The sequence below is a fragment of the Megalobrama amblycephala genome, linkage group LG22, assembly GCF_018812025.1.
Source record: "Megalobrama amblycephala isolate DHTTF-2021 linkage group LG22, ASM1881202v1, whole genome shotgun sequence".
Lineage (NCBI taxonomy): Eukaryota > Metazoa > Chordata > Actinopteri > Cypriniformes > Xenocyprididae > Megalobrama > Megalobrama amblycephala.
In genome coordinates this window covers 11,810,372-11,882,239 of record NC_063065.1, presented here as the reverse complement: position 1 = coordinate 11,882,239, position 71,868 = coordinate 11,810,372, and the positions used below count along the sequence as shown (strand labels likewise).

At 39.3% G+C, this 71,868-nt stretch overlaps 1 protein-coding gene and 2 long non-coding RNA genes across 6 annotated transcripts in view; all 3 read right to left on the bottom strand.

The window, feature by feature from the left end:
* LOC125258471 overlaps positions 1–5,353 on the bottom strand; it is a 25,827-nt gene extending 20,474 nt beyond the window's left edge. Inside the window, exon 1 of the long non-coding RNA XR_007182629.1 lies at positions 5,271–5,353. This is a non-coding gene — a long non-coding RNA (uncharacterized LOC125258471). The remainder of the gene's footprint in view (positions 1–5,270) is intronic.
* Positions 5,354–19,457: 14,104 nt separating this feature from the next.
* On the bottom strand, positions 19,458–25,390 carry LOC125258228. Of its 2 annotated transcripts, XR_007182554.1 has the most exons (5): positions 25,142–25,390; positions 24,510–24,568; positions 24,251–24,373; positions 19,704–19,778; positions 19,458–19,620 (listed from the first exon to the last, which is right to left on the bottom strand). It is a non-coding gene; the product is annotated as an uncharacterized LOC125258228 (long non-coding RNA). The 2 variants fall into 2 exon arrangements; XR_007182553.1 differs by lacking the exons at positions 19,458–19,620; positions 19,704–19,778 and adding an exon at positions 24,032–24,200 and having other exon boundaries at positions 24,288–24,373.
* A 10,526-nt stretch (positions 25,391–35,916) lies between these two features.
* Positions 35,917–51,022, bottom strand: LOC125258298. Of its 3 annotated transcripts, XM_048175196.1 has the most exons (8): positions 50,949–51,022; positions 50,212–50,268; positions 49,914–49,972; positions 39,458–39,502; positions 38,250–39,361; positions 37,988–38,143; positions 37,784–37,876; positions 35,917–36,965 (listed from the first exon to the last, which is right to left on the bottom strand). In XM_048175196.1, the coding sequence occupies exons 5-8, from the start codon at positions 39,345–39,347 to the stop codon at positions 36,648–36,650; spliced, it is 1,665 nt and encodes a 554-aa protein (XP_048031153.1). In that variant the 5' UTR covers positions 39,348–39,361; positions 39,458–39,502; positions 49,914–49,972; positions 50,212–50,268; positions 50,949–51,022; the 3' UTR covers positions 35,917–36,647. The 3 variants fall into 3 exon arrangements, with proteins under 3 accessions (XP_048031153.1, XP_048031154.1, XP_048031155.1); XM_048175197.1 differs by lacking the exon at positions 50,949–51,022 and having other exon boundaries at positions 50,212–50,471; XM_048175198.1 differs by lacking the exons at positions 49,914–49,972; positions 50,212–50,268; positions 50,949–51,022 and having other exon boundaries at positions 39,458–42,275.
* Positions 51,023–71,868: the final 20,846 nt, after the last annotated feature.

Below are 71,868 nucleotides of genomic sequence, written 5' to 3'. Positions count from 1 at the left end.
AAATAAAATAACAGACAGCATACCAACGTTCAACCCCCCCAATGTTGAAACCAAATCTACGCCCTTGTGTCAGCGCAATAGGCCTGTAATTCTCTGGATTGCTTGGGTCTTTTCCTTGCTTAGAAAATGGAAGAATAATGGACCCTTCGCTAAGCCACGCCCGAAAACCGCCACAGGCCAATCGTGGTTTAGCAACCGTTACTAGGCGCGGGAGGTCTGTCAAGCTTTCGAGTGAGGGAACATGCCGAAGCGTTGTGCTTATGGATTGTGTAAATCTGATACCCGGTATCCTAAAAGTTTGGACGGGGTGGTGGAATTTTTTCCCCTTCCCGAAACTTAAAACCCAAGGGGAGAAGTGCCGGTGTTCTGACAATTTGTGCTACCCTGTCAGATTTTACTACCTCCCATTGAAACAGTGGGTAACGTTAGCAAAATCTGAAAAATGCTAACGTTACCTATCAGATTGTGCTTCCAGCGTGATATTAACGTGGTTTATGGCTTTATTAACATCTACACTTTCCCCAACCCTAAACTTACCCTTAACAATAATCCAAGTACATTAATTGTGTGTTATTTATCATGACGACAATGATGTAATATTGATGTATGTATATGCAGTAAGTCCGGGTAGGTTAGCTAGCTAGCTAACTCAGCACATCGTTGCTTGGAAATAATGACGGTTCTTTGTTCATAATGCATATAACGTATTTTAATGTGAAATAATATGATTAAAGGCAAGTGACGTTAGCCTGGCGTGCTAAAATTATAAGCGGGAGAATGTTATCATTGCAAAGTGGTCAGGCTAACGTCTTGTGTTTATTCTATAAGACTTATGGATAAGCTGTTTGATTTATAATTATTAGATTATTTTCACAAATTTCACTTAACCTGCTGTGGATGAACAAAGCTTTTCCTCAATAAATGGTGTGTTTCCCATTTGAATGGTCAGCGTATGAAGCGGCTGCTGCTCGCGCTTGGAGCTTTAGCTTCAATTTTGATCAAATTATTTTCTAATCGGTTGCATATTATGTCGTGGATATATCCCTCGAATGCATACTGCAGTCCCTTTTGTCTTGCTCTCTCAGATATTTCACCTGTTCGCCAAAAATGACTAATTATCTCCTTGAAAATGTCTGACACCGGTGCATACACACTGTAAATGACTTGCCAGGCTCGAAAGCTTGACAGGCGTAGCAACAGTAACTAAGGAGGGCGGGGCTTAGCGAAGGGTCCATTGCCCTATTGTCAGCAAACTTTTTACCTAACATATTTGCCTTATTAGAATCTGATACAGCATGATTTCTTCCATCAATTAACACTGGTATTTGTGACCGTTTATATTTACCTGTAATTTTCTTTATCATCATCCACATCTTATCCAAAGTTGTTTCTCTTCCAATTGTTGAACAAAATTGTCTCCAAGTTTCTTTCTTAGCTTCTTTAATTACCTTCCTTGCCATAGCTTTTTTCTTTTGATAATCTACCAAATTATCCATTGTTAATGTTTTGCGTAATTTCTTAAATGCTTTATTTCGATCTTTAGTTGCTTCTGTGCATTTTTCATTCCAGTATGGTACATTTGTTCTTTTGTTTTGGTTTTTACTGATTGGAATACTCTGACTTGCTGCATTTAGAATGATGAATCATTATTTTTATCTATAGTCTCATCCAACCTACAAGATGAGTTCTTCATCTCATCATTACAACATTCCAAATACTTTTCCTAGCTGGCTTTCTGAAAGCACCATTTGTGATGTACATAGTTTTGGTGTATATATACATTTGTCTCTATCTTGCAGAAAATTGGGAAATGATCGCTACCAATATTTGTATTTTGATCCACTTCCCATTCACATCTATTAGCAAGTTTCCTATCCACAAGTGTTAAATCTATACAAGATGTTTCATTTCTATATATATTTATGCGTGTACTGGTACCATTGTTTAAACATACCAACCTTCTATCATCCATCATTTCTTCTACCACTTCTCCATTTAAGTCTGTAACTCTACTTCCCCATAAAGTATTATGGGCATTAAAGTCCCCACACCATATTTTTTTATGGCCGTTTTTATAAATATTCTTCATTAACTCATTTGTTAATATTTTACAAGGATTGTAATAATTTATAATTGCCATTTTACCTTTGTCCTCATTGTTAAATATCTCAGTCACAACACATTCATATTCTTCAGCTACCTTGATTGGGCTGTATGATATTCCTCCGCTATCTTTTCCTCTGTCACATCTTATACTATTGTATCCATTTAACACAAAATCTAGTTGTGGTTTCACTAACATATCTTTTGAATTCTTGTCCATTTGCAACTAAACTTTGTGCATTCCACTGAAGAATAGACAACACCATAAACCATTTAACTATTTTGTGTTCCTTCATGATTAATATTTAGTATTTCATGCACTTCATCAGCCTTTGCTATAATCCCCAAGTAATTTTTAGCTGCTTCCACTACTGATTTTATCCTATCACTTTTCTTAGTGTGCTGTATTGTGACATTAACTATTGAACAGATAAATGCAACAAAACTGTTCTTGTTGACCAGCATTGTCTCTGCTGATATTTTTGCTTTATATTCATTTACTTCTGGGATATTATTTATGCTTGCCGGTTGTGTTTGCTCCCTGCCATGTCTTCTGTCATTCCCTCTACCTTTGTCAGATGTTTCAGCATTCTCACTCCTTCTGTTCTGTTCTGGTGGATAGGTAGGCCTCAGACTGTTTCTGTCATTATCATGCACTTTCTTAAGTGCCTCTGCATATGACACTTGATGTATAATCTTAAACTTTTGAACTTTTCTTGCTTCCTTTTGCTTTTCACAACCCCCATAAGCTGCACTATGTTGGCCTCCACAATTACAGCATTTTAATTCAACTTTTTCCCCACAGTTACCATACTCATGTTCCCCTCCACATTTAGCGCACCTACTCTTGCCTCTGCATTGGGCCGCAACATGTCCAAATCTTTGACATTTAAAACATCTTAATGGGGGAGGAATGTATTCTCTCACTGGATAGTTCATATATCCCAATTGAACTTTACTAGGCATTTCTGCCTTAAAATACAGCAGGATTGACAAACTCTCAACTTTCTCCTTTCCTTTAGTCAGCCTTTTTGCATCCATTAGCTCACCCCCTTTCAAACTTTTCTTGATTTCTTCAATGGAAACTGGTATTCCTGTTATCACTCCTCTTGCTTTTGCTGTTGTACCTGGTATGTGTGAAGTAATCGTGACTCCATTTAGTGTTGTTTAACACTAAATGTTAAACTGTTTTTCTGATGCTGCAAAAATAAGCAATCTACCGTTTCCCATGAACATAGCATGATTAATTTTGCCTATTTCTTTCACAATTGCTTTTGTCACATGTATCAGGTGTAAATCAGGCCCTCCATGCTGATCAAACACTACGACTACTTTAAACGTTTCACTTGGTATTTTATTAGCATTAATCCTTTTAGATCTTCTTTCTTCAGTTTTACTTCATTTGACAGTATCTATTGACTCCACACTACTACTGGAGTCCGATCGTTGTCTAACTCGTTTCTTCTTTCTTACTTCTTCCCAACACATCTCATCATCTTGCTCTAATCTCACAGGATCTAAGTCTTTGAGATCTTTCACATAACCATCGGAATGTTCTGCCATCGTCCACTCTACATTCACTGTACAGTAATGTTTTAGTTACCAACTCCTTATGATTCAAATGTTTCTCCCAACAACGTCCGCAGCAGACCACCACGTTGCGACCGTCAAGCCCCAATTCGATAAACGGATCTACTCTAAACTTCACTATAATAAAGAATCGATTTCAGACTAACGGCTCTATTATAAACATTACAAAATAAAACAATAAAAAAATAATAATGTTTAACTAAAATTACTTTATATATTGAACAGAACTATAACTGTATCAACTCTCAGTATTAATGTCTGTGATGAATAATATGAATACTACCCATTACGTGTGTACGTGTGTGTGTGTGTGTGTGTGTGTGTGTGTGTGTGTGTGTGTGTGTGTGTGTGTGTGTGTGTGTGTGTGTGTGTGTGTGTGTGTGTGTGTGTGTGTGTGTGTGTGTGAGAACTTAGAAGGGTGACATGCAGAGCACAAATTCCAAGTATATGGGACACCATACTTGCTACACTTTCACTTTCTTTATACTTTCATGTTGAGTTAGGCTACTTACATATAAACACGATGTTGCCTGTTTCCACGTCAAAACAGAACCAACCGAGCTAGACAAACATTGGCTGCATCCGAAATCGCATACTTCCCTACTATATAGTCGAAAAACAGTGTGACAAAAGTAGTATGTACAAATTCATATAAAGAGTAGGCAAAAAGTACCCGGATGACCTACTACCTCCGGCGAGATTCTGAATTGTGCATACAATGGACACTTTTTATTTTCCCATAAGGCCACAGAGGACTCTGGTAGGTCACATTATAATAACAACATGGCAAATACACAAACTATACTATAGAGAATGTGAACCTACTTCACACTGCGTTGCATGCTGGGGCGGCGCCGCCATTATGGAAGTATCGCGCTCGGCTAGTGTTAACACCGATACCTTGTTTTGATTGCGTAAAGTGTTGAAATCTTGATGGAGAAGGAATTATATGGAGAAGCAAAAAGAAAAGGAAAGTGGGCCCTACCGGGACAAACTAAATGTCAACGCCAAGCAACGGTATTTCAAAAAATTAAAGACAATTAACAACGTGGATCCATAAGAGTTGACAGCCCCAGAATGGATTTCACATCCTGAAGCACTGCCTCCACTGACATATCCAAACATCGCGAACTACCTCGTACCTCATGCATACACCCTTACTCAGTTCAAATGCTACAAATCCAGATGCTTACGAACAGTTCTGCAGTGGCTGGGTGCAAGATCTGCTAAGCCACAGGCCAGCAAACTGTGATTTCACAGTCGTAATTGCAAAGGTAATGTATCTCTCTTATTTTTGTTTATTATTCAATTAAATCAATCAAAATTAAAATACTCAGCTATGTGAATAATGTGTCATGGGCAATTGGCTTGCTTAATTGGATTAATAAAAATAAATTACCTATGATCTTTCAGCCTTGTTTGAAACCATAGCTTTTACAACTTTCAGAGGGAAGATGATTAGTATTTTGTGATGAGTAGACATTGATGTTCCCCTGCAGTTACTCATCTCTTGTTCACTTATTTATTACACAACACCCTTAAATACATTTCTGTTGTTCAACAAGTCATGCACTCACAGCTCCTCTGAAGGCTTGGGTTATCATCAGCTCCACTGGTGAAGTTTCCTCAGCCCATTGTACATGCACTCACATTGGGGCCCTACTATTCAAAGTGGAAGCAACTGTTAGGTGCAGGGAAATGAGAACTGTCACTGACAAATTCACTCTTAGAAGAGATTGAACCTTTGCAGTTCAAAACAGAACTTTAAAGTGCAAATATGAACTTCTAACTTTAATAAAGCTTCAAAGTTGAACCTATAGGCTATAATGATCCACTGATTATTTGGCACATGTTGTGCAGTTCATTTTAGAACCTTTGTTTGTGGCAGAAGGGTTCAGATAAGGACCTGGTCTGTTGTCAAGGTTCCTTTATGAACCTTATATGATGGACTGTAAAAATGTAACTATTTTGTTATCAGCTGAGGCCCTTGCTTTGCTTTTAGCCCCTGAACATACTGAACATGCACAATCCAAGAAGTATTATTATTATTAATAATAATTATATTAATTATTATTATTTTATTATGCATAACAGTACTGTTCTGTTTATTTGTGGAAACAAAAATACAGTTACATTTTTCTTTTTTTTCATAATAATAATAGTAATGCGTATACCTATTATTATTATTATTTTTAACAATGTATTTTCTACTAACAATTCATTAGCAATTTTATTTCACTTAAGTGGTGTAAATAATTCATATTATATTCATTTTATTTTCATTTTGTGAATTAAATTGTGAAATTTTTATTCTGTCCCCTTAATCGCCTACGTCATTGTGACGTCACCGCTCTAGCTGGAGGCAAAACATAAGGAAGAACTCATAGCAGCCGCGCTAAAAGTTTGAGGTTTTGACTTTAAAATGTCGTCTTGTTGTGTTTTTGGCTGCCAGAATAGAAGGAACAGCACTTTTGGTTCAAAATTTTTTGGTAAAGTTTTACCAGATCCCGGCAGACATTCCTTCACAGAAATCAAGTTGACAATCGTGGTTGAATGCAATACGGCGTACAGACTGACACGATCATAAATAATGCTCGTGTTTGCAGTGCACACTTCATATCAGGTAAAATAATCGATGCATATGTAATGGTGTGTTGGTTTTATCTAGTACAAATCAGCAAGTTTCTGTTTTATAGGTGAAAAGTCGCCAACCTTCAGCGCACTAGCTAGCTTAAAGGTGCCCAAGAATGCTGGACTAAGATGTAATATAAGTCTAAGGTGTCTCCTGAATGTGTCTGTGAAGTTTCAGCTCAAAATACCCCATAGATTTTTTTTAATTAATTTTTTTAACTGCCTATTTTGGGGCATCATTAACTATACACTGATTTTGGCAGCGCCGCCCCTTTAAATCGCGTGCTCCCTGCCACACGAGCTCTCGACTATATTACAGCGCATTTACAAAGTTCACACAGCTAATATAACCCTCAAATGGATCTTTACAAGATGTTCGTCATGCATGCTGTGTGCATACATCGAATCATGTGAGTAAAGTATTTATTTTGATGTTTACGTTTGATTCTGTATGAGTTTGAGGTTATATGCTCTGTGGCTAACGGCTAATGCTACACTGTTGGAGAGATTTATAAAGAATGAAGTTGTGTTTATGCATTATACAGACTGCACGTTTAAAAATGAAAATAGCGACGGCTCTTGTCTCCGTGAATACAGTAAGAAATGATGGTAACTTTAACCACATTTAACAGTACATTAGCAACATGCTAATGAAACATTTAGAAAGACAATTTACAAATATCATTAAAAATATCATGCTATCATGGATCATGTCATTTATTATTGCTCCATCTGCCATTTTTCGCTGTTGTTCTTGCTGGCTTACCTTGTCTGTGCACAGATCCAGAGGTTAATACTGCCTTTCCTTGTCTAATGCCTTGAACATGGGCTGGCATATATGCAAATATTGGGGTCATACATATTAATGATCCCGACTGTTACGTAACAGTCTGTGTTATGTTGAGATCCGCGTGTTTTCCGGAAGTCTTTTAAACAAATGAGATTTATATAAGAAGGAGGAAGCAATGGGGTTTGAAACTCATTGTATGTCTTTTCCATGTACTGAACTCTTTTTATTCAACTATGCCAATATAAATTCAATATTTAATTCTAGGGCACCTTTAAATGTTAAACAAACATACAGCTATAGATGTGTGTGCCATCCTTTGAATGGTCTCTTAAAATAATCCACATTGTTAGCCATAATCATAGTTAGCCCAGTGTTAGTATAATATTTAGACAAAATTCCCCGAACCACCCGAAAGTAATTTATATGTTGTCTAGGAAATATCCAAAACTTAAGTTAATTTACAAAAATAGCTGTCACGGTCCCGCAGAGTCAGTGACTGTACATATTCGGACAGTTCTGAACCTTCTTCTGCATCCATGTTCAATAAATCCCTCCTAATTCATGCTAGCTTATGCTTGTCAACATTGCGTCCAGCGCCTCTTTTTGCCTCCAGCTAAGCCCCGCCCACCAGGAAACGTTGCAATGTTTACAAACTTTTAAGCTTTTAAATCAATATTCAATGGTCTGTCTCGCGCAAAAAACGTTTAAACCGTTACTTTTGTTGCACGAGACGTCAGCAGATGGACTAGACTAGAGGATCGATGGGAATATTTTAGGTAAGACAAAATAAAATGTCAAAATAGTTATAAACCTTCTTGATATCTGTGAAAATATAATGAGTGTAGTGTCATAAGGTTGGAGCTCATTGTGCGACTCTTTTAGGCAGTAAGATCGCAAATTTGATTGGATTCAGAACTTTTAAAAAAGGTAAGCAAATTTGTTATTTGTTATAACTTGTGTTATTTGTTATATTTGTTTGTTTGTTTTATCTCTTTTTTAATGTTAGTAACAATATAGTAATAAGAGTGTTTATGATTCGTTGGCTATATGGATATAACTGTCTGCAGGCCTAAGATACAATCTTTTTAATTATCTACATCAGTGGTTCTCAACTAAAATTCATTACTAATTCTTGCTAATTTACTTTATTCAGTTTCCTTTTAATTTTTAGTTAAAATAAAGAAATGTATAAAACAAAAAAGATTTAAAACTCCCTAGGGTTATTTTCGCGCAATTGCTCAGGGAAAACTACCCCATAGCGCCATCTAACGTCCAACGTATATTGTAACTCTCAAAAGACAGTTTTTCATTCAAATGTATATTTTTGAACTTTTGCTTATAAATTAATTACTATTGTTATTTTATTCGTTGTTTAAAAACAAATGTTATACATGTATAGGTATTATTACTCCCTTGAAATGTTTAATATAAAGGGTTCTTTAAGAAGCGTAATGCGTCACATGACCATAGTTAAGTTGGGAGCGGATGCAGAGAGACTGTGGGACATAAAGCCTCAAGATAATTGTTTTATCTGCATGTGGTCTGGGAGGCGCACACGGTAATTTACTTTGTGTTTAATGCATATTGTTTATGATGTTGTTTTATGTCACTCTGCACAAAAATTGTTGTATTGTTGTATTTCTGTTGCGTCATTCAATTGCATACCAGTGGACATTATCACAAGAAACTTGAGAAATGCATATTTGAGAATTATGTTTTTATTTCTTGTAGTTTTCACGGTGTCTGCAGAGACAGAGAGAGAGAGCAAATAAAATAACAAAAGACATCTGTATGAAGCGTGGCCATTTTTTCGTCGGATCCGTGCAGCTATAGTGAAAACGTGACGCAGTAAAGCCGACCAGCTTAAAGAGTGGATCGGCATCGGTCGGATGAGAAGAGGAAAGAAGATCGCTGATAAGTTGTTCTACCTTCAAAAATATGTCAGTGGTGAGGCATGATCTGTATTGGAAGGAAGCTTTTACAGAAAGGATGATGAAGCCTATGATCAAGCATGGGAAGCACTGAATTCTCGTTACGGCCATCCATTACCTGGCCAAAGATTGGCTCGAGAGAGTCAGTTAAATTGAGACAGTTCAGTGACTTTCTGACAGCTTGCAGCAATGCCATGCCACACATCAAAGGGCTTCAAGTGTTAAACGACTGTGAAGAGAATCGCAAAATGCTACAAAAACTCCCTGATTGGTTAACATCTCGTTGGAATCGCCATGTTACAATGCAGTTGAGACAATCAGAAGAGTACCCAAATTTCAAGGAGTTTGCTGAATTTCTAGCACAAGAAGCAGAAATAGCATGCAACCCTGTAACATCCTTTCACGCCTTGAAGCTTACTGAAGAAAAGCCATCTAGAGAAGTTAAGCGCTCAAAGGCTAACACATTCATCACAAATATGAAACCATCAGACAAATCAAGCACAGTGCCAAAAACATACAGTGTTGGGGGCAACTCGGTTGCAACTCGCAACTCGGTTGATTCAAACAGACCCAACAAAGTAAGCGTAACACCTTCATGTTCAAGCCCAGTCACTTGCTGGTGTTGTGGGGAAAGCCATTCCATTCACAAATGTCAAACCTTTGCCAGTAAATCTGTGGAGGACAAAAGAAAGCTCATATTTGACAATAACCTGTGCTTTGGCTGTCTTAGGAAAGGACACATTTCAAAGGATTGCAAGAGTAAAGCCACTTGTAGCATATGCAAGAAACATCATCCAACACCACTTCATGAAGAGCACCCTTCTTCTGCAGCAGTCACATTTTCTCATGCTATGCAAGCAGAAGAAAACACATCTTCCCTTTCCTTTTGTGTAGACAGTAGCGATGGTGGGAGTACATCAATGATAGTACCTGTATGGATTTCTTCAATCACCAATCCTGAAAGAGAGACCTTAGTTTATGCCTTACAGGATACCCAGAGTAGCAACACCTTTGTAGACCAAGAGGTATGTGAGAGGATGGGGGTAGTTTCAGAGCCTGTCAAGTTAAGGCTTACTACAATGATGGGAAAGGATTCTGTCATTCAAAGTGAAAGAGTTAGTGGGCTCACAGTTAGAGGGTTTGCCTCTCATGGCCTAATTAATTTGCCACCTGCCTATACCAGAGATTTCATCCCACTTGAACGTTCCCACATTCCTACCTCTGAAACCGCCAGAAGGTGGATACATCTGAATAAAATAGCACAAAAGATACCAGAGCTGTTAGACTGTAAGGTTGACTTCTGATTGGTTACGACTGCTCAAGAGCTTTAGTACCACGACAAGTCATCACAGGAGGTGATAATGAGCCATATGCCATCAGGACAGATCTGGGTTGGAGTGTTGTAGGTAGTTCACCACAGGTTGCAAAGTCGAAAGAAGTTACAGGTCTGTGTCATCGTATATCTGTTAAGGAACTTCCAGTACTGACTCCTGCTGCCGTCATCAGAGCCCTAGAATCAGACTTTAGAGATATGAACCCAAAAGAAAAGAGCATATCGCAAGACGATATACAGTTCATGCAATTACTGAATGAAAAAATTCATGAGAATTCAGAGGGACACCTGGAGATGCCCCTTCCCTTTAAGACACGCCCACAACTACCAGAAAATAAGAAGCTGGCTCTTGTGCGGCTGAAACGTCTGAAAGGAAAATTTGAGAAAAACCCCAAATTCAAGGATGACTATGTCAAGTTTATAGAAGGAGTCTTCAATGATGGTGATGCGGAGAGAGCTGAACACCAACCCAAGGCAGGAAACGTCTGGTATATTCCTCACCAAGGGGTATATCACCCTAGAAAGCCAGAGAAGATTAGAGTTGTGTTCGACTGCTCTGCCAAGTATGACGGCACCGCTTTGAATGATCACTTGCTAAGTGGACCTGATCTCACTAATGGGCTAACAGGGGTGCTCTGCAGGTTTCGCAAACATCCAGTCACAGTTATTTGTGATGTCGAAAAGATGTTCCACAGGTTCCATGTAAGCCAGGAAGATAGAGATTACTTGCGGTTCCTGTGGTGGGAAAATGGCGATACAAATTCAGAGCCAAAGGAGTATCGCATGAAAGTCCATCTTTTCGGGGCAGCATCCTCACCTGGCTGTGTGAATTATGGAATGAAGTATCTTGCATGTGAAAATGAAAGAAAGTATCCTGCAGCAGCCAGCTTCATCAAAAAGAATTTCTATTTTGATGATGGACTCATTAGTGTAGAAATGTGGATGCAGCTATCAAACTAGTCCAAGAAGCCAGAAATGTGTGTGCTAAAGGGAAATTACGTCTACACAAGTTCATGTCCAACAACAGAAAGGTTTTAGAGTCAATTCCTGTCAGCGAACGAGCCAGCGGAGTTCAGGATGTGGAACTTGGATCTAATGAACTCCCAGTCCAGACCATGTTGGGAGTAAAGTGGAGTGTAAATAATGATACCTTTTCCTTTAAAGTTGCCCTGGATGAGAAACCAGCAACACGGAGAGGAATCCTCTCAACTGTGGCTTCGGTGTTTGATCCGCTAGGCTTCCTAGCTCCCTTCCTCCTACTAGGAAAAAAGGTACTGCAGGAGATGTGCCAAAAAGGCATTGGATGGGATGAACCTCTGCCTGAGGAGTTAATGCCACAATGGACAAGCTGGCTGAACGAACTGAAGAACCTGCAAAATCTCCAGATTCCAAGGTTCTTTGCTCCTGAAAATCTAGGGAAAGTTCACAGGATTGAACTCCATCACTTTTCAGATGCGAGTAGTCATGGCTATGGTCAATGCTCATATATCCGGGTACTGAGTGAAGACAAAGTGCACTGCTCCTTTGTTATTGGCAAGGCAAGGGTTGCACCCACAAAGGTTGTGACAATACCCAGGCTTGAGTTAACAGCTGCGGTGATCTCTTCAGCGGTCAGTAACATGTTAAAGGATGAGCTGGAGCTCAAAATTGACCAAGAATACTTTTGGACAGATTCAAAGGTGGTCTTAGGCTACATTAACAATGAAGCCTGTAGGTTTCACGTTTTTGTGGTGAATCGAGTTCAAAGAATCCGTGAAACAACTGACCCTGCACAGTGGCATTATATAGACTCTGATCAAAATCCAGCAGATCATGCTTCCAGGGGCCTCAAGGTGTCAGAGTTGATTAATTCAAATTGGCTAACTGGACCCAAGTTTCTTTGGGAAAAAGATATTATCACACCAAAGACAACTCCAGAGCTGCTTGTTCAAAATCAGAAATCAGAACGACACAAGTACTACAAACTAAGGTAGTGCAAGATGAGAATTTTTTGGGGAGGTTTAAGCGGTTTTCAAAATGGCACACAGCATTAAAAGTTGTCGCACGTATACAGCAATTGGCAAGAGACAAAACCGTTGAACCCATAAATGTTGAAGACATGAGAAAGGCCAGTCTCATGCTTATAAAATTGGCACAAAAGGATGCCTTCAAAAATGAGATACAAATACTGAGTCATGGCAAATTGCCACATAGTCACCCATTGTTCCAACTTGACCCAGTACTGTATGATGGTGTTCTCAGGGTGGGAGGGCGATTACAGAAAGCTTCCTTACCTCTTGACTCAAAGCACCCAGCAATCCTCCCGAGAGATGGCGTGGTCACACGTCTTATCTTGGATTACTGCCATGAGAAAACTCAGCACCAAGGCAGAGGACAGACCCTCAATGAATTGAGAACAAATGGTTACTGGATTGTTGGTGGCAGCAAAGTTGTGGCAAACCACATTAAGCAATGTGTTACATGCAGGAGAGCTCGCAGGCCAACCGAAATGCAAAAGATGGCTGACCTACCTGCTAGCCGTGTTGATCCCTCTCCACCATTCTCTTATTGTGGGATGGATTGCTTCGGACCATTTCTAACTAAGCAAGGTCGTAAAGAGCAAAAGAGATATGGTCTCATATTCACCTGTTTCTCCTCAAGAGCAATCCACATAGAGATGCTGGAAGATCTCACAACTGATGCCTTCATAAATGCCTTGCGGTGCTTTATAGCGATCCGTGGAGCTGTAAGAGAGATCAGATCGGATCAAGGGACAAATTTTGTTGGGGCGAAAAATGAGCTGACAAAGGCTTTGAAAGAATTGGACAAAAACAGATTGACTGCTTACCTATCTCAGAAGCAATAATGTGACTTCATTATGAACGTACCTGATGCCAGTCACATGGGAGGGGTTTGGGAAAGGCAGATCAGAACAGTTAGGAGTGTCCTAAGCTGGGTCCTTTCTCAGAGCTCAGGAAGACTGGATGATGCTTCCTTGAGAACTTTCTTCTATGAAGCCATGTCAATCATAAATAGCCGCCCACTCACCACAGATACCATCAATGATCCCAAAGGGCTAGAGCCTCTTACCCCAAACCATTTACTCACCATGAAATCCTCTGTTCCGCTGCCTCCACCAGGGAAATGTGTGCAAGAAGACCTGTACGCAAGAAAAAGGTGGCGCAGAGTTCAATATCTGACAGAGCAATTTTGGAGTAGATGGAGAAAGGAATATCTCGCAAACATCACTCTCAGACAACGGTGGCACACTCCAAGACGCAATGTGAAGGTTGGAGATATCGTCATTGTCAAGGAGGACGGGATTCCCCGCAGTGAATGGAGACTCCGACGAGTGCTTGATGTTTGTGAAGATGAAGATGGCCTGGTGTGAAAAGCCACAATACAAATAGGAAATAGAAAGTTAGGGAAAGAGGGTCAGCGACTCACTAATCCATCCATTCTTGAACGTCCTATTCATAAGTTAGTGGTGCTTGTAGAGAACATTTAAATCTCATGCAATAAAGCTAACATTGAGAGTTGTATCAAGAGTTTGACAATTAGTATTACTTCAGAGAACAGACTATTTGTCTAAAATTTGGTTTTGAAATTACTACATTTATTTAAACGTTTACAAAAAGTTAATCATAAATTAGTAATTTGGTGGGAGTGTAACTGTCAAAAGACAGTTTTTCATTCAAATGTATATTTTTGAACTTCTGCTTATAAATTAATTACTATTGTTATTTTATTCATTGTTTAAAAACAAATGTTATACATGTATAGGTATTATTACTCCCTTTATATTACTGTTTAATATAAAGGGTTCTTTAAGAAGCGTAATGCGTCACATGACCATTGTTAAGTTGGGAGCGGATGCAGAGAGACTGCGGGACATAAATCCTCAAGATAATTGTTTTATCTGCATGTGGTCTGGGAGGCGCACACGGTAATTTACTTTGTGTTTAATGCATATTGTTTATGATGTTGTTTTATGTCACTCTGCACAAAAATGTAACGTGTTATTACGGATTGTTGTATTTCTGTTGCGTCATTCAATTGCATACCAGTGGACATTATCACAAGACACTTGAGAAATGCATATTTGAGAATTATGTTTTTATTTCTTGTAGTTTTCACGGTGTCTGCAGAGAGAGAGAGAGAGAGAGAGAGAGAGAGAGAGAGAGAGAGAGAGAGAGAGAGAGCAAATAAAATAACAAAAGACATCTGTATGAAGCGTGGCCATTTTTTCGTCGGACCCGTGCAGCTATATATATATATATATATATATAGGTTGTATTCCTAAATGTTTTACTCTTAACCCTTTAACACGTACGATCACACCGGTGTGATCAGTCTTGGCTGGCCCCAGGAGCGTACGATCACACCGGTGTGATTAGAACGTTCAGCGCATTACGTGATCAACTGCCAAATTCAAATGTGCGTGCGCGCTTTAACTGGCGCTAAACCAGAGACGGACGCGCGCAGCGCTTTTGATATCACATATATGCAGTGTTTTCAACCAAATAATGTTCATTTCAGGTTTCAGACATTTAAATGCACATGAGTACTAACAAAACAATATATTTAGAGTTTGTAAAATACACAATGATGTCTATAGAAGCGGAAATAACAACCCTTTCCATTATAACTTGACAACACGTTTAATTCATATCAGATATACATTGTGAAAGTAACTTAAAAGCTTACTCTATTCTTCCCCAGTTCACCGGCACACTTACTTTCATGTATTTCGGGAGAAGTGGATAAATTCACGGCTTGTAAATCCAACAGATCCGATTCTCTGCGCGGTGCAAACTAACATGGCGGCGCCCATCGCTCATATGGCTCAACCATAGACAGTAAAAGAAATGGACACAGCGACCCCATTGGAACTCAATTGAGACAAGTGAAGCCCATTTTTAGCGATTTTTAGCACTTCCGTTTCTGACGCGCAGACTCAAACTAAGCTTGATGACGTCCGCAACCTGTCTGACAGATGTAAATCTTCTAGTAGCTGTGCGTGCAAACTGCCATTGTTAATCTTGCAGAGACGGCGAGCTTGAGCGGGGAGTTCTTTGGCGTGAGTAAGCAGGAGTAAGTATTCTGATTAATTATTTTGTATAGTATTTTAAAATGTAACGCCAGTACGCCATCTCTCTTGACATCTCCCCGATTGCCTGCGAGCTTCTCCTCCTGTCTGTACGGTAATTTCTCTACTGTGCGACAGAGAGTCGAGTGGTTATGACGCAATCGTTAGCCTATTTTTACAAAAACTGTATCTACGGGGCCATAATGTAACATAGAAGGTAATGGAGCCCTTTATACATTGTCGTGTATCTTTAGAAATAAATAATGGACAAATGGAGTCTTTAAACGCCATAGATGTAAAGTTATTCACTGTCAAAGTGACGCCAAAATGAATGGGAGTCAATGGGGATGCTAACGCAAGTGAAGTTCTGCTACAAGATGGCGGCACCCGGCCGACTTCAACTTCCGGTCGACTTCCTTGGGCACTGGGCTCAACTAACGCGATCGTTATAAAGGTGTTTAAACAGCAAAACACATCCACTTGCACATATTTGGCAATCGGAATATTAGATATTTCATGCTATAGAACGTGCTATAACAAATTTGTGAATATTTTGAATATAAAAGGAAAAATTAAATGAAAGCAGATCATCATTCATACAGTGCTGCTGTGTGTTACACATAGACTGTAAAAAAAGATGGACGACGCAACGCCGCTTCCTTCCATTGTAATGAACTGAAGGTAAAACGGACGATGATGGGCGTTGACATGTTGGAACCTGGGCATGCGCAGAAAGACTCAGTGAAACCAGGAGGCGGAGGCGGAGTCGCGGTATCAAACTTCCGCCCAGACGTCTGCGTCATCAAGATCAGATCACCTATTTGTTTTATTATCTATTGTTTATTATATTTTTCTTTTCCTCCTCCCTTTTTCATTTGGCTTAAACGATGGCTTAATTACATCTGGCAATAAGGAATTTACATTTATTTGAATGTTTATTAATGCACATTGTTCAGTTTTAAACTAAATTACTCATAACTAGGTCAAAACAACATATCGTAATTGATGTATTTTAAATAAATAAATTATACACAAATTAAAATTATACTTGTAAAAAAATATTCTGTTTCTAGAGCAATAATATTTTTGAAACCTCGGTAAAGTTGAACTAACTCTACAGCAGATCGATTGCTGTAACGTTAGACAGTGCTCTTTAATTAACTAGAGTAGGATTAGTTTTGTCCTGATAATTATTATTTTATACCCATAAAGATAATTAGTAACTGCCAGATTATGATCACCTGCTTTTTCCGTCATGGCTAACATTAGCCGTGTTATCTTGGCTAATAACATTTAGCTTATAAAGTCCACATTTAACGTGACCGAAAAAAACTCAGTGATCCGTCAGATCTGTAGGTCGGTTAGGACAGTTTACTGCTGAACAACAACTTTTGTCAGTGAGAAATAACACAGAAATCGAAAAATAATATTTATTCATCTTCAATCTCCCCTCAAAGCTCCGACAGTCCTCAGAGAAGCTGTCAATCAACTGTAAATCGTGACGACACGCCCCGTTTCTATAGCACCAAATTGCTTGCAAAAATCAAACTGATCACAAAAATGAACTATTGAATATATATCAGCATGATAACAACTACCTTAAATGACCAAAACCATCTTTCGGAAAATTTTATTGTATGTGTAATTAATTTTTTGTTATTTTGACAAGTGCCATTAGTTTGCATTGAGAGGGCGGGTTTATGACTTGTACTGCATCCAGCCACCAGGGGGCGATCAAAGAGCCCGCGGCTTCACTTTTCAGGACGTATGAGACACACCCGGTGTCACATAACAAGCAATGACGCGTCACCATGGAAACCATAAAGTGATACGTTCTAATTACGGTCGCCTTAAAAAACTCACGCTGGGGGGTCAGACAAAATATTTGAAACTTACGTGCGAAAGGGTTAAAGGGATAGCTCACCCAAAAATTAAAATTCTGTTTAAAATTGTTCCGAACCTGTATGAATTTCTGCTGAACACAAAGGATATTTTGAAGAAAGTTTGTAACCAAGCAGATCTGGGGCACCATTGACTTCCGTAGGAAAAAAATAATACTATGGTAGTCAATGGTGCCCCAGAGCTCTTATTAACATTCTTCAAAATATCTTTCTTTCAGCAGAATAAAGAAATTCATACAGGTTTGGAACAACTCGAGGTCGAGTAAATGATGACAGAATTTTAATTTTTGGGTTAACTGTCCCTTTTTAACCCTCATGTAGGGTGACCACCCGTCCCGCTTTGCGTTGTACCGCGCAGCATTTTGACTCCTTGTCCCGCACGTCGCATATTGAGAAAATGTCCCGCATTTTCATCAGTTTGTTGGTTTTTAATTATAATATTTAGAAAACGCGTGCTTGCGTTATTTTGACTTTTTAGCATTAAACTTATTATTTTTGCTGCGTAGTTTTTCACCTACCAGCGCTTCGACAGAAGTAACATCCCAACAGCCGTTTTTTAAATCCAATCCAATGGTTGAAAAGAAAGGAGTAAACATGGTCACATGTGACGCTGTCAATCCAAATGTAGAGCGGAGTTGGACTTGGTCAAAACTGTTTCAAAAATAGGGTGACCAGACCGGTTTTTGATGTTCTGTCACCTGAAATGTCCCCGTTTTACAGCTCGTTCAAACCCAGCTAACACAGTTACGTTGTGACGACGTAACTGGACCGGACCATATTCGTTGTAGCGACGTACCAAATAACGTTCTAGGGACGTAACTTTGTGATTCCCATATTCGTCGTGGCGACGTTATAGTGGTATGTCTCTGTAACGTGAGGAGTACGTCTCAACGACCAAACTGGCACGTTGTAAAAACGTAACTGGATCGGCTCATATTAGTCGCAGCGACGTTCCAAATAACGTTCTAGGGACGTAACTTTGTGATTCCCATATTCGTCGTGGCGACGTTATGGCGGTACGTCGCTGGAACGTGACAGTAACGTCTTAACGACCAAACTGGCACGTTGTGAAAACGTAACCGGATCGGCTCATATTAGTTGCAACGACGTCCCGAATAACGTTCCAGCGACGTAACTTTGTGATTCCCATATTCGTTGTGGCGACGTTTTAGTGGTACGTTGCTGGAACGTGACAGGTACGTCCTAAAGACCAAAATACCACCTCGACCTTTACTCCGGGTAATGGAAATGTGCACCGTCCATAACCTTGAAATCAATGCAGAACTGATAAACACTTCATTCTCTGCTATAAAACCTTATAATAAATTCTAATTGTTATAGGGAATTGTATTGCTTTGGTTAATACATTTGCAGATCAAAATATGTAGTGGAAACCAATAGAAACCCTCATTAAATTCTGACAGAAAATGGCTAGAAACAAACTGCATCCATGAAGTCATCAGCATTGTTACTTTGTACAATTACTAAGCCAATACATTTGAATATTACCATGTAACCATGTTTTAACCATGTAAAGTGTTAACACATGAATTCATAAATTGAACACATTCATAGATCAAACAATACAATCAATAAATAAATGTAACCAGTGATTAATATGTTTTATTCTTTTAATTGACAAAGTGTTTTATCATTAGATGGGTATAGTTAAATAATGATTTTATCAATTATATTTATAGATACTCTTATGATTACTACTATCCATAATTTGGCACAAAAATGACAAAGATATGAAAAAGATTCAGCAGATATTTTATTACTTTATTTGCAAAAAATATATATTAAACCATTTCCTAAGTGTCCTGTATGAGGCAGCTGCTACAAATATACTGAGGTAATGTGCTTTAATACTGCTTTACTGCCAGACAATATCACAATTACCAAAGATATACAGTCCTTGAGCTTCTCAAAAGCTAAAAAAAAATCCAGAAGATGACATTCATAAAGAGTAAAAGATATGTACAAAGAACAATATAGAGATTTTTAGCATTTCTTCAAATAATAGTTTGGCCCACCCAAAAATACATGTACAGTTTTTGTTCAAGAAAATGAACATGCGGACTTTGAGGAAGAATTTGACATCTCTCATTACCGTGTCCTCAGCTGTGTATAACACTCTTGCCAACAGTGTTGTAGAGGTAGATGATGGAGAGCTGTGAGAGAAGAGGAAGAGGGTCTTTCTCAGGTTCTTCTGAGGCAAGGATAGGAGGATGGTCTCTATATATTCACTTTGGATTTTTGCAAACTGGAAGCTAAAAAAAAATATATTATAGTAGTTATTGTAGTCAGGTTTATTGTTTGTTAGAAAGGTATGAGGAAAGCATGTTTAACTTACATGTTCCTCCTCTTCTTCATCCTGAGTTGCACAGTCACCTCGGTCACCACTGCCATCATCATCCTCCTCTGGCAGCTGAAAGGTTGAATTAAATTGTTAGAAGTTGCATTTTTACTTTTAAAAGCAGTCTCTTCTACTTACCAAGGCAGCATTTGATGAAAAAATACAGTAAAATAATAATATTGTGAAGTAGTTTTACTTTAATATTCTAAAATAGTTTTACTATTAACTGTTTTCTATTTTAATCTATTTTTAAAAGTAAGTTATTCCTGTGATTAAAGTTGAATTTTCAGCATCATTACTCCAGTCTTCAGTGTCACATGATCCTTCAGAAATCATTCTAATATGATGATTTGATGCTCAAGAACACAAAAATATGAAGCAGCACATTTCAAAAGAAATGTCGAGCATCAATTCAGCATATTAGAATGATCAAAGATCAAGTGGCACTGAAGACTAGAAAAATTATGCCGAAAATTTTTCATCAAAGGAATAAATTAAATTTTGCTACATCTTCCAAATCTCAATATCTTTGATTGGCAGTGTACATTATTACATTTAGATAATAAACAGTGCACAAATTCTCAAAGAACTTACATTAACGATTACTTCAAGCTGGGGACACACTGAACTGAACGACTAGAAGAAACATTCTAAGACTGAAATCAACACACTTAAAAACTGTTTCCTTCGACTGAAGTGGATTTAAATACTTACAGATTATAAAAGACTGAATGCAACTGGCTCTGACTCAACGTGTTTGGGCAAGATCAGTTAATTAGTTTATTTATAATCGGCCTTACAGTCGTTAAGTGTGTCCCTGGCTTTAGTCGTTGTTGCAGCCTCCTCAAAAATACATCTTTCTGTACACGAAAGCAAGAAAAAAATATTTTAAGAAAAAATACAGTAAGGGCATATTTCATGTAGCCTAAATGAATTGCGATTATGAAGTTTTTTTTTAAATTTTTGATAGTATTTTGAAATCATTAAAATATGTATATATTGTGAGTTACAACATTATTTGTTTTTATCATGACATGAATTCATGTCGTTCCAAACCTGTTAAGACTTTCGTTCATCTTCAAAACACAAATAAAGATAATTTAATGAAATCTGAGAGCTTTCTGTCCCTCCACTGACAGTCTACACAACTGCCACTTTGATGTTTAAAACAAAAGTTCATACAGATCGTAAATCTAATCTAATGAATATTGAGAGGTTTAGTTCAAATTTTCTGAATAAACTCGATCACTTTATATAATGAACAAATTTAATACACTAGTGAATATACAAAAAGTACAGTTGAGCTTCCATTTATGTTCGCTAATTAATGTTTATATGTAAATAAAAGTCTAAACTCAAACTGTATATTGCATTAAGCGAACAAGTCTCTTTGAAGTTCATGTTCAAATTTGGACTAAACTGCTCCATTCATATGGATAACTTTTACAATCTCTTTATGAACTTTTTGAAGTATCAAAGTGTTAGTTGCATGGTCTGTAAATTGAGGGAGATAACTCTCAGATTTCATTAAAATATCTTCACTTATGTTTCGAAGATGAACAACACATTCTTGCATGTTCGGAATGACATAAGGGTGAGTCATTTTTTTTTTTTCATTTTTGTGTGAACTAACACTTTAGGCAGGCGTACACTTTGTAAGTTCGAAAACTCAGTAGTTTGTGAGCCCTTGCATACAAGTTAGTTAACCCGATAATCATGTCAAAGCAGTTGGTACATTGCACGACTGCACTACACAGCTTTTCTTTGTTTTAAAAACAGACTTAACATTTATCTATTATGGGTCCTAATTAGGAGACGATGAGCACATTAAGCTTTGTGCCATGCTGTTTATATTTATCAAGGAGTAAAAATGCCCCTTTCAACGCCCAAAACAAGAAGCTTGCGGATGAGATGATGAGAGGAAGGAGATTTTGGATTGTATTTGATAGTCAAATTGATTCGAACAGTTTTAATCGAACAGATTTTAAAAAAGCTTTAATCATGCCCTTTCAATCCGAATTAAATGTCAATTGGACCCGGCCAATTCATTTCAACTAATGTGGTTACATGTGACTTTTTATTCCATCTGTGCTACTAGTCTGATTAAAGTCTGATTATTAGAGCCCATGTAAACACAGCTAATGTTGCTGCTATAGCTTCAGATTTAAAAAAGTTATAGGGTTGCCAAGCAGCCTATGTGATGTGATTGTGTATCATTTGAGACTATACAATAGCTGCATTTACATGGACCCTAATAATTAATTTGTAATCGGTGAGGGTGAGTAAATGATGACAGAATTTTCATTTTTGGGTGAACTATCCCTTTAAGTCACATGCAACCATGTCATTCAGAATAAATTTGCCAAATCAGATTTTAAAATTTCATTCTGATTGTAAGGGGTGGTTTAAACCTTTTCTAATCTGTTCGATAGGACATGTAAACACTTGATCAGATTAAAAACTGAAATTTGAAAGTGTAAAGCATGTGTAACCATTGTTGTTGAATGAATGCAGTGTAATAAATGACGGTTGTCATAAAATTTCAAAATGCTTCTGTTTAGTTTTAAGCATTTTTACTGCTTGATAAATATAAACAGCATGGCACATAGCTTCATGTTCTCTGCGTCTCCTAATCAGGACCTGGAATGATAAATATAAAGTCTGCTTTTTGAAACAGAAAAGAAACAATGACAGGATGATGGTTAATATGCACCAACAGCGGGAAAGTCTGTAATTTTGGACAGACAGTGCATTTTAAAATATCAAATCCGATTTCTAAATAAATGTACACATCACCTATATTCAGATTCATCAATCACAATGATTTCTGAATTAAATAAAAAGTGTAAATGTATCAAATAGTAAAATTGCTGACCCCTCAAATTCAGAATTATTAACATCTCCTTGTCTCTGTGAGTAATTGAATTGTGAAATTCAACCCTGTGAATTACCTGTTTGTCCTCCTGAGCCTTTTAAAGGGTTAGTTCCCCAAAAATGAAAATTCTGTCATTTATTACTCACCCTCATGCCGTTTCAGACCCGTAAGACATTAATCTTCAAAACACAAATTAAGATATTTTAGTTGAAATCCGATGGCTCAGTGAGGCCTCCATAGGGAGCAATGGACACTTCTTCTCTCAAGATCCATAAAGGTACTAAAAATATATTTAAATCAGTTCATGTGAGTACAGTGGTTCAATATTAATATTATAAAGCGACAAGAATATTTTTGGAGCGCCAAAAAAACAAAACAAAATAACGACTTATTTAGTGATGGCCAATTTCAAAACACTGCTTCATGAAGCATCGGAGCACAAATGAATCAGTGTGTCGAATCATGATTCAGATCGCGTGTCAAACTGCCAACGGCTGAAATCACGTGACTTTGGCGCTCCGTACAGCAGATTCGACACACTGATTCATCTGTGCTCCGATGCTTCCTGAAGCATTGTTTTGAAATCGGCCATTGTCAAGTTATCTAGGGATTCTTCTCTGCCACAATGTTTACCCTAACTTGACAAAGGCTTCAACCAACTCTTGAGTGCGCATGGAATAACTCAAAACATCCTTTATCATCGAAGCAATTTATTTTCAGTAACAACTTGATCCTCATTTGCTTTTCTTCACAGGTTAATTCAGATGTTTAACTCAGATGCTTAGTCAGATGTTTAGCTTAATAACCAGTAGCGTCTCAAAGTTGATGAACACATTGTGGCTTTTCCCAACTGTCTTTGACCAAACTCAGCATGTGGTTTCTTCCAAACTCAGTGGCTATATCCATGCATGCTTTAACAACACTTATCCTTTGGTTTTATAACCAGTATTAGCACCAACTTGGGTAAAAGAAGCGCATTCACTGCCAGCAGAGATCCTCTGCACACTGATAATCAAACAGGCACACCTGGTTCTATGTGACATGTGGAGATCCAATGGCCAATCAGCTTCCTTGTTCCTTCCAGGTTGCACTACGTGTCCACAACCAATAGTATTCATTCATTTTGATCTCACATCAAACCTCATCTCATCCGATAGATTTCCAGTCTTTATTTAACAATAATGAATACAATTTTTTCCCTTAGAATTTCAAGTTTAACTTAACAGCCATCACTAAATAATTCGTTATTTAGTTTTTTTGGTGCTCCAAAAATATTCTTGTCACTTTATAATATTAATATTGAACCACTGTACTCACATGAACCGATTTAAATATGTTTTTAGTACATTAATGGATCTTGAGAGAGGAAATGTCCATTGCTCCCTATGGAGGCCTCACTGAGCCATCGGATTTCAACTAAAATATCTTAAATTGTGTTCTGAAGATTAACAAAGGTCTTACGGGTGTGGAACGACATGAGGGTAAGTAATAAATGACAGAATTTTCATTTTTGGGAGAACTAACCCTTTAACGAGAAGGCTGCTTTTATGGCTGGATGCTGATTGACACATCTTTTGACCATGTTCTCACATCCAGGACAACAAAATGATCAAGCAGACCTGAAACAAATTACCATGATTGAAATCACTTTAAATCCATTTAGTCTTACCTAAGTGATATTGGAAAAGTGAGGCATAGTTGTTCACCCAGTATACGCTGCTTCTCCTGGAACATGGTCTGCATGATGAATGATCTCTTGATCCTGGACCCGTGCAGTCCACCTGGAGATTATCTGAATGATATGTGGTTGTATATAAAGGGCAATTAATGACTGAACGTTACATACATACCGATAGCAGCACCATTAGTCCAGGACCTTATAAATATCTACTGGTACTGAACAAGTCAGAAACTAATTTAATACTCACCCCTGCTTATAATCATTGTTGTCTTGTTGTTGCTGCACAGGCTGTCTCTCCTCCAGCTGCTGAAAATAAAAAGTATGTTAGATTTCTTAGAATGAATAGACTCACACATAACGTTCACATTAAACCAGTAAGTGGCGACAAACGAGAATATTTTGTTATAAACAACTCTAAATCATTGATTTGGCTGCTTCACTGGCTGTCATTACAAAGAATTTAAGTAAACAAATCGTGAAGTAATTAACCGTGTATGATTTTATTGAATTTTCAATATGGTTCATATGAGCTTCAAGGAGGCCAGGCAGGGTCTAAAATTAAAAAACACTTTACTACAGTTGCCGTTTAACGAATATAAGTGATTATTTTGCCGTTTAGAGCATTAAACAGTGAACGTTACACTTAAAATAACTAAAATAAGAATATAAAACTGCGTCTCAGATAATTTTAACATTAACGCTAAGTTACCTCAGACCGCCTCACGGGGACAGCGCTCGTGCGCACATTAACCAAACGTAATTTATTTATGAAATACATTTAGAAAACCAAAAACACTGCACTAACATTACTCATCACAAGTGATATTTAGTGTCACATGGGCAAAAACGATGAATAAAAGCAGTACCTTAAGGGCTTACCTTTTACTCCGTGTCCGTCTGCTGGAAGTCGACCGTTACAGAACAAAATGATGCGCATGCGCAGTACTCAAGATTCTCCGAAAGTCCGTTAGACTTGCTCATTTAAAATTTCGAATTTGTCTCGCGCGTGCCCCATCCAATAAATCTCCTTCATTCACAAACACAACATATAATATATAAACATGTCCATAACTTTTGGCGCTCTAACGGTTAAACAGAACGGCATGCATCTTGCGGAAGAACATTGTAGCCGGAGCTACTTCTCTGTTTATGTCTATGACGAATCACGCAGGTATTTGTGCTACTCCGCAGCGGTTCCTACCAGACTGGTCTAAAATAGTCCGAATATAAACACTTATCTAGGTGTACCATAATGATTCAGGGTACAACAAAAACACGGTTTGGAAAATGTATTCATGTTGTACATTCCCATTGTATAATTTTTGTACATTTTGAACACAAAAAGTTACATATCTGGAAAGTTATCAGGAGACCAATGGACCACGTCGCTACAACGTTCTCCGTGGGATTAACCAGCGACGTCTTTTGAGGACGTGCCCGCGACGTTTCTGGAACGTTAGCCAAGATTCTAAAAAATGGAACATTACCACGACGTCCTCACAACGTTGTCATAAAGTAATGTCACGCTGACCAAATGACGACTAACTGACGACGTCGTCACAACGTACTGTGTTTGCTGGGAACCAACCCGCATGATTGCAAAAAGACCGACGAGCATACAGCAGCCTGCTGGAGAAATTGTGTAGTGATCATGTTCTCCAACAGAGGGGGCTGTGCAGCTACACTTGGTCGCGCGCGCGCCGCTACTTCCTGAGGAACGTAATCTGGAACAGAGCAAAACGCCATTATCGTCAAATATCATAATAAACATCGTTATCAGTTTCAAGGTTAGTAACATACTAACTATTCATACTGTTTGTATGTTTTATAACAAGGCCTCAACAGGGTGCGAGATTTGCACAATTTTAAACGTCCACATAAGTTCCGTCACAACGCAGCAATTTCCACACACACGTCTTAACTACGTGGTGAAGGTACACTCAGATATGAATAAATATAAAATAAAATAATACACGTACTTTGTGCTTAAAATGAGTCTAAAATGCAGAATAATAGTTAAAAATAGTTAAAACCGTTGTAATGACTGTATACAGCTAAAACAGCTTTTGAAAATTAAAATAAATTCAATAATGTTAAAAAATATGTTAAATGCTGTAAAATATTTATCTTCTTATATTTATGTTTTATTTTTGTAATGTAATGTGCTTTTGTAAAGTCACACTAATGTTATAACAGACATATTGTTTTGAACTGCTTTTACAGGTTACTATTAATCGTGTAAAAGTTTTTTTTTTTTTTTTGGTGAATTGTATTTAGACCAGAGCAAAAGTCCTAATAATAAAACTAAATCATAATTATTAATGTAATAGCCTATAAGGAACCCACAACAATTAAAAACAAAAACATTCAAAAATGTATTGTCCCTGTTTTTAAATAGATAATAACAACTTAGATTTTGGTGATATTTTGATCACTCGAATAGGAAATGTCCCCAGTTTCCATTTCAGAAATCTGGTCACCTAAAAATAGTTATCTGCATGATGCCTGCTGCCTTTAGGGTCAGTGATGTTTAATTTAAATTACATGTAAAATAAAGACATGTTTTGTTATAGTGTGATGTAATGGTGTTTTCTGGAAGGGACTAAAGAACAAAGTATTTTTATCAGCTGAAAGGAAGATTACAAATGTTGTTATTAAGTTAGATAGACATTATATAACAGCTTCAGGTTGTGTTTTAGTGTTGGTAATATGTCCCACATTGTCCCACACAAACTTACTAATCGTCCCACATTTGGTTTGTTTGTTGGTGGTCACCCTGGCCTACCCTCATGCACTGTTCGATTTCAGGTCACAGTCTGTATGGTCCAGGTCAAATTGACCCTATTTGGATTCAATACAATTCCCCAAAAATCACATGATTTAAAAAAAAAAAAAAAAAAAAAAAGCAAGCAATACTTTTCACACACTACATAGAATAAATATCTGAATTTATGATTTATAAAACAAAAAAATATATAAAACTATTATTTTTAAGACTGCCTCTCCCCCCACTCGTGGGACATTTACCATTATACATTTCTAACAATAATATCTTAGTCTGAACCTAAAGTAATCTTGACAAACCTAAAAAAAAAAAAATTACAGCAATACAAACATAACAATAGATTCTTCATTTGTGAAGCAGTGCCAAACTTGTGTCTGTGCTGTGAAGTATTCATTGTAACAATTTAAGTTGAAAAAGTCATTTTCAAGTCTATGCTCAAAAAGTGGGATAGACAGTTTTGTATTTTGGGTCTGTAGTTGCTTTTGAATGGCTTTCTGGGTGAAATTAAAATGTCACTAAATTTCAAGAAAAAATAAAAAAAACATAGGTTAACTGATATTTCCGAAAACTCAAAAATCAAAATGGGTCAAATTGACCCACAACAGTTATAAGGGTTAAAAAAGAAAATGATTCAAGATTTACTTGCAAACCTCAAGCGCAATCTTTCTTTTCATTTTGAAATTAAGAAAGAAGCATTGTATTGCTGCCACAGTTCAGTTCAGTATTGTGGAGAACCTGCGAGTCATCTTTCAGGAGTTCACCACTCATTATGCTGAGATTATAAGATTTCATCTTCAACAACAACATCAAATTGACACTGATGCTGATTTATCTGAACTACCTAATAAGCAAAATGTGTTTGATGAATGCCTTCAACAGATCAGTAGTGAATGGATGCCTGAGCACGATTGTGAAGATGAACTTGGATACATTGCACCTGTACAAATTCGCTGGATCAAACAGAACATGGTGCATATTTCCAGTACATAACTTTCAAGGCTCTGCTAAGAAAGGTTGCTCAGAATGAGGATGTGTGGGCAATGCTTAACCAAGAGAAAACACCCAAACATCAGGATGTTATGGAGGACTACACTGATGGAGACCAGTTCAAAAGTTGTGAGCTTTCTTCCTTTCCAAACATACGTCTACATTTCTACATCGATGAATTTGAGATTGATAACCCTGAAAATTTATCATATTCTGTAAATCAGTGTTTCCCAACCCTGTTCCTGGAGGCACACCAACACTGCACATTTTGCATGTCTCTCTAATCAAACACACCTGATTCAAGTTATCAGCTCATTAGTAGAGACTCCAAGACCTGAAATGGGTGTGTCAGACACAGGAGGCATGCAAAATGTGCAGTGTTGGTGTGCCTCAGCTGGTGTGTCAGGGCAACTTTGGACTCAGACGCTGCCGACGTGAGCCAACCCTGCACTCTGCTTTCGTCGGCACGGTGTGTTCCTTGTTTAAAGCTGATGGCAAATCTGCTATACTGAGTGTGCTGCCACATTATTGCGAAGAGTTCAAGGATCCTGTGCAGCCTGTCACTAATGTTCAATCCCTTCTCTGCCTACGCAACACCAGTCTTGACGAATGTGATTTCTCAATTGTGGAACAGCACTGCCAGGAAAAAACAAACAAACAAACAAAAGAGCTGTTTTAGAACAACAGGCTGAACAAATCGAAAAGACTACAGGCAAACACACCATAACTCTTTTTTTTGGTTTGCTGCTCGAGCAGGCAGAATCACTGCCTCTAATATGCATGCTGTTTATGCTACTGATGTCAAGTCCAGCTGTCAACAATCAAAAAATTTGCTATCTAAAAGACAGCAAATGTATCACAGCTAATCTTACTTGGGGTACAAAACATAAAGAGGATGCAAGGAAAGCCTACATTAAAAACAAAACAAAACAAGGGATAATACAATAACCATCACGTGTCAGCATGTGGGTTTTTCATAAACCTCACTTTCCCTGAAATTGGAGCATAACCAATTTCTTGGCTGCGTTGAGATCAAGTGCCCATCCAAGTTCAAAACCAACACCACCCAGGAGTCATGTTTGGCGAAAGACTTCTATGTCATACTGAGGTAACTGCACAACACTTCACCAAAAAATGTCTCCAAAACATCTGTGAACAGAACTTTGCCTCTAGGAAAAATCCAACAAAATAATGTGAGAAAACCAGTAACAGATTGTTGTATTATATCAAGAAAATGCAATTGCCATGCCTCTTTGTTTAGATTTTGGATGTCTGTTGCTACACATTTGGCCAATGTATTAAATATTAGGCACTGCTTACAATATTATTGTTAGTTATTTATATTTGTTTGTTTCTAAGAAATGTATTGTACTGTATGGCCAGATATGTAGAGTTATTGTTAGATGTGTGTGTGTGTGTGTGTGTGTGTGTGTGTGTGTGTGTGTGTGTGTGTGTGTGTGTGTGTGTGTGTGTGTCTGTCCATGAGAAGGAGGAGCAGAACTGGACTGCAGCACACAGAAGTGTGTGTGGTTCTATGTTTGTGTGGACACAGAGGACACTCAAGGACACAGAGAACTGTGGTTTCTACACTTAGAACCTTATAAGGACATCAGCCATCTTGGCTGAGTTTACTGGAGTTCAAGGATGCAAAAGCCAGACAGCCTGCACCTGCGAGGCCTTGAGAAGGATCTGGAAACTTTGGGAAACTTACAACGTACGTCAATCAAAAAGATAACCCAATAAACAACACGAGTATAAAAGACTGATGAGTTGATTGCCTCTTGGGATACTGATACCTCAGTACCCCGAAGCCTAGAAGCTCAGAGCTGAGGACAAGAAACCCCAAGCTGAAGATGGGAAGCCCAGAGCTGACAAAAACTTTGAATGATTACTGTATTTTATACTTTAATGAAGTTTTATTTGCCTTTACATTTTTGTTTATTATAAAAAGAAAAGTAACCAATTAAAAGAAATTTAATTGATTACAAAAGCTGCCTACCTTGGCTTGATTTGTAGTGTTTTAAGATTTTGAAAAAGAACGTACCACAGAGGAGTCTTCTGACCAAATTGTAAGTAATTTAAAATGCTTACAATGTAGGCCAGACTCGACTTACTTTACCTAACCTGAGAATAATAAATAATAAGGTTAAAAGGTGTTACGATCAAAATACACATCGCAAAACAAGATGTAAAAACCAGAATGCAAATGTAACGGAGATATTTTTCACTGAGGGACTTTTATTTTGATGGGTTGCTCTGTCTCCGGTACGTCCGCGGGAGATGCAAAGACGTCTGGGCAGATGGAAAGGGGAAAAAAGACCAGACACGCCATGTTCGCTGTGTGAGATGTCTATTTTTCCGCCTGGTTTAACGCAAGACAGTAGCAGAAGTTCGGCTGAATGCGTCATCGGATGGAGAGTGGTGTCGGAGACTGGTCGAGAGCACGAGAGAAATTTGCTGGAGCCGTGAGTTTCATCAAGAACACTTTTTTTTTCCATCGTTCGACTGAGCATTTTGAGAGTTCTGCTGTTTTATCGAGTCATCCGTGAACTGTCTTTTGGAGAGATTAATTTCTTCCTGTGAGTCACTTGAGTGTGCTAGTGTGCAAGAATGTGTTTTTGAACTGCTCTGATTTTCTAAGTGACTTCTTTTTGAGTATTTTTGCCCTTTTCTAGAGACTGAATCTACAAGTCACCCATGAACCAGTGGCGGAGGCAGAAAGTGGATGGTGGGTGGGCCTCTAAAAGTGTGGGTGGGCCAGAATAATTCGCATCATCCCAGGTTTTTCAACTGTCTTAATTTGGGAGGGGAAAAAAATGATGGACCGTCCCTCAGGCGTCAATTCACTAAAAGTAAAGGAATGGCATGGCAAGTTCACATTATATAACAATATTACGTGACAATATCAATTCAAACTGAATCTAGAACTAAAAGTAAAAGTAAGAAACTAAAAGTAAATCTAGAACGAGATCAGAACAAGACAAAACTGCAGTTACAACATTAACCAACAGCACCAACTGATTTAAAAACCTAAAAAAATAAATAAATAAAAATAATCACATAGGTTATTTGGAAATAACCTGGCATGGTAACAGGCAGCTATATGGATAAATAAATAAAACAAAAAGTCATAAATTAGTGAAGTCGGTTGGTTTAAAAGCCACTATAGACCCCTTAATCGCCTACGTCACTGTGACATCACCGCTCTAGCTGGAGGCAAAACATAAATAAGAACTCATAGCAGCCGCGCTAAAAGTTTGAGGTTTTGACTTTAAAATGTCGTCTTGTTGTGTTTTTGGCTGCCAGAATAGAAGGAACAGGACTTTTGGTTCAAAACTAAAGTTTTACCAGATCCCGGCAGACATTCCTTCATAGAAATCAAAAAGATAATTGTGGTTGAAAGCAATACGGCGTACAGACTGGACGGAGACGATCATAAATAATGCTCGTGTTTGCAGTGCACACTTCATATCAGGTAAAATAATCGATGCATATGTAATGGTGTGTTGGTTTTATCTAGTACAAATCAGCAAGTTTCTGTTTTATAGGTGAAATGTCGCCAACTTTCAGCACAATAGCTAGCTTAAATGTTAAACAAACATACAGCGATAGATGAGTGTGCCATCCTTTGAATGGTCTCTTAAAATAATCCACATTGCTAGCCATAATCATAGTTAGCCCAGCGTTAGGTTACATTAGACAATAAACCTTGACAAAATGCCCCGAACCACCCGAAAGTAATTCATATGTTGTCTAGGAAATATCCAAAACTTAAGTTAATTTACAAAAATAGCTGTCACGGTCCCGCAGAGTCAGTGACTGTACATATTCAGACAGTTCTGAACCTTCTTCTGCATCTATGTTTAATAAATCTCCTAAAACATGCTAGCTTACGCTTGTCAACATTGAGTCCAGTGTCTCTTTTTGCCTCCAGCTAAGCCCCGCCCACCAAGAAACGTTGCATTGTTTACAAACTTTTAAGGGGTCTATACGTCGCAACAATGTATTTTATATGTTTAGAGTTTATTTACCCCTTCACTATTTTTCTGTGACTGTCTTTGGGACAGTTCACACACAAAAAAATGGAAATTCAGTAATTATTTACTCACCTTGATGTTTTTTTAAAGCCTTATTAACGTTACCTTTTTTTACGGAACACAAAGAATTTTAAAAAAATCCCTGCTTCGCTTTCATGCAGTTATTTATTTTTAAAAAGAGGATTCAAATGTCATAAAATAATCCCATGCAGATTGTGCCATTATGCCATATATTCTAAATGTTCTGAAGGTATACTGGGTTTGATGAGAAACAAACCGAAGATGTAGGCCTAGGCTACATTAATTAATTATTAACCCTTTCGATCTTGAGTTTAAAATATTCTGTCCCCCCCCCCCCCCCCCAGAGTGAGTTTTTTTTTAAGGCGACCGCTACTGTTTCCATGGCGACGCGTAGTGCGTGTCAAGTACGCCGAACGCAGCAACAATAACACTGTATGACAGATGGATCGCTTTTATTTTGTTTTTCCTTTTTTTATTTAAAATATTCACAAACTTGCTTACCACGTCATCAACTATCTGATGGTCCGATTCTCAAATATGTGTAGGCTAAGTGAGTGTGTTTTGTCCTTTAAAAACCTTTATAAATAATCTATCTTGATCTATAATGCGAGATGGGCGCCACCAGTTTGCGCTGCAGTTCACAGAGTCCTGTCAGTCGGATTTACAGCAGGTTCATCAGTTTCTCCCGAAATATATGCAAGTAAGTGGCTGGTGAACTGGAAGAATAATAGAGTAAACTTTATAGTTACTTAGGCCCATTACGTGTGTCTGATATGAATAAAATGTCGGCAAATTATATTTGAATTCACTGTTATTGCTGCTTCCACTGATGACTGACATCAGTGTGTATTTTATAAACTCCAAATGTATTGTTTTAATGGTGCTTATGCGTATTTAAATGTATGAAACCTTAAAAAAAAAACATGTGGCTGAAAACACTGCATAGTTGTGATAAATGATAAGAGCTGCGCGTGTCCGTCTCGCAGCCAGAGCGCGAAAGCACAGTTTGAATCTGGCAGTTATGTGACGTCGCTGAACGTTCGAAATCCCATTTGTGGGACCGTACCGCTCAAAGGGTTAAGCGAAAATCTTGGCCCGGCCGTTGCAATTACATACACGCGAGCGCGCAGCAGTTCGCGCCAGTGCGCCCAGGAGAAGTCAGCCTAACGTTATGTTTTATTTTTATTTTTGTAGGATTTGAGCTTTAAGACAAGGCTACAAACCTCAAACGCCTGTGGCTTACAGTAAAGCACTGCCAGGTTCTGCAACAAAGAGGGCCCAGAAGCGAAGAATTCAAATCAACAACGCTTTATTGAGAATCAACTTTTAAACAGTCGGACCGCCAAATCCCGAGCCACCAACAGGGCTGAGGCTAATGTTAACCAGGCAGGGATCAATAACAGAAAGCAGTCCGAGGGCAAATGCAGAGAGCAAGGTCAAGCAGGTGGGAGATCAGTAACCGGACAGGTAGACAGCGAAACCAGGGGACAGATCAGGACGAAGGTCATGGGCAGGCAAGAGTCAGAACCAAAGAGCAGTCGGCAATGCCATGCAAGAGAAAATCCATTATCCACAACCTAAAGCCAAAGGAAAGACAGCGAATAAATAGACTCTGACAAAGAGTGAAATCTGGTGACAGAAGGAGTGCGATCAGCTGTGAGCGGCCGCCACAAGGAAAAAATGCGAAGAAAGATGTACGTTTTTTTTTTTTTTAAAGAAATTATATTGCATAATCATGTATTGTGGGCCAGGCTAAACATATCCATCTTACCTATGCATGGCGTCTTTTTTTTTTTTTTTTTTTTTTTTTAAACAAGTCTGAGTCGCCAGGGTTCAGAATTAAAGATGTTGATAATTTCGTCATAATCCAATTTATCCGTTAATTCTCTTTCAAAGGACAAAAGAGTTAAATTATTAAGGTCCTGTCAACATCGATGATCTCAGACGTGTCTTGATCCGGTTTGTTACGGAGAAAAGTCTCTCAACGCTGCAGGACGTCATAGGCAGCGTTATGATGGCCCTTAACAGACTGTTGATGTTGGGGAAAATGTCTGCAGGGCAGCTGTCAAGAACTTCAAACAGTGAGGGGAATTTTCTGTTCTCTGTATCAACTCTGCGTCTAACGTGTTGGGTGAAAACTGTGTATTCAGCATCACTAACTACAATACCATACAAACTGCATGGTGCTTTAAGCAATTCTTACAGGCCAAAAGTGCTGGATCCAGGTAAAAGGGATGCCGACGCTTGCATGATTCCATAGGTATCTTCTTGAAACCGATTGCTCAGCTCTGTTATCTGCCTGTCAAGAATACAGTTCCACAATACCCTTAAGTCATCATTGCTTTTGACAGTGGATGTTTTCCCCAGTGTTGTGGTGACGACAGACTCATGGAATTTAGCAGGCAGCTTGCGCTCACGAGAAGTAGTAACATCCCAGTTAGCTATCTCGTTCTTGGCCATTAACTCCTCCGTTAATCTGAGCACTTCGTCAAAGCCACAGTTGCAATCATCCCGGAAAGCTGCATATGTACCTTTCAGTGTTTCAATCAACGAGATGCATTCTGTCACACACAGTGTTGAACTCTGTAATCCTTTCGTTGCAAAATCACTGTTCTCAAACAGTTTGCAAAATGTAACAAGAAGAAATGTGAATTTCTTTGTATCTGTTGTAGCAGCTGTTCTGCGTCTATTTTTGTTTGACCACTTGATTCGGCATATTCAGCCAGAGCCTCCAGTATTACATCCAGCAAATGTAATATTTTATGGACAGATCCTGATTTTGAGCTCCATCTAGTATCAGACGACCTTTCCAGTTCCATACATTGACGGTTTGGATGCATGTCTTTTTCCAGCGCAATGAACCGAGCGTGCCTTTGAGCCCCAGTGAAAAAATTGTGTATATTATTCACAATATCAAAAAAAGTGGCCACATGCCCCGACACTTTGGCAGCAGTGCAAAGCACAAAATTGAGTCGATGGGAATTGCAGTGTACATAAATGGCTTTCGAAAAGGTTTCTTTCAAGAGAACTTGAACCCCTCCTCTGTGTCCTGACATGACTGATGCGCCATCTAAGCAGATCCCGACGCAGAGAGAAGGATCCAACCCAAGTGGTTCAATGACCTCAAGGATCCTCTGTGAAATTCCAACAGCAGACATTTCTGCTGTTTCAACAAAGCCTACACTCAAAAAAATATTTAACCCCAAAAGTTAAAACTTATGTAATTCAATTGGATGTCAATTTTCCATCCAATTTAATCACATAAATCCAATGCAAAAGTTAACATTTGTTTAAGCTTCACCCTTTCATGTTCAATTAACATGAATGAATTAAATACATTTTATGAAAACTGATGAACTGTGATTTAAGCTTGTATAATACATAAACTTTACTCATTTCCAATAACTTATTGTTACTTGATTTATATAATCACCTTACATTTTCTTAATTCTATTAAATAAATGGACAAAACATGTTACATTTTCAAACATTTATTGTTGTAATTGGTCCATGAGTCGAAAGTAACATCCAATCTGACCAAAAAAAAAAAAAAAGAAGCACGAAAGGAACATACTGTAATGCAGTACTTAACAAATAAAAGCAACTGTTTTCTGCAGTTTCATGAATCCCTCTAAACTAAATCTTCCAGTGGTTATGACTCATGTTTGACTTTTTAGTGTGCCCACAACTAACAGGGATCAACAAGAAACCATATTTTTAACATCAAAGATCACATTTTCAAGGTAACACTGTCATATTATTGCATAGTACGGTAAACAATGTGCTTTCTCCTGATCTATAACACAAAACAGAAATGTAAACGGTCCCTTCTCTTCCTAAATATTTGTTAAAACATACTCTCTTTTTTACTATAACCGTGTTCTCAAAGTGACCTTCAGAATCTGTTAATTTCTCATGATATTTGTTGAAACAATTGAATAACCAGGACCCTTTATACAATAAAAAATACAATGAATTAAAATAATTGAAAAGGGAAAAAAGAAAAGCATATATTTTACTTCACATATATCAAGTTTTCAAAACTTTTTTTAACACATATAACAGGTTTTCACATTTCAGCATTTAGGTGATTAAAACGTGTCCAACTCACTGCAGAGGGGTATGCAGCATACCAAAAGATCTTCTCAGCCATGCCTTCAAGAATGTCTTCAAAAAACCCATTGTTTGGGTGGTGGAATAAGTAGCATTCCACTTCGGTTTAACTCTGTTTTTGCTCTCTGAAGCTGAGTTTATGCAGAAAATGAAAAACAAGAAAGTACTACAACGAGGCTAAGAACTGGAACCGTAACCCGAGACAGCCTCAACACTACTGGAAAACAAGTTATCTGAAAAGTTGACTTCCTGGACTCAATAGCAATATAAGTAACATCTCCTGTATCAAAAGTTTCAGAGCTACAGGAAGCAGGAAAGTGCAGTCTCTTGCATGCTGGAGTTAGTGTCATGCTTTGTAGAAATGTTTCTTTCAGGGCATTCTAAAAGTTTTCAATGTTCCTCCAGTTGTTGGAAATATGTAGGCAACCAGTGAATGTCCTATTCACTGAAACATTTTAATTTTAAGTGATTGAACCTTTGGGGAAAGCTTGCTGCCATCCAAATTCATAAGTACCTTCTGAAAGAATTCAAATGTGAACCTGAGACTTTGAGGGTAGCTTAAGTTGAGTGCGTAGATCAGTCCGAAGAGCATTACTAATCCAAAGGAAATACTCTTTAAGTGTTGGATCAGCTTTGCACCCTCTATCACAACTCCAACATCACCCGGGTCATCCTCAGCACCAGCACCTTCTTTGCGAATCACAAAAAGCCCCAGAGTGGTCTCAGAAATTCCCCTTTCTGCTTCTTCAGGGTTGCAGTCCTAAGGCCAAAATAAGTAAATAAATATTAAGAAATTTAATAATAATAAAATAAAAAATGAACACTTTTTCAGTTTCACTGAAATATTGGCAACATACAGGCTGGCAATGTATGTTAGGTCCTTAAAGGGATAGTTCACCCGAAAATGAAAATTTTATGTTTATCTGCTTACCCCCAGCGCATCCAAGATGTAGGTGACTTTGTTTCTTCAGTCGAACACAAATGATGATTTTTAACTCCAACCGTTGCCGTCTGTCAGTCAAATAATGCGAGTGAAATCCAAATTAAACCCTGCAGCTCGTGGCGACACATTGATGTCCTAAGACACAAAACGATCGGTTTGTGTGAGAAACCGAACAGTATTTATATCATTTTTTACCTCTAAAACACCACTATGTCCAACTATGTTCAGCACTCGTTGTGTGAGGTCTGATCGCGCTCTGACAGCGGCAGTGATGTCTCACACTTATACTTCAATGAGTGCCAGACATCACTTATGCTGTCAGAGAGCGATCAGACCTCACACAACGAGTGCTGAACGCAGTTGGACATAGTGGTGTTTTAGAGGTAAAAAATTATATAAATACTGTTCGGTCTTAGGACATCAATGTGTCGTCACGAGCCGCAGGGTTTAATTTGGATTTCACTCGCATTATTTGACTGACAGACGGCAACGGTTGGAGTTAAAAATCATCATTTGTGTTCGACTGAAGAAACAAAGTAACCTACATCTTGGATGCGCTGGGGGTAAGCAGATAAACATAAAATTTTCATTTTTGGGTGAACTATCCCTTTAAAAAAGGGCATACGTATACAAACCTGGAATTCTTTGATGACTGTTGTTATATCCTCATTCAGGTACACACACAGACTCTGGATGACACAATCTCGTTTGATGTGTATGTCACCACACTGAAAATTTGACACAAAGTTAAACAATATCAGAAATGGCACTATAATAAAAACTGATTATAGTTTGATATTTTTATTGCTTCTTAAGAATTTAAATGCAATTTAACACACCTTGTCTGCAACTGCCATAATGCGTGAAATCTTCTGTCCAGAAGCACCTCCTTTGCTGCTGAAAACCTTCTGTAGATTAGCAGTGTATTTGTCCAGCTGCGCCAAGAACTTTGAAATAAGAGGCACAGTCATTATCCGCATGAATTCTGCATTTATCTACAAGAAAAAAGGGAAAGGAAGATGAAATGCAGTATAGGCGTACTGTAGAGGAATTCACTGAAATGTACAACATATTTATTGTGTTAATATCAATAACACTTACTTCATTTACTGTGAACAGCGCAGGCCACCTGCTTTGTAAATCAGAAACCATTGGCGAGTCTTCAACCAACTCTTGCCGCCTATAGGAAAAGGTCAAGTGCATTTTTTCCTTAACGACTGCCTCGTTATTTTTCTTTTTCACTTCAGTTAAGAGAGCAATTCTTTCCTTCTCCATGCTTTCTGCTGTTTCTCCTTTCGGAAGGCAAGGAAGGAAATTCACCTCAGCTTTTTTTGTTTTTTTTATGTTTAATTCTGCTTTACCCTGACCTTTACGCTTGTTCCTAAGAGAGTTCACAGTGATTTCGGGGTGTCCAATCTTGCTTAGTTTGGAGCGAAAATTAGCCATCTTAATCTTTAGGTAGTGTTTCCATCCTTCATGGCCAGTGCGAGTTCCTTTTTCCCTCAAGCAAGGGTGGACATTTATCAAGGCTTCAGCTGCCTGATCAAGCTGACTATCAGAGGGGTATGCTGCATACCTAAAGATCTCCTCAGCCATGCCTTCAAGAATGTCAGATCTTAGTTTGGGTGGTGGAATAAGTAGCATTCCACTTTTGTTGAACTCTGTGTCAGCTCTCTGAAGCTGAATTTCAGCAGAACATGAAAAACGAGGAACTACAAAAACCTGAGGCCAAGAACTGGTTCTTGACTCTGGAGACGTAATTAAGACAGTCTCAGCGCTGCTGGAAAATGAGTCATCAGACAAGTTGACTTCCTGGACTGAGTCAATGGCACAAGGGCTAACATCTCTTGTTTCAAGAGGGTCAGAGCTACATGTTGAGCTGGGTGAAGGAACAAAAATGCTGGAACAGGAAGGTGCATCAGGTGCAGTCTCTTGCATGCAGGAGATACAGTAATCGGTTGATAGAAAAATCACTTTCAGGGTATCCCTGTCTTCAATTTGACTGGTTGACATGAGATTCATGTATTCATTTCCAAAGTCCTTATCTTTGTACTGGAGCCTGAACTTTTGCTTCACCCCAAAAACAGTCATTATTTCAAGTACAAGGTCATCCACAGACTTTGGGATTCCTGTCTTTAGTGTAAGCTTTCTTGCATCATCCCCACCAAAAACAATCCTCAGAATGACCGGACTCAACATTTTTCTCTTCTTTTCTAAAAAAAGGAATGAAACAGACAATGACAGAAATCAGTAATACGATTTTTGTGCTGTAACTTATTTTAAATGAAAACACCTCATAAATACATTACCTTAAATGAGGATGTGCCTCTTCAGGGTCACCATTCGTCTTCCTCCTACCATATAATCATACAGTGGATAAGCATCAGTTAGCTGATCTAGATCAACCAGGGCAACAACCTCTCTATCAGGAGACACAGTCAACTGAAAAGCTTTAAAATGTTCTTGATACCATGCACACAGTACCTTCACAACAAAATTCAAACTGCTTTTGATAATACAGATTTGAAGAATTTCAGCAAACTCTAGGAGCCCACCAGCTGACCCAAATGAAATCAGCATACCAGTTCTATAATTTATTCCATTGTTTGTCACATTTTTTGCAAGATGAACTTCATTAATTCCTGGATATTTTTGTCTTAAACCTGCTACCACTTCCTTGTTTAAAACATCCACAGGAAGTGTGGAGACACTTGTAACTTCTAGTGAGGACTTCTTAAGGCTACAGGAATGGATCTGATAAGCAATCATTTGCTGGTGTTTGGCAGCCAGTGTGAGCATTATGTTTTTAAAACAATTTGTCTGGCGAGCAACTTTCTTAAAGAAACTATGTTTCGCCTCAAATCTCATAGTCCACTGCCCTACTAGAGGTCCAAAACATTGAATCATATGTGGATAGTGCTCCACATAATGATGTTTCGGTAACAGCTGTGCTGGAAAAAGTTCAACAAATCTTTGTCTGTGCTCTACAATTTTGCAGTTTAAGTAATCTATTGTTTCTTCGTAATGAATAGGGGCGACAGCGGAGTCACGTGACGTGCTCATGAACCTAGTCGCACTCGAGTAGAGCTCCGTACGTTTGGCCCCTTTTTGCTGATTTTTTTGTTTTATTTTAAGTTTACTTCATTAATAATACTATTTCTGATGGCTTACAATCGGAAACAGCAGGAGATATCTCCGACGGCTTCTCCGATTAAGAAGAAATCCAAGCCACCAACCACGGGTGACATGGTAGACAAGATGGCGAACACTGTTGCGCACTTTGAGGACATTCTAAGAACTGAGTTGACGGCGATGCGGAACGAATTCGCCTCTCACATGTCAGTTGTTCAGTCGCTATGCTCCAAACTGGATCTTCTTACAGGGGAGATGAGAGAACAAAAGAAAGTGGTCGCAGATCACGATAAGCGAGTAGCCGCGCTCGAGCAACAGATCGTGGACTTACAGGATCGCAATAGGCGCAGTAATCTGCGTCTGGTTGGATTGCCTGAAGGGGCCGAAAAGGATGACCCTATGGGCTTTTTGAAAAAATCGCTACCGACCTGGCTCCCATCTTTGGCGGGCAAAGAGATTGAAGTGGAACGAGCGCATCGTGTGTACACAAGGTTCACCTCAGATCGCGCTAAACCACGGGTTTTCATCTTTAAACTGTTGCGGTACACGGACAGGGAGCTCATTTTGCGGGCCGCTAGACTTCACGCCCCGGTGAAAACATCCGACGGAGCAACGCTGTCTTTCTTTCCAGATTTTTCTCCGCTCACCGCAAAAAGAAGAAGTGCATTCGCGCCAGTTAGGAAGGAAATGAGAGAGGCAGGCATCCAGAATTTTCTTCTCTATCCTGCAACGCTGAAGGTCATTCTCAATCAAGGTGAACCTAAAATGCTATACTCCCCAGAAGAAGCAAGAGTTTTTCTCAGATCCCATTCATCCACTAACCCTCAGTGAACTTTAGCTGGACATTTGCTATCTAATCGGAGAAGAGATGCTCTGTAGGCGACTGTGTCTTTCACTGTTCACTCTAATGTTTACTTCTGAACTTACAGTTACTAAAAGGTTCCATTAAGCATAAAGTATTGTTCACTGATTATGGTGGTATAATATTTATGTTTATAGTTGTATTCCTTTTCTCATATTTTATTATTATTATTATATATTATTATTATTATTTATTTTTTATTATTATTATTATTATTATTATTATTATTTATTTATTTTTTTTTATTTTTTATTTTTTCCAACAGAGATACTATCTAGTCAATATGTGACTTTGGGGCCAATGTTGGTGCTTCAGTAATGTGCAGGTTTTTGTTGACGCCACGGATCATATTAAGGGGTGCTGGCAGATCAAGGTTTGTTCTTGGTTTGATCTGCCATAGTTCATGGAAATGTGTTTATGTTTTTTTGAATACTGACGGGAAGGGTGGGGGTGGGGGGTGGATTGATGGTAGACTCAACTGGTTTTGTTTTCAAATTTGTATTTTGTCTTATTACGCAGTAATTCTGTTCGATACCTATGACTGACCTTAATATTCTCAGTTGTAATATCAATGGCCTAAATGGCCCACACAAACGTACAGGTTTTCTGGACTTTTGGCGAAGAAGAAAGATTGATATAGTGTTAGTTCAAGAATCCCATCTGAAAGAGGAGGATGTACGCAGGTGTAATAATAAGTTTTATGAAGTGGTATCTCATTCATCTTCGGATGCTAAAACCAAGGGGGTCCTAATATTAGTACGGAGGACTTTAAATATTACTATTTTAGATAAAGGTTGTGATGCAGACGGTAGAATAACACATATAAAAACAATAGTGGAGAATAGAAAAATTTTATTTATTTCAGTTTATGCCCCTTGTACTCCGGACCCTACTTTTTTTCTCTGTTTTGTCTACTTATCTTTTAAAATGTTCAGATTTTGAAATTGTATTGGGTGCAGACACGAATTCTGTAATGTCGCATATCCTAGATAGATCTGGACCAAAGGAATCACACTCTCAAGCCGTCTGTTCTGACAAACTTAGGAAATGTATAATCTCATCTTCATTGGTGGGTAGTTGGCGTTTATTAAAGGATTAGTCCACTTTTAAATACACTTTTCCTGATAAATTTACACACCCCCATGTCATCCAAGATGTTTGTCTGTCTTTCGTCAGTCGAAAAGAAATGAAGGTTTTTGATGCAAACATTCCATGGATTATTCTCCTTACAGTGGATTTCAATGGCTACCAACAGATTGAAGGTCAAAATTACAGTTTCAGTGCAGCTTCAAGGGCTTTAAACGATACCAGATGAGTAATAAGGGTCTTATCTAGCGAATCGATCGGTCATTTTCGGAAAAAAATACATTCTTCATAACGGTTATGCTGAATGTTCTACGCCTTCCCTATTCTACTTACGGAACGAACGTGGCGCCAGTTTCGTTTTTTTCCGTAACTTGAATAGGGAAGGCGTAGAACATTCAGTGTAAGCGTTATGAAGAATGCGGAAGCGGAAAGTACGTTCAAGGCGATATTTTGTTTATAAAGCATAAACGGTTGTATTTTTTTTTCGAAAATGACCGATCGTTTCGCTAGATAAGACCCCTATTACTCATCTGGTATCGTTTAAAGCCCTTGAAGCTGCACTGAAACTGTAATTTTGACCTTCAATCTGTTGGTAGCCATTGAAATCCACTGTAAGGAGAATAATCCATGGAATGTTTGCATCAAAAACCTTCATTTCTTTTCGACTGACGAAAGAAAGACATGAACATCTTGGATGACATGGGGGTGAGTAAATTTATCAGGAAAAGTGTATTTAAAAGTGCACTAATCCTTTAAATCCTTCTGCCAAGTCTTTCACTTTCTTTTCTGCTACTCATAAATCCTATTCGCGAATTGACTATATTTTCATTTCTACTTCTTTATCTTCAGCTGTTCGTGATGCCAATATCTGTTCCTTATCTTTGTCAGATCATGATGGAAATTTGTGCAGATTATCTTTGATCCCTCGGCCATCTCGTGCAACTAGATGGCGATTTAACCCTAAATTGTTACAGGCTGAAAACTTTTGTAGCCAATTCAGAAATAAATTTGCTGAGTTTATTGAAATTAACCAAGGCTCAGTGGATGATCCATGAACACTTTGGAATGCAGTTAAAGGATTCATAAGGAATAACTCAATTTCGTATGCCTCTTTCCTTCAGAAAAACCGACATAAAAAGATAGTTGAACTGGGATTACAGCTCCAGAATCTGACTAGAGACAATCAACATTGTTTTTCGGACAATACACTCAGCAAAATTATGGCGGTTAGGTCTGAACTTAATTCATTACTGAGATCCAGGGCAGAATTCCTGATTCAAAGATGCAGGCAGAATTACTATTTTCAAGGAAGTAGACCAAGCCACCTTTTAGCTCTAAGAATACGCAACAGTGAAAAGTTTGCTAATATTTCAGCAGTGAAATCCCAATCCGGGCTTGTTATGACAGACCCCAGAGACATTAATATTTCTTTTCATTCTTTTTACTCTAACCTCTATACTTCTTCTGCTTTTGGTGACCCTGACTCTTTTGCAACTTTTCTTTCCAACCTTGATTTACCTAGGCTGTCGGATTCAGATTCGGATTATCTGGCTGAACCGATTACTCTTCAGGAGCTGGAGTCAGCAATCCGATCTATGAACAAGGGGAAATCCCCAGGTTTAGATGGTATTCCAGTCGAATTGTATACTACTTTTTGGTCGGATTTAGGCCCCCTCATGTTAGATATGATAAATTTTCCAGTTACTCAAGGCTCATTTCACCCATCTATTAATATAGCTGTTATTTCTCTCTTGTTAAAAAAAGATAAAGATCCGACTTCCTGTTCTAGTTACCGGCCACTTTCTTTGATAGGGACTGATGTTAAATTATATGCTAAGGTACTATCTCGTCGTCTAGAGAAATTTATAAACAGGCTAGTTCATCATGACCAAACAGGGTTCATTAAATCTCGCTCAGCTTCGGATAACTTACGCAGGTTATATCATATTATTAATTTATCTAATAGTTTGTCCTCCCCTTGTGCAGTATTATCTCTAGATGCAATGAAAGCTTTCGACCAGCTAGAATGGAACTATTTATGGGCGGTTCTACAGCATCTGGGTCTAGGATCGAGTTACATAAACATGATAAAAGTTCTGTACGCCAATCCAGCAGCCTCTGTTCTCACAGGTTCTGTTTGCTCTAACCCATTCCTTATACATCGAGGTACTCGTCAGGGTTGCCCGCTTTCTCCTCTGTTATTTGCCTTATCTTTGGAACCCTTAGCTCAAGCGGTCCGACGATCTGAAACTATTTCTCCCATAATTATAAGGAATACTCATCATCATATTTCTTTATTCTCTGATGATATTTTATTGTTTTTGGATAAGCCGTCACATTCTATTCCTCATGTATTGAATTTATTTGACCATTTTGGATCTCTCTCTGGCTTTAAAATTAATTGGAGTAAGTCATGTCTACTTCCCCTCAATTCTAAATTTGATCCCATTTCCCTTTCTGCATCTATTCCATTGGTTCAAAACTTTAAGTACTTAGGGATAGATATTTTTCCTTCCATGCAAGATATTCTTTCAAAAAACTATAATAGTATTCTAGCCAAAATATCCTCAGATTTGGAAAATTGGTCTCGTCTTCCTACTTCTCTTCAGGCTCGTATATCGGTGATCAAAATGAATGTTCTCCCACGTATTAACTTCTTTTCTTCCATGATTCCTCTCACTCCACCAGTTGGCTACTGGAACAAACTTGATGCATGTGTTTCACAGTATATATGGGATGGGAAACGTCCTCGTATTAAACTGTCTACCTTACAGCGAAGTAGATTACATGGAGATCTTTCTTTCCCTAATTTTAGACTGTATGCTCAAGCCTTTTCCCTCCGCCCATTATCAGTTTGGTTTGACCCTGATGCTTCAGTATCTTGGAGAGCAATTGAGGAATCTATTGTTTATCCATATAAATTGAAGCATCTAGTTTTTTCAGGGGTTCCGCTTAGGCAGTGTAAGTCTAGGTTTGGTCCTATTGTAACCCATCTCCTCTCCACATGGAGGGATGTTGAAAGACGTTTACAACTAGTTACAATATGGCATAAGCATTCGCCAATTTTCCACAACAATAATCTTTTGTCAGGCAATACTCCATTCCATTGTCCGCAATGGACTCATCATAAAGTAAACACTCTGGGAGATATCTATGATGATAATGGTTTACAATCCTTCCAGAATCTCAAAAATCAATATAATCTGCCAGGCACTTCCTTTTTTATGTATTTACGAATTAGATCGGCCCTACGGGCATACGGGGTGCCCTGGGATTCTCAACTTCCTATTCACCCTTTGCGCAAACTAATCCTTCCCTCTGAGGAATTTCCCTCTTCTGCCTCAGTCATCTATCTTTTTCTACTTGAGCATTCATACAAACCTTTATCTATTACAACTGTTTGGGCTAAGGATCTTAATGAGGATGTGCATGTTTTATTTTCGGATCAGATATGGGGAATGTTTAAAATGTCTTCTAAAAACCCTAACCACCAAACGATTCATTGGAAATTGCTGCATAGGGTCTACTTGACTCCATTGAAACGTTTTCATATGAATTTGTCAACCTCTCCTAAGTGCAATCTCTGTTCACAAGGATCTTTAGGCACTTTTTTGCATTTTTTCTGGGAGTGCCCCTCTCTCTTTTCTTTTTGGACTCAGCTCTCACAGGACCTCTCTTATTTGTTGGGTACTGAGATAAGTTTGACTTCACACCATTTTTTTATGAATGACTTTTGGGACCTCACCTTGTCAGTCCAAAGATGTTTACTGCTAGCTGCTTTCACTGCAGCAAAAAAGTTGCTAGTCAACCATTGGAATCCTCCTCACACAATGGACAGACGAACCTGGGCGGTATATTTGTTGGACATTATCTCGATGGAACTCTCAACTTCTCGCATACATGGATCTAATGTAAAAAAAAACTGTCAATTTATGGCATTCATCTTTTAATATTGTGTCATCTTTTCTAAAATCTTTGTAAAAAATTATTTTATTGTATTTTATGTATTAATATTACTCAATTTATTTTTATTTTTATTATTATTATTTATTTTACTTTATGTATTTTATTGTTTTTCTTTTCTACCCTTAAGTCTACCAGAGGGTGGGATGGGTTGGGATGGGTTTTAAATTTGCACAGTTGCTTTTTGTTTTATACTACTGTTCACAGAAGAAAATTCAATAAACAGTTGTTAACAAAAAAAAAAAAATGAATAGGGGCGACAGCAAGTTCTATTCTACTATTTCTTTTAAATCAAGAAGTACAAGCCAAGCAGGCTCAGTCTCTGGTATCAAGTCTCCAATGATGAATGGAAGCAATCTCAGTAAATTCCAATTTTCATGTGCATTACCTCCAATGGTCTTCTTGGAGGCATATGTACATGGAATAACATGAGGTTTATTGGTTTTATCACCCCACTTATAGGGGAAGTTCAAGATCAAGCTGTTTAGAGTATCAAGAGACAGATACTTCTTGGAAACAAATTCTTTCAAGCAAAGTGCAAGTTCAAATGGGACAATGCCCTCAAACAAGTCGTGTACAATATCAGGTGGATAGCCTCTAGTAACATGAAAGTGAGATAAATTCTCTGTTAACACACAACCTCTTTTTACTCCACAAAATGTAGCAGAGTTTTCCTTTGCAGATTTAACATGTGCATCATGAATTTCCTTTGTTCTAAGGGCAAAGTCTCCGGTCTGAACGGATTCAGCCTGGATCTCCAATCTCTTCCCTATGCAAAACCTGCAAAAGTACTTACCAGAGAAGCTTTCTATGAAGCCCGCTAAACTGTGGGCCCCTAAATTATCTGCAATGACAGACTGGACTGTACCTTTCACAAACCGTCCAAGCTCTGCAATGTAGACACCGTGACTCTCTAAAGTAACCAATTCCTGTAAAAGGGGCTCTAAAACTGTGCCATATCCATGTGACTTCACATGTTCAGTCTTGCATAAAACTGCCAGATATATAGATGAAAGAGTGGAACTGCATCCGGGTGGCAAATTATTTAAAATCCAATAGACACCACAAAGTTTGTGCTTTTTACGTGAGGTGCCTAAGGGGTTACAGAGCTCAAAATCGTCAATGTACAATGACAAAGATAATTTTAATTCCTCTCCACAAAAAAAATGAGTTTTCCTTGCAATAAAGACCATCTCTGATAGACCTGTACTGCTGTTCTTTCTCTACCCCTGAATCATTTTTATGTGTCTCGTGGTAACCAGTAACACACTGGAAAATATCACTGCAACTAAACAACAGCTGAAGAGAAGGCAAAATTGGTATATACTGATAGGTCTTCTGACTCTTTTGATCAAGGATAAACTCAATTGGCTCTACAACACTTACATGTTCCTTGTAGAATTTCTTCCACTTGAAAGCTGTGGCAAGGGGTCCACCTTTTTCTATGGCTTTAACCAAGGGATTTGACCTGCCCACTGCTTCAGAAAGCTCTTGAATGACAACCTCATCAATTTCTAAGTTGTGATTTCTAACTATGTCAGAAATGATGCTACAGGTCACTTGCTTTGATGCTGAAGTTAATGAACAATGTAGTTCCTGAAGTAATTCATCAACCGCAGTGGCTGGGACATCCAAAATGTTTTCTAACTTTAATAAAACAAGGGCAAAATTAAGTACACCTGCCTTAGAAATATCTTCATCATTATTAGCATCACTGCATGACTCTAACACAGATTCTGTTGAAAATGCGTGAAAATCAACGGGAGAACTGGCCGACTCCTGACAGTCTGCAGTGACTGTGACAACATCTAATTTAAAGTCAGTTAGATGATGTGGATTGTGCTTCCTATTTTTGTGTGTATGAAATGTATTATAAATATTGCTTTTAAATGTACACTCTTTAAATACATAAGTCACAGTTTCATGTTTGCGCAAATGTTCATTTAGATGACTGAAGTAATCTCTTTCATTTGACTCAATGCATGCACACAGCTGACATGAAAATATGGCAAACTGATCTTGTTTTGAAGATGACTGATCACGGTGGGCACGGTATATATGACTTAGGAGGTTATTCCATGATTTAAAAGTGCAAGGACAATTACTGTATACACAAGGATGCCTGAACATTGCCCCAAAATGTCCATGTTTGAGTTTAGAATGTTTCAATAACTCCTACCTAGTAGAAACTTCTGTTCCACACACTTTACATTGCCACATTCCCAAGACTTACATATCTAAAATTCAAAAATGAATGTGAGAAGATTACTACTTCAACAAAGTAACATTTTAGTTTTATATATATATATAATATACTGTCATGCTCAAAATTATTCATACCCTTGGTAAATATGACCAAAGAAGGCTGTGAAAATAAATAAGCTCTCCAGATCCTTCAGATTCCCAGCTCCATGTTGTGCTTTTTCTCTTCAGTTCACTCCACTCATTTTCTTTAAGGTTCAGGTCAGGGCACAGGGATGGTCATTGCAGAAGCTTCATTTTGTGCTCGGAGACACATTTTTGTGTTGGTTTTGATGTTTGTTTTGGATCATTGTCCTGATGGAAGATCCACGGCCTATTATAAGAGTTCTAGCAGGGACATTCAAGTTTTGATTTTTTATCTGTTGGTATTTGATAGAATTCATGCTGCCATGTATCTGAACAAGATGTCCAGGACCTCCAGCAGAAAAATAAGATCATTATTTTAAAATAAGATAATTATTCATTAAAAATCCAGCAGTATATTGCATTGCACTCATGGTACTTTTTACCCCTGTGTGCACTAACCCATCTGACCATAGAACCCATCCTGTTTGAATTTCCAGTAGTGTCAGTTACTTTTCAAATGTTCTATGGTCAGATGAAACAAAAAAAAAAACGTTTTTTTTAGCAGCAAACTCTCAAGATGGGTTTGTGCACACAGGGGTAAAAAGTACCATGAGTACAATGCAATATACTGCTGGATCTTTAATGAATAATTATCTTATTTTAAAATAATGATCTTATTTTTCTGCTGGAGGTCCTGGACATCTTGTTCAGATACATGGCATCATGGATTCTATCAAATACCAACAGATAAAAAATCAAAACTTGAATGTCCCTGCTAGAACTCTTATAATGGGCCATGGATCTTCCATCAGGACAATGATCCAAAACAAACATCAAAACCAGCACAAAAATGTGTCACTGAACACAAAATGAAGCTTCTGCCATGACCATCCCAGTGCCCTGACCTGAACCCTAATGAAAATGAGTGGAATGAACTGAAGAGAAGAAGCACCAACATGGAGCTGGGAATCTCAAGGATCTGGAGAGCTTCTGCATGAAGGAATGGCCTCTGATCTCTTGTCAGGTGTTCTCCAAACTCATCAGGCATTATAGGTGAAGACTCAGAGCTGTTATCTTGGCAAAAGGAGATTGCAAAAAGTATTGAATAAAAGGGTATGATTATTTGTGAGCAGTGTGTATTAGAGAAAAACATTTCTCTCATAATTAGATTTTCCCCCCATTTAAAATTCTTATTCTCCAATTAAAGGTTGAATGTAGATTTTTAAATAAAAGATCAAAAGTATTAACCATGCAGATTTATTTTGACAGCTTTCTTTGGTCATATTTACCAAGGGCATGAATAATTTTGAGCACGACTGTATATTATATATATATATATATATATATATATATATATATATATATATATATATAAAACAAAAAACAACACTTACTGTAATTGAGTGATTGCCCCAAACTGAAGACAATGTGGAATGATGTCACAATGATGTCTCTGAAATAGTAAAGATGAGATATATCTTCAGTTTTGTAATGACAACTCTGCATTAAAAGAATTCATGATCAACTCAATGTACAAAATTAGTTTTTAAATGGAAATCCTATAAACCTTTAAATGTATCTTTCATATACTCACAAAACTTAATGTCAAAAAAGAGAGAAAAGATCAACACTTTTACAAAGAAATGAAATGAGTACAGTTTAGTTATATTACAAAAAACAAACTATACATACCGTAAGTGAGTGACTGACTTTAATCAGATTCAATGTGGAATTGTCACAACGGAGTCTCTGGAATATGAAAAACGACATGATTTGATTTTTGTAAACTCAGCATGAAAAGAATGAATGTTCCACTTCAAGGACACTATTTATTTTTTAACAGGACATCCCACAAAATTTTACATGCAACTTTCATATTATGTCGAGCATGTTTGTACAACGCTTTAGCGTAGTTGCAAAGCATATTTATAGAAAAGCAAAATGTAACATTAGATGGCTAATCTATTATTTAAAAAAAAAAAAAAAAAAAAAAAAGAACAGTCATAGACGCGCAATCTGCTAAAAAGATGCAGTCGACCAAATATATCTTAAAATAATCCAATTTGCATATATTTGATAACAGATGTGTTTTTATGCGAGAGCCTAACGTTAAACGTAAAGGTTAACAGTTAGCTTACATGTTCTAACATATTTGCAAAGTGAATGTAACTTACGTCGAGATGACACTGTTTAAAAAAAAAAAAAAAAAAAAAAAAAAAAAAAAAACACGTACTTAACATTACTCAAACGATAGTAAATTTTAAAATGATCAAGAAAAAGTTAGCAGGGAAGGCCGAAAATATCTAACGTTAGTTCATTCGCCAAAAGGGCAGTTGGCAGCTAGGGTAAATCAAGATCGATCAAATAATAAAAAAAAATAGCTTATATGTTTAAGTCTACATCAATTGTACATGAAGAAAATATCTTACCTTGTATAATCTCCTCATCCGTTCTTCACTAATCTTCCAACCGTTGAGTCACCGTCGTCGAGCTCCAAATCGACTTCCGCCTTCAGGTTTTTTTTATTTATTTTTTTAAATGCGCATGCGCAACATCTGCATTCGAGCTTTACTGCAACGAATTAGGCGTGTTATTTGATTAAGTTGGTTTCGGATCCATTACGTTCATGTTGAGAAAGCGTAATTCGGAATAATAATAATTATTTTATTCTTTTTTAAATATACTTTATTTAAATAGTTTGCTTCATATCAATTACTGGCAAGAATCATTTTTTGAGTGTATCGCACGTTCTTTGATTACTCCGCGATGAATGAAACGGACACAGACAGCAACAACCCAGCTAACAAAAAAAGGTCCCCAGAACGTCCCCTGAATGGCCTCTGCGAACGTCCCCCGAACGTCCATGTGTAGGGTCCTCTAGCTGTCCCGCGGACGTCCGCAAAGACGTCCTCCGGACGTTCACGGGGACGTTCACAGGACGTTCAGCGGCCATTCGGGACGTTTAGGGGACTTAAGTCCTCGTATTGTTTTTATTTTACTTCTAGGTTAACAAAAGAACACAAACACGTTGTAAGGAGCAAAATACATGTTTTTATTTATAAATTAACAGTTTATAATTGGTGTGCTCTTTCCGTGTGTGTGTTTGGCAAACATGCAGTTGTGTGTGCACGCGCGTCTCTCGTTGTCAGCTGTGGTAGTCTGATGGCAGTTTTTTCGTTGGCTTCTAACCTAAAACGACAAAATGAACACATTCAGTCATGTATCAGGTGTCGTTTGTCTATTAAAAACATTTGTTACTGTCAATTTGGGTTTAGTTAGACCAAGATTAGCGCACATTTGAAGATAGGCCGTAACGGTCAGCCGCGACGGACAACAACTTAAGCAAACATTTGTAAATGTAATCTTATCATATAATTTAAAATTTACAAGATAAACAGTGGTTAAGGTAGCTAATGTCTACTAAACTAAAATTTAAAATACCTGTTCGGCCGAAGAAAGAGTAAACTGGCCTTAGAAAATCACCGGCAGGACCGTTAACTCTCGACGCAGCTGAGCGTTGCCATGGATACATGCGCGTACCCTAAAGAATGACGTCACTCGATCGTCACTCGCTTGTATCTCCCAGCTGTGTGGCTATATTACACTTTTTGCCACATGCTATACCTGTCTTAAAGCTGCTGTAGGTAACTTTTGTAAAAAAAATTTTTTTACATATTTGTTAAACCTGACATTATGTCCTGACAGTAGAATATGAGACAGATAATCTGTGAAAAAATCAAGCTCCTCTGGCTCCTCCCAGTGGTCCTGTTGCCATTTGCAGAAATACACCGCTCCCGGTAAGAAACAACCAATCAGAGCCAGGAGGAGTGTCTTAGCAGTGTCAATCAATCAAGCTCGCGTGCGCGCTGATCTCACCCCTCCCATACACAGCGCCAGCGCATACAGGCTTCAAGATTAGCGGTGTGCCGCAGCTTTGCTTATGGCGGAAAAACAATCCAAACTGTCAATTCCTCGAGTGGCACCTGCTCATAAAATAAAGACGGGTAAACGGAAAAAGACAGATGACGATGATAAAAAGGCCAAAAAGAAAGAATTAGATAGAGCCCGAAATAAAACGAGGGTAAATATCGGAGCGGCTTTTCAGAGGTGGAGGGAGCTAGGTGTCCTGAACGGATTAAAAACCGATGCAGAGTCAGCCACATTTCTGCTTGACAAGTAAGTATCCCTGCTTGATTTGTTTAATTTAAGAACTACACAACTAAGATAATTTCAAAACAGGACTGACAAATTATGTATGGCATGGTTTCTTGTAGATTTCAGGTTTCTTTTAGTTTCAGGGTGGTCCTTTGCATATAACATCGTTTTATTTCGCCATAAGCAAAGCTGCGGCACACCGGTAATCTTGAATTTGACGCCTGTACACTGTGCATGACAGGAGTGTGATCAGCGCGCACGCGAGCTTGATTGATTGACACTGCTAAGACACTCCTCCTGGCACTGATTGGTTGTTTCTTACCGGGAGCGGTGTATTTCTGCAAATGGCAATAGGACCACTGGTAGGAGCCAGAGGAGCTTGATTTTTTCACAGATTATGTGTCTCATATTCTACTGTCAGGACATAATGTCAGGTTTAACAAATATGTAAAAAATATTTTTTTACAAAAGTTACCTACAGCAGCTTTAAGTGTAAAAATTAAAGTTTTTTTTTTTTTCCTAAAATAATTTTTCTTTAATAAAACAATGTTTGACAGGTATTTATTGGTATAGGAATTGTCTTACCTGTGTAATTTTCCAATTTCTTTGCCAGCAAAGTGCTTTTCCATTCTTCATCTTTTCTTTGCTGCATTCATCAGTTGAAGACATTATTTTAGAGCTCCACGGGATTAAATGTTCTTTAAGCATGGTAATACATAATAAATTGTATAGGGTAAGTTCAGGGTGATTGGGACACTTTTTACTGAGATGACTTGGATAAAATGTCCCATTCAGTCTGCATTCACCCTATCTTATATAAAGCCTACTATTGAGGGGTATCATGATTTTGATGTTTAAAATGATAACTGCTGAAGGCACACATGATCTGATGACATCTTTTATTAGTTTGTAGGTTGAAGTACTCCATTATTTTTTCCCATAGGCTAACATGAAAGTTATTCATTTTTAATATTTACTTCATTTTACAATGAATGGTCATTGTACAGAAACGTCCACTTTTCTGTCCCTAGACTTTACAGAAATATTACACCTGAAAACACTTATATATATATATATATATATATATATATATATATATATATATATATATATATATATATATTAATATGAAACAATATGTTATTTGAACAATTAAACCTTCTTGAGCCATCAACGTGGCAATATTCATTTTTTAATTGTAAAAATTCCAAACACCACAGAAGTGTTCATCCCCACAGTCATGTACAGAGGGAAAGTGCTTTATTTTGAGCTCAGAAACAGTTTTTCTACCATTTCAAATATAATGTATGCATAACTATCAAATATATTATGTAAATTACATAAAAAACAAAACAAATGCTGAATAAATATTATAAAATATATAATGAACTCCTGGTGTTGTGTCACTGGTGTTACCTTTAACAAAAATCTCTTTTTTTGAAATAAAAATCACATTGATGACATCACTTAACTTCCTTCTTCCTATTTCCTGAAGATCCACGAAGAAAGGCCAATGGAAAGTCTCTTTTCAGTTATCAGACATTTTAATTAGAAAATCATAATTTAATATGAAGCTTTTAGGTGAAGTCACTGGTATGACCTACATTATTGTTAGAGATTTTTTTTTAAAAACTAGAATACAAATGAATTAAACTACTTAATTTAGGGAATATATCTGACAACATGTGGATTGATACCTTGCAGCAGCCATTTTGTAAAATACATTTTTCATGAAAAATGTCAGTGGTGTTACCCATATAGATAAACTTTATTCAAAGCTATTCATTAAGTTCTTTTGCATAAAATAGCACTAAGATTACATGATTATAACTCTTCTTTCTTATTGTTAATCCTCATTTGGTCAGATATGGCTAAATTAAATGGCTAAATTGAGCACAGCTGAGAAGCAGCGACTTTACAGACAGCATATTTTACAGACATTTTTAAAATGTTTATGATCCTCTGACTGCTTCCACTAATGTCAATGATAAGTCTTTGATTGTATACCAAATGTAAAAATTTAGTCCCATCTACTTAATTCTAGTTGACGAATAAGGATCTTTGGTCCTATGTATATGTCACTGGTGATTCATTGTGTCACTGGTGTTACTGTTTTTGTCTGTCACATTAAATAAAATGTGTCATGTGACATGATAATAATTTTACATTCATTGAATTCTGCTACACTCAAGAATTAAGATGTAAAGGATTGCATCATTACTGTTTATAACCGTTTTTCAAATATTTTCAGTGTTATAGCAAATACATGGTTGTGAATTTGAATTAACATCATTCAATCACACTTTTAACTAACCTGATTCAAATAAAAAAAACACAATCTCCTTATTTTTTGCATTATAATTATTTTTTCTGTAACTCTGACTGCATGTTCTGAAAAAATTGAGAAATAATATTTCATAAAAACGTTTAAAAATGCCAGAGAAGTACATGCTGTTTTTAAATGCATGCAAAAATAAATAAATAAATAAATAAATAAATAAAAATCATAAAGCTGTCATTTGTATTCATAAAGTCAATGTGTAATATAATGTGGTGTACGTTTAAACGTTAGAAAAAGAAGTAGGCTACATTTTAAGACATTTTAGAATGACCCGAATTCAAATAGACCTACTATTTTTAAAACCATAATATCAACCTGCACAAAAAAACAAACATGGTTTCTGTAAAATCCATTATCATATTTAAAGTGATTTTTTTAAGGAACACGACTTCTTTTAAATCCAAGGTTTAGTTTAATTTGTCCTTTGTCTGAGTTGCTGTTACAGTATAGACACCGGAGACAGATGTAGAAGCAGTTTGGGGTTTTATTGAGACAATCAGCTGAGCAACAGGTAAATGCAATGATGGATAAGATGAACTTGGAGATGAAAGAGAGGTAATACTGTCCTTTGTTTATGTTGCAGAAGAAGGCGTTGGAGCTGGCAGACGGGAACACTCACACACACAGGTAGGTAGAGACACGAGGAGACCAGGAGACGATGGAGAGTATGGAGACAGGTAAGTATCGTTTTGGGAGTCCTTGAGGTAAGCATACAACTTGTGTATAACGAACGAGACCGGACAATGTGTGTGTGTGAGTGTGGGGCTTAAGTAGTGAGGTGATGATTGTGATAATGAGTTGCAGGTGGCGGTGATCAGTACTCCGGTGATTGGGTGCGTGGGTAAGGGAGTGAGGTGGAACCTGACGTGTCTGTGACAGTACCCCCCCTCCCACGGCCCGCTCCTGAGGGCCGAGGACCCCGACGTCGTGGTGGTCGTCCTCGAGGTCGTGGGGCAGGTCTGTCTGGGTGGTTGGTGTGGAAAGTCTGTAACAGAGTAGGATCAAGGATATCATTCTTGGGGACCCATGAGCGTTCCTCGGGGCCATAGCCTTCCCAATCCACCAGGTATTCTAAGAGACCACCACGGCGCCGGGAGTCCAGGATCTCTCGCACCACGTAAGCAGTTCCATCATCCAGGATGAGTGGAAGGGGGGCTCGGCGGCTGCCACGTCAGGTTCTGTGGGAGGAAGAACAGAAGGGTGGTGAGGTTTTAATAGTGACACGTGGAAAGTGGGATGAATTCTTTTGTACTGTGCAGGGAGTTGTAGTCTGTAGGTGACGGGGTTGATCTGTCGAAGGATGGTGAACGGGCCAATGAAGCGGGGACTCAGCTTCTTGCAGGGCAGGCGCATCCTGATGTCTCTGGTGGACAGCCAGACCTTCTGCCCCGGTTGGTAGGTTGGAGCTTGGGAGCGCCGAAGGTCGGCTGTCATCTTGCGCCTGCGCAGGGCTCTCTGCAGCTGATGGTGAGCTGAGTCCCATACCCTCTCGCTCTCCCGGAACCAGTAGTCAACTGCAGGAACGTTGGAGGGTTCCCCGTCCCAGGGGAACAGTGGGGGTTGGAAACCGAGTACGCATTGGAAAGGTGTTAATCCAGTAGTGGCTTGACGGAGGGAGTTCTGGGCATACTCGGCCCAACCCAGGTATTGGTTCCAGGAGTTCTGGTGGCCGTGACAGAAGGTACGCAGGAAGCGGCCGATCTCCTGGATCTTCCGTTCCGTCTGCCCGTTCGACTGAGGATGGTATCCAGACGATAGGCTGACGGTCACACCCAGGAGGGAGAAGAACGCCTTCCAGACTCGAGTGACGAATTGAGGTCCTCTGTCAGAGACTATATCTTCGGGGATTCCATAGTGACGAAAGACATGGTTGAACATTAATTCCGCTGTGGCCATGGCAGTCGGTAGACCTTCCAGGGGTATTAGACGGCAGGCTTTGGAGAAACGGTCCACGACGACCAGAATGCAGGTGTGACCATCAGACTCTGGGAGATCCGTGACGAAATCCACTCCCAGGTGTGACCAGGGTCTCTCAGGAACGGGCAGAGGATTGAGCTTGCCGGTTGGTAGATGGCGTGGACTCTTGGAGATGGCGCACTCCCTGCAGCCCTGCACGTACCTTCTGACGTCGCTGGCCATGTTGGGCCACCAGAAGCGCTGTTTAAGCAGCGAGAGGGTCTCATTGACCCCCGGGTGACCAGTGCCAAGTGAAGAGTGAACGGAGTGCAGGAGTGGAGTGCGTCGTGTCCGGGTGATGTAGCGTAAGCCTTGGGGGCAACCCGGCGGAGTGCGTGAGGAGGCATTGGAGGAGGGTAAGGTCTCTTCTGACCATTCGATGGGGCTCACGAAGAGGGTCTCAGGCAGGATAGGTTCAGGTTCGTCGTTCTTTTCCTCGGGGGCGTGGAGACGTGAGAGAGCATCGGCTTTAATATTCTTGACACCAGGGCGGTATGAAATAGTGAAGTTGAATCGTGAGAAGAACATCGCCCACCGGGCTTGACGAGGGTTGAGTCGTTTGGCAGCTTTCAGATACTCGAGGTTCTTATGGTCGGTTAGAACTTGGAATAGGTGGTTTGCCCCCTCCAACCAATGCCTCCACTCTTCAAGGGCGAGCTTGACAGCCAGGAGTTCGCGATCCCCGATGTCATAGTTTACCTCCGCCGGGTTGAGCTTACGGGAGAAGAAGGCGCATGGATGGAGCCTACTTGGATTCCCCTGCTGCTGCGATAGTACCGCTCCCACTCCGGTGGTGGAGGCGTCCACCTCTACGACGAATGGTAGGTCTGGATTGGGGTGGACGAGGAGGGGAGCGGTGGTGAAGGCCTTCTTGAGCGACTCAAAAGCTTCTGTGGCAGGCTGGGACCAGGACAGAGACTTGGGCTGCTTCCGGAGGAGGTTGGTGAGTGGACTGACAATGGTGCTGTAATTCTTGATGAATCGGCGGTAGAAATTGGAAAATCCGAGGAAACGTTGGAGTTCCTTTATGGTACTTGGAGTGGGCCAGTTCTGGATGGCAGAGACCTTCCCCTCGTCCATCCGGATGCCACTGTGGTCAATCACATATCCTAGGAAGTGGACTGAGGGCTGATGGAACGAGCACTTCTCTGCTTTTAGGAAGAGATGGAACTGCCGTAAGCGCTTGAGGACCTCCGCAACGTGGTGGCGATGTTCGGCCAAGCTCCGGGAGTAGATGAGGATGTCATCAATATACACGAGAACGAACTTGTGGAGGAACTCCCGGAGCACCTCATGGATAAAGTCCTGGAATACGGAGGGGGCATTGACCAGGCCATACGGCATAACAAGGTATTCATAGTGGCCGGTGGGCGTGACGAAGGCGGTCTTCCACTCGTCCCCCTCGCGTATCCGGATGAGGTTGTACGCGCTGCGGAGGTCCAGCTTGGTGAACACAGTGGCACCGCGGAGATGTTCCAGAGCCGCTGGGACGAGGGGAAGTGGATACCGGAATTTGACTGTAATCTTTTTTAATGAGCGGTAATCAATGCAAGGCCTCAAGCCTCCGTCCTTCTTGGCCACGAAGAAGAAGCTTGAAGCAGCAGGGGAAGTAGACGGGCGGATGTATCCTTGATTAAGGGCCTCTTTGATGTATTCCTCCATGGCCTTCTCCTCCGGTACTGACAGGGGGTATATGCGTCCCCTGGGCACTGGTTCACCCGGTAACAGATCGATGGCACAGTCCCATGGCCGGTGTGGAGGAAGCTTGGAGGCGCGTTGCGGGCAGAAGACGTCACTGAAGGGGGCGTAGTCGGGTGGAACTTCGACGGAGCGTTTTTCCATGGGGCTTTCGATGGAGGTAGCGTTGATGGAGAGACTTGTTGATAGAGGAGATCTTGGAATGGGAAGTTCTGGAAAACAGCCAGGGAAACAGTGGTCGCCCCACTTCAGGACTTCGCCCGTGCGCCATGAGATGTTGGGATTGTGGAGTTCCAGCCACGGGCACCCTAGAACCACGTCAGCGGTGGATTCCTCCAGAACCAGCAGATGAATGGATTCGGTGTGGAAGATACCCACGTGCAGTTGAAGGGGTCCAGTGACGCGTCGAATCGTCTTGCGGCTCAGGGGTTTGCCCGTGATAGAGTGGACCTGGTAGTTAATCGGAGAAGGCGAGGTCTTAATCCCGAGGTGTCGACAGAGGGCGCCGGAGATGAAATTTCCTGCTGACCCTGAATCGAGGAGCGCCACCACTGGAATGGAAGCATTAGCAGCAGTAAGGTTTACTACAGTAGTGAGTGGTTTCATCTTTTGGATAGAGGGAATGATAGCACTCACCACAGGTCGAGAAGGACGGGTTGGGCATGTGGAGATGACATGCCCAGGAGATCCACAGTATAAGCATAGATTCAGGGTCAGCCTTCTCTGTCTTTCTGTGGGTGACAAACGGGAATTATCCACTTGCATGGGCTCGGGGGCTGGTTCTGGGGAGCTGACGGGTTCGGACCGACGGAGGAGAGGTGTTGTCTGTGACTGGCCCTGGTGCTCGAGGAGACACGACTGCATACGAGAACCCACGCGGATGGCGAGTTGGATGAATCTTTCAAGTCCTATGGAGTCCTCGTATGCAGCGAGATGCAGCCGCACGTTTGGCTCCAGACCTTGTCGAAAGGTAGTGATGAGGGCTTGTTCATTCCATCCGCTTGTTTGCGGCGAGCGTTCTGAACTGCAAGGCATAATCGTTAACAGTCTTATTTCCTTGTTTTAAATTATACAATTTCTCACCAGTTGAAGAATCTGCCAAAGGTTTTCCGAAGACTTCTCTGAAGTGGGTAACGAATGCCGTGTAGGATTTGACAACTGATCCATTTTGAGTCCAGAGCGAATCTGCCCATTGTAGGGCCTTACCTTGCAGTTGGGAAATAATGAACGCTATTTTCGCCGTATCGGTGGGGTAGAGGTGCGGCTGCATCTCCAGGACCAGCTCACACTGAAGGAGGAATCCGCTGCAATCCTCCGCCGATCCTGAGTAGGGCGCCGGTTTGGCCATGGGACTGGCGGTGAATACCGGCGAAGTAGAGGTGACTGTGGCGGCGGTGGCTGCAGCGGTGGCTGGTGCTGGTGATGTTGACGGTGGTTGAGGAGTGAGTGCTCGCCGAACTGCATCCACGAGCTCCTTGAAAGGGTCTTGACGGCTCATGCTGATTGTAAGCTGTTATGGTCCGGTCTTCTGTTACAGTATAGACACCGGAGACAGATGTAGAAGCAGTTTGGGGTTTTATTGAGACAATCAGCTGAGCAACAGGTAAATGCAATGATGGATAAGATGAACTTGGAGATGAAAGAGAGGTAATACTGTCCTTTGTTTATGTTGCAGAAGAAGGCGTTGGAGCTGGCAGACGGGAACACTCACACACACAGGTAGGTAGAGACACGAGGAGACCAGGAGACGATGGAGACGATGGAGAGTATGGAGACAGGTAAGTATCGTTTTGGGAGTCCTTGAGGTAAGCATACAACTTGTGTATAACGAACGAGACCGGACAATGTGTGTGTGTGAGTGTGGGGCTTAAGTAGTGAGGTGATGATTGTGATAATGAGTTGCAGGTGGCGGTGATCAGTACTCCGGTGATTGGGTGCGTGGGTAAGGGAGTGAGGTGGAACCTGACGTGTCTGTGACAGTTGCAAGGTGTCAGGTCTGTTGGTAAAAGGCAACGCATGGGCGACTGGTTTTTGCAAGTGTTGTTATGGAAATATCAGATGAGGGACGTCAGTAGGCTTTCGCAAACTGGCAAGGAATGTCCCCCGAACGTCCGTCAGCGGACGTTACAAAGCGGACCAAACGCAAAGCGGACCTACTGCGGACCTTAACGGACGTTCACAACGTCCGGGGGACGTCCCTTGTTTGTAGGGAAGTTCACGTTTTGATTGATCTTTTGGTTGTTCATGCAGCTCAGCCTTTATTTTACGAAGTAGCAGCGAGGCTGCCGCCTCAAGCAGCTCGTCCTGAACCTGGTGGCTCATAAGCGTGACATTTCGGGGAAGTTCCTTTAGTCTATTTTCAATTGTTGTGTCATACTTTCATATGAACTTAAATAGCTCCGAGAAATTCCCTTTATTAAGTGCGTCTTCTGATTCCCTGTGACCTCTGAGTGGAATGTCCAGCTTGGCACACAACATAACGATGTCCAAAACAACTTTAATGTGTTGCCTGTTTCGCTTTACAAATGAAACGGCATCACAGTGTAGTTGATTTAACACGGTCCCACGGCTTTGTGGTGCATGGCTTTCCCTGTACGCATCAATCTTAGAAAGCGCAAGTGCGTGTGGTTTACTGGACTCATGTTTGTTACAGGCCTGTCGGAGTCGTTTCCAATTTTTATAACCTTCTCTTGTAAAAGTAAACTCGGTATGTACCTCGGGAAAATGTCTGCATGCTTTACAAAAAATGGCATCTCTTGTTTTGTTGTATTCAATCCATTTATACTGTTCATACCAATTAGAATTGAAGGAGCGTGACTTTCCATCAATTATGGTAACAGGAAATTTTCCCAGCACTGGTTGAGTAGCTGGTTCCTCTATCGCAGACAGATCTGAAGGTCCACGATTCCGATTTACCAACTCCAAAGCCTTTGGAGTAAGAAGATTATTGGAGTCTGAAGCATGTATTATCGTTAGCATCCGACTCGCAGGATATTGCTGTGTCTATTTCGCATTCATTCCTAGGTGTCTCATGAAGATCGTGTATTTCTTCAGCGTCAGCCAACAAAGCTTTGTCTAGACGTGTTTTTTTTTTTTTTTTTTTAAACGCTGTCATCGATAGCTGTTTATTGAACAGAAACAAATTATCTTTATTTTTATTGCAGGATCTAAAATTTACATACAAGATCATGGAAAATACCATAGTGTATCTTTAACAATGAACAATAATAATGACAAAAAAAACATAACAGATATGGGTTTGTATACATCATAGTTTGCGATTATATACACAGACATAAAGCATGATGACAAGATTAAATATTTTGAATACATCATAATGCATAAAAGTTATTTATTTTTAATTTATAAGCCTGAGGGATGAAACTAAGCTAATTCAACAAGAAAAAGAGGAAAACAAATGAGATTTATGCCACCTTTGCTTGTGGATGGACATTTTTGCATATAAAATAAAGAAATTAACAATATATTCACGCGAATTTGGGTTTTTGTAACAAAAAATAAATCACATTAGTCACTCATATCTTTTCAGTTGTTGCGCTTGCGATAACATCGTAGGTCACATGATAACGTCAACATGGCAGATTATTCTCGGATCTCACCGTGTGTCTCAATCAGCTCCCTAGTTCAGTAGTCAGGGCACTGATCAGGGTATCAGCCACATTCACTTTCATTATATACTGATTCACGACCTAGGGAGCTAGGGAGCTGATTGAGACGCAGGGTCATTCATACTCAACGAGATTTGGCTGTTAAGTACCTACTCTTTTAGCGCTCGTTAAGTAAGTACTTATTGAAATTAAGTACCTACTCATTGAGTAGGCGGTTTCGGACGCAGCCAGAGATTTCTTCCTGCCAGTTGCTTAAGTGCACTTGTTAGTGTGCGAGAATGTGTTGAACTGCTCTAATTTTCTACTAAGTGATATCTTTTTGAGTATTTTTGCACTTTTCTAGAGACCGAATCTACAAGTCACCCATGAACTGTCTTGCAGAGCGAGAGACATTGATTTCTTCCTGCTAGCTAGTGCACTTAGTGCGCAAGTATTTCTGAACAGAACTACAGTTTTCCTACGGAGTGATTTATTTATTTTTCCTTTTGTTTTTTGAGTATTTTTGCACTTTTGGAGAGACTGAAATCGTTACGATCAAGTTTTACTTCTGAAATCCCCGAGAAGCATTAGGCCTAAGCCAGACCAGACGCTGTAGAGTCGCGTGCGCCCGGTGGCTAAGTGCCATTTTGTTCCAGAGTGTTCGAGTTTTTTGGGCCGTGCTGAAACTTTTCTCTTTTTTTGTTTATTACCCTGCCATCCTTACGACATCTCCCTGTTCTGTCTCACTTGTCTCATTGTTACAAGTCATCGTCGCTACAGACTGGTGTTTTACAGAAACTGTTTGAGATTGTTAACCCTTTGGAAGGTTTACCAATATTGAAAAGAAATTCCAGGAGACTTGTTTTGTTTTTTTATTTTCATTTTTTTTATTTCATTCTATTGAAACGAAACACAAAGACAAAAATACAGTTTCCTAAGGAAAGGAGGTTTTACTTACTTTGAAGTAGGGGCATCTCACTTTGACTGTTAGGTTTAGGAGGGTGGGAACGTGAATTTGAGTTGTCACTTTATATCACATATCTATACTTCAGGAAGCCACTGGGTTGACACGTACTGACCTGAAGCCCACACTATCTATTCCTGTAGTATATATTACAATAGTCTAAGATAAAACATTCACACATTGTGCATAATTGAGACTCAAAGCACTGGAGTGGGGACCAGGATCCTTTCACTCTTAAGTCATCCAGGGTAACGTTTTCATTTCCCCTACGGAGCGAGTTTCGTTACACAAATAAACAAAAACAGCTCTGGTGTCTTTGTAATGGACCTGAAGAGAAAGGAGACATGGTGGCTGGCATGTGATAATGAGAACTGTCGGGTCCAGTGGTTTCATCTGAGATGTGTTCAATTTTAGATTAACTGTAAATTCAGTTATTTTGCACAACATTGTCACAAACTGTCAGGAATATATGTGTTTTGCCTTTTGTTTTTGGATTTGTCTTCTGTGTTTTCAGTTTGACCCGGTACTCTATATTTTAACATACCTTCAGATGTTTAGTCGTGTCGGTATTATAGCGGAGGAGAGGATGTTTACATGCGCTCTGTACTGCCGCTTCTCTTTAACTGAGACACTAAAGCGATCTGTCACGTCACTTTAAACGGCACCAAAACGGTATTTATTTTTTGAATCTCATAATAAGATGGACGCCATTTGAAATCTGAGACTTTGCTTCATATCAAAAGTAACAAAGCACAAAGATTATTGCGATTTATTGGAAGGGGACGCTACATATTCAGCTCATTCATTAACTGAAAACAGACTAGACTAATCGATTCTTGGAATTTAATAATCCATATCGATTCGTAAAAATGAGAATCGGATAAAATCGAGAAATTTATATTTTTTACCCAGCCCTAGTACTAAAGTCTCTAAAAATCATCATTAGAGCGCCACCCAGGGGCGGAGCCAGACATAATAAACATTCGGGGCTTAGCCCAAATGTATTTTGTCTAATGAAAATGTAATTTTCTGTTAACAGCTTTACTGTCATGAAATGGGTTCAAAGAGGGTTCAAAGAGTCTCAGTCTACATTGTGTTTTAGAATGCCAAACAATTATTACAATAATATAATAATGATTTAGGCCTATATAATTATTCATGTGCAAGTAATATATTGTAACAAATGCACTGTAAAATAAAATTTTTTTTATAAGTAGTTACTTAATTTATGGAAATTACAATACTTTTGTTCTAATTTCTATACTTGCAAAAGATAAATCCTTGAGCTTTAATTTTAATCACCAGATCACCAGCTGATCGCGTGACAACTGTACTATTTTTATTATATTTTATATAAAATAAATATTTTACAAAATAGGTTTTAATCCAAATTTGGCATAAAATAAGCCATATGTCTAAATAAGCTGTGTTCCAAATTTGAAGTTGCTATAAAAAAAAAATTGAGGTTACTATGCAATTTTGTTTAGGCCACAAACAGCCATCGGGTGCCATCCAAACCATGTCACAAATGTATACATTTCTCTCTCAGTATTACTCCTATCACAAAATATACCATCAAATATGGAATCTTGAGACTCAAACCTCAATGATATGTATTTTGTCAAGATTATAAAAAGTTTTGATTCTATACTGTAATACATTTGGAATATGACACCTCCCACTAAGGGGGAGGAGCCTAAAGTAGGCCTGCCATTTCTATGGAAACGCAATGTCCGATTTCAAAATGGTTTTCACATGAATTTTGAGGTTTTAAGCTTTCAAATGAAATGATATATAATATATGATGATTACAAACATATGTGATAGGAAAAAAAGGAAACTAATAGAATTTTTGTGTCAGAGGTCCTGTTATGGTGTATGTGTTTTGAGGTGCACTCTTATCATAAATGAATCTATTACTGCTCCTACATAATTTAACAACAACAAACAGTGCTAAAATATCTATTTAGGAGTCTTGGACCTTTCCAACGATATATAGTTTGTCATGATTAGATTAGGTTTTAATTGTAATATAGGCTACTGAATTAAAGTTAGGCGTCCTGTATACGGGACGGTGAAAGTTAAATATGGGCTTCAGTATTCTGAAGTGAAAACATCAGGCCAACAGAAGAATATTTACTGTAATTATATTAGATTTCTAGAGGGAGTAGCATAAAAAGATAAACACTGGCCTACAGTATGATATAAAAGAACTTTATTTGATCTGCCCCTGCAATTTTGTATCTTCTCTCATTCTCTTAGCTCTACTCATTTTTCTCTGGGAATGCTATCAACAGTAAAAAAAAAAAAAAAAAAAAAAAAAAAACTAAATAAATAAATAAGGAAGAAAGACAAGTATAAAGATTTCTGTTCATGATCTTAAAATACAAAATGCATATTTTATTCTGTTGCATCTACTCCTGGTACCTCTCCTAATCTCTCCTTCATTCTTTCTCACTTCCTCTTTCACTTGTTTTCTCCTTTTCTCAACAATTCTCCATTCCTCTCATCTTGGCTCATCAGTACATAATTTTCTCTTCTACTTTTATCTTGATTCCTCTCCTACACAGTTGAATACCCAACATAAGCTTTTCTCCCACACCTGAAAATCGATTGGTGAGCTCCTCTACCATTCTGTCCAAGCACGATAAAAAAGCTGATGTCTGAAATCTAAGGCAAGAAGTTGACCCACAAGCTGACTCCACCAAGAAGTCATCAAATCTTTTTTGTTTCTGCCTTGGACCAACAGGGAGCTGGATGTTGTTTGCTTCACATAAGGTCATGGTCCTCTTGAACACATCTTCACCACCAGAGACTGTGCGGAGCTCTTTCAACATTTGAAGGACTGCCATCTTGTACTGAACTGCTTTGCCCAAGTCCAAACTTTCCCCATGCAGGTACCGGTGTAGTCCTTCAGTTATACCAAGGAGTTTGGAAAACATCACCAGTATGTAGTGTCTTCGGCTTGCAGAGCTTTGACTTGATCCCTAAGGCCATGGATGTTCATGGTCTTGAGATATGTTAAAATGGCAGGAAGGTTGCTCAGGACTGCATTGACAGACTTCACTTGGCATGCCCATTTTGTTGTGGAGAGCTGTACAAGTTCAGATAAATTTAATCCAAGTCCATTACGAAGACATCAGTAAAGTTGCCTTGATTTTGACTAGACTTCTGCTCATCATGCCCACGGAATGGGATGCCTTGCTTTCCTAAAAATGTGGTTACAGCCACAATGCGATGAAGGTATTGATGCCTCTCTGATATCTCTGCTGCACTAGCCATTTTCAGCTGCTCAATTACATCCCCTTGAGTTTTCATGCTTTTAAAACTCTGCCAACATGTCATGGTAAACGTATGGAGGGCACACTTGCTCATGCTCCCGAAAGGATTCCAAAGCCCTCTTCCAATTTGAAAACCCAGAGCCACTTAGGGCATCTTTATTGGTGCAAATGTTCTGCCTTCCATACAGACGACAAGAGAAGCAAAATGCGGAGTTTCGCACTACAGAATACTCCAACCATTTAAACTGCTCAAACCAATTTTTGATAAAAGCTCTTTGCTGAACTCCAAACTGGCTGAGGGGGTTTTGTGTGAGATGGACCTGCCTTGGGCCACTTTCTGGAGTCCCTAGATCATTATTCTCTTGCTGTGATGCCTGTTCTTCCCCTTTCCAAGCTGATTCTTCCCTAGCTGAATCTGTGTGACAAAATAGATGCTCAATCAAAACATAGATGTATACAAAATCTATGATAACATTTTAGCCCCTTATGATAAAGTGACATCCAGACAGTGCCTTGCAAAGGTGTTATTAATTTTACTTTACAACGATACCTAATTATTTTTGTTACAACATAACTAATTTTTTAAACAGTATAATTGTAAGTGTACTTCTGGAAAGTATTTGATATGGGGGAAAAACACATAGCATCCATGAAATGCATGTAAAATTATACTGCAGATTGAATGGGTTTTCCCCTCTGCCTCTGCTTTTCCACTTTAACAATCTTCAGTAACTGTCCATTTAGTCACCTGGTTATTCTTGTTCTCTCTCTCTGTCCTTTCTCTCTCCATTTTCCTCTCTCTGTCCTTGCACTACCATCACACAAAAAGCCTACTTTATTTAACTAATGGCATTTAATCTGATAATAAATAAATCAAACACTATTGGTGAATTAAATAAATTTAAGGTTTAAAATTTAAGGATGGGGAGAGTCCACATAACAGTTTATTAATACATTTCAGGTATGTGAAATTGGACTTAGCCACAATGAATGTGAACAAAGATGAAACTGCTTATATATGGTTATGTACACTTTCTCACCTGGTTCTTGTTCTCTCTCTCTCTCTTTCTGCCAACTCCATTAAGCTCTCTCTCCTTCTCTAACTCTTTATCCTCCTCTCTCTCTCTTTGTGTTGTCAATCATAACAAATAAACAGAGAATTTATTAAGAAATAAAGATTTTGCATTGAGGTGATGACTTCGATCAAGCAGCTTTAAGTAACATCAATTAAGTCCCTCACCTGAAGCTGGCTGTCTTGATTGAAAAATGGACATTTTCAATTAATTTCATTTTTTTTCTCTTTTTTTAAACAAAAGGGAAACGGTCATCAGCTAGCCCTGAGAGAACTATATAGGTACGGGTACACTTGACAGCTATACAAGATACAACAAGCAATCTGTTTGTCAACACCGGATGTGACAGCGTTACAAGACGCCACAAAATCAATCAAAAATCACAGCCAATCAGAACAGCATGTGGGCGGAGTATCTCTGCAAGCGCACTGAACTTGCAACGAAAGAACATAGGGTGCGTCTCAATCAGCTCCCTAGTTCAGTAGTCAGGGCACTGATCAGGGAATCAGCCACATTCATTTACATGATATACTGATTCATGACCTAGGGAGCTGATTGAGATGGAGGGATAATCTAATGGACTACTTGCACAACTACTTCCGCATTCTACTCATTACGGCTTGAGCATTTCCGGTTCCATGTCCTGTCGTGTCCGTTCCCTCTCCTCGACGTCTTGTCATCTCACCTCCCTTTCCTCGACGTCCTATCATGTCCGCTTCCTCTCCTCCACATCCTGTCATGTCCATTCCCTCTCCTCCAATTCCTGTCATGTCCACTCCCTCTCCTCGATGTCTTGTCGTCTCACCTCCCTCTCCTCCACGTCCTGTCGTGTCCGCTGCCTCTCCTCCATGTCTTGTTGTCTTACCTCCCTCTCCACCACGTCCTGTCATGTCCACTCCCTCTCCTTCATGTCTTGTCGTCTCACCTCCCTCTCCTCCACGTCCTGTTGTGTCCGCTCCCTCTCCTTGACGTCTTATCGTCTCACCTCCCTCTCCTCCACGTCCTGTCATTTCCGCTCCCTCTCCTCCATGTCTTGTCTCACCTCCCTCTCCTCCACATCCTGTCATGTCTACTCCCTCTCCTCCACGTCTTGTTGTCTTACCTCCCTCTCCTCCACGTCCTGTCATGTCCACTCCCTCTCCTCCATATCTTGTCGTCTCACCTCCCTCTCCTCCACGTCCTGTCACCTCACCTCTCTCTCCTTCATGTCCTGTCGTGTCCACTCCCTCTCCTCCACGTCCTGTCACCTCACCTCTCTCTCCTTCATGTCCTGTCGTGTCCACTCCCTCTCCTCCACGTCCTGTCATCTCACCTCTCTCTCCTTCATGTCCTGTCGTGTCCACTCCCTCTCCTCCACGTCCTGTCATGTCCACTCCCTCTCCTTCATGTCTTGTCGTCTCACCTCCCTCTCCTCCACATCCTGTCATGTCCGCTCCCTTTCCTCCACGTCTTGTCTCACCTCCCTCTCCTCCACGTCCTGTTGTGTCCGCTCCCTCTCCTTGACGTCTTATCGTCTCACCTCCCTCTCCTCCACGTCCTGTCATGTCCGCTCCCTCTCCTCCATGTCTTGTCTCACCTCCCTCTCCTCCACATCCTGTCATGTCTTCTCCCTCTCCTCCACGTCTTGTTGTCTCACCTCCCTCTCCTCCACGTCCTGTCATCTCACCTCTCCTCCACGTCCTGTCGTGTCCGCTCCCTCTCCTCCACGTCTTGTCGTCTCACCTCCCTCTCCTCCACGTCCTGTCATGTCCACTCCCTCTCCTCCACATCCTGTCATGTCTACTCCCTCTCCTCCACGTCTTGTTGTCTTACCTCCCTCTCCTCCACGTCCTGTCATGTCCACTCCCTCTCCTCCACGTCCTGTCATCTCACCTCTCTCTCCTCCACGTCCTGTCGTGTCCACTCCCTCTCCTCCACATCCTGTCATGTCTACTCCCTCTCCTCCACGTCTTGTTGTCTTACCTCCCTCTCCTCCACGTCCTGTCGTGTCCACTCCCTCTCCTCCACATCCTGTCATGTCTACTCCCTCTCCTCCACGTCTTGTTGTCTTACCTCCCTCTCCTCCACATCCTGTCGTGTCCACTCCCTCTCCTCCACGTCCTGTCGTGTCCGCTCCCTCTCCTCCGTCTTGTTGTCTCACCTCCCTCTCCTCCACATCCTGTCATGTCTACTCCCTCTCCTCCACGTCTTATTGTCTTACCTCCCTCTCCTCCACGTCCTGTCATGTCCACTCCCTCTCCTCCATATCTTGTCGTCTCACCTCCCTCTCCTCCATGTCCTGTCGTCTCACCTCCCTCTCGTCCACGTTCTGTCGTGTCCGCTCCCTCTCGTCCACATCCTGTCGTGTCCTCTCCCTCTCCTCCACATCCTGTCATGTCCTCTCCCTTTCCTCCAAAAATCCAGCAAATCCAAGACATTTAACAATTGTGCCATTTACAGTATTTCACAATTGCTAAAACACTAAACCCCATTCTCTGAACCCAATGCTCAGTGGCCTAAACCCATTTGTCGAATCAGTCACTTTGTAGGCAAAACATTAAACAAGTTCAGGTAGTTAAGACACTGTTTGCAAATCTCATCCACACTTTTTGCAAAACTCTAAACACATTCTTACTCACTAAAACACATTTTGCACTGTGTTGCAAAATGGTAAATACATGTGGCAAAAATTAAACACAACTACAACACAGTTGTCATCCTTTAAACACAATGACTCAAAATTATTCACACTTATTTCTAATGATGTGATCAAATCAACTGTATAAAATATAGGTCAGTTCAGAGTGCACAGGTGATACAGGTGCTGAATGATGATACCAACAATAGATGGAAACAATCTGAAAAGTAGAGGAGGAAGAGTATGTGTAAGAGGATGATGAGGAGAAAGAGCAAGGGGTGTGGAGACAAGGCTGTCAAGGCTGGATCCGGCACAGGTTTTTCCCTTTGTCTGGCAAGAGACGACATTGCCTGTGATGTGGAAAATGTCCTCAACAATATTCAATAATATTCAACAATATTATTGATCTGACAGTACTGACATTATAGGATGAGAACTGAACTAAGCTAGCCTAGATGATGACATCACTGTTTTCTGCAGAACTGCTTTATAGAGGAAAATAATTACAGTAATTTACATAATATTTGATGGTCTTTACAGTTTAAGTGAATCAACACTGAACTGACTTCAGCTGAACAATGACACTATTTTCTTTTAGAGCTGTACAGCCAAAATGAACCCTCTTTGCATTACTGATCATCATGTACCTGTTATCACTGTAAAGCTGCTTTGACTATACTATACTATTCTATACTATACTATACTATACTATACTATACTATACTATACTATACTAGACTAGACTAGTATCTGTGTAGTATAAATTGCAATTGAAATAAAGGTGACTTGACTTGATTTAGGCCGGACCCAACATGAAGACGTGATGCTGAAGCAGAATGACTCTCTCACTGACTCTGACCTTTTTTTTTTTTTGTGTACTGTATCATGCTTTTCATTTAGAGTTTTCTTTGACCTTTTAGTCATTTGCATTTAGACTGCTGTATGTTTGCAGTATGTAAGTACTATATATACAGACATTCAATACTATATAATATTGAATATAATACTGTACTTGCAGTACATACAGTATACCTTAAATTCACATTACTTGTGATTTCTATACATTTTATGTAATGGCAAAATGTGTTTACTGTGTTACAATATACTTTTTTTCTGTAACCTCATGTTCTGGATGTTGTTTTTTTCCATTTTTTTATGTAGTGTCTAATGAGCGATCTGTAGTGTTTATATATTGCTTAATGTGTGTATGATCTGAAAGCTTTGTTTGATTTTGCCATAAGAGTCAGAGGTTTTGTGAAATTAGTTTGAAGATTTGGATTTTTGGATTTGGATTTGTGTTTAATGTTTTGAGAAAATGAGTGATGGTTTCAAGAAATGTGTTTTAGCAATTGTGAAATACTGTAAAACATGTTAAGAATGCAATTGCAATTTAAAACATGTTAAGAACATGTTAAAAGATGTTTGGAATTGGTTGAATTACAACATGTAGTCTGATGAAAAAAAAAAAAGGAAAAAAAAAAAGGACAATATTTTTCTTTTGAAATGTTGTGTTCCTATACAATGTTACTTTTTAAACAATAAAATGCATCTTCTCTTTTAGTTGTACCTCTTCATCTTCTTGTGCCTTCTCCGCTGCTTCACTTTGCAACCTGTCATCATCTTTCTCTCCTGTCCGGACTCCAGACCTCCCATGCC

Bases quoted from the DNA above. Each gene is read 5' to 3' on its own strand.
- LOC125258298 (XM_048175196.1), bottom strand. From the start codon at position 39,347: ATGTTGAGTCCGGTCATTCTGAGGATTGTTTTTGGTGGGGATGATGCA. The intron at 37,877-37,987 runs GTGTGTTAAATT...TCAAATTTTCAG, and splicing joins TTATGGCAGTTGCAGACAAG to TGTGGTGACATACACATCAA. The intron at 36,966-37,783 runs GTTTGTATACGT...TTTTGGCCTTAG, and splicing joins CAGTCATCAAAGAATTCCAG to GACTGCAACCCTGAAGAAGC.